Source organism: Scyliorhinus torazame, chromosome 9 (assembly GCF_047496885.1).
Source record: "Scyliorhinus torazame isolate Kashiwa2021f chromosome 9, sScyTor2.1, whole genome shotgun sequence".
NCBI classification, from domain to species: domain Eukaryota; kingdom Metazoa; phylum Chordata; class Chondrichthyes; order Carcharhiniformes; family Scyliorhinidae; genus Scyliorhinus; species Scyliorhinus torazame.
Window position 1 is genome coordinate 64,565,881 of NC_092715.1, and position 72,089 is coordinate 64,637,969.

A 72,089-nucleotide genomic window follows, 5' to 3' on the forward strand; every position below is an offset into this window, starting at 1 on the left:
AATCGAACAACAAGCTACTTCAACGTACGTTTATTCACGGCCATCAGAGTACATCAGAGGGTCTACAGATGCAAGTCGAAGTTAATACAGCAGACAATTACTTATATAATAAAATGACAATGTTTCCTTCCCAAGGACAGCCCCTTTAGAGGAGGCCTGAGAAATACAGCATTCTGTGGCTCTCAGCTAAAATATAGTTATCTGTAGAATTAGAAACGATTCCCAAGGCCGTGTTTTGTTACTGCAACTGTCTAGCGCACAAATATAAGAGATAACGAAGATGCCTTGAAATTCCATTAGACCAATAGTTCTCTTTGACATTTAATTTTCCCATCAAGCCATATTCTCAAGTGAAGACAGAGAAAGGAGTTTAAAATGTTGTCGAAACTGTTTCCAGATTCTAAGAGAGACCACCACTAGGTTTGAGGAAAATCTAGTGGGAGAAAATGGCAATGGGGCAGTAACTATGGCAAGGAGAGTGGATGTAATGGCAGAGTGAGCCTCCAGTAGGCCCCAAATTGAATCAGGATCACTGATCTACAGTAAGGTCTTTTGGAAATTAGCGGCCGAATTGTAAAGTGAAGCCCGACTGTGGGCCACCCTGACCCCAAGTAATAAAAACTTGTCCTAGAGAGGAGGAAGGGTAATGTACCTAAATGGGCTCGTCTTTCAGGGGGGTTGACCAGAAAACATTCTCTCTTATCGAGATTTAATTTGGAGCTAGAGAAGGAGCCAAAGGTATGCCATCGATGGAAGGAATTATGTCCGTAATATATAAAAGTAGGTCATCTGCATAAAGAGACACCTGGGGCGAAACTCTCCCCCAACGGCGCGATGTCCGCCGACTGGCGCCCAAAACGGCGCCAATCAGACGGGCATCGCACCGGCCCAAAGGTACGGAATGCTCCGCATCTTTGAAGTCCGAGCCCCAACATTGAGGGGCTAGGCAGACGCCGGAGGGATTTCCGCCCCGCCAGTTGGCGGAAATCGCGTTTGGTGCCCCGCCAGCTGGCATGGAAATGCGGTGCATGCGCGGGAGCGTCAGCGGCCGCCGACAGTTTCCCGCGCATGCGCAGTGGGGAGAGTCTCTTCCGCCTCCGCCACGGCCTCCACCATGGCGGAGGCGGAAGAGACTCTCCCCACTGCGCATGCGCGGGAAACTGTCGGCGGCCGCTGACGCTCCCGCGCATGCGCCGCATTTCCGCGCCAGCTGGCGGGACACCAAACGCCATTTCCGCCAGCTGGAGACCATGGCGAAGGCGGAAGGGAAAGAGTGCCCCCACGGCACAGGCCCGCCCGCGGATCGGTGGGCCCCGATCGCGGGCCAGGCCACCGTGGGGGCACCCCCCGGGGTCAGATCGCCCCGCGCCCCCTCCCAGGACCCCGGAGCCCGCCCACGCCGCCTGGTCCCGCCGGTAAATACCAGCTTTGATTTACTCCGGCGGGACAGGCAATTTCTGGGCGGGACTTCGGCCCATCCGGGCCGGAGAATTGAGCGGGGGGTCCCGCCAACTGGCGCAGCCTGATTCCCGCCCCCGCCCAATCTCCGGTACCGGAGACTTCGGCGGGGGCGGGGGCGGGATTCACGGCGGCCAACGGCCATTCTCCGACCCGGCGGGGGGGTCGGAGAATGACGCCCCTGATGTTCTCAAAAAAACAGTCCCATTCCATTGCCCACCCTTCATACTGTTTGGTTGAAAGAAAATCAAATTAACTTGCGGGATGATGGTTCTAAGGGATTTTAAAGAATTTGCAACTTTACATTCAACAATCACATCAAGCAAAGTATGGATTTAACGACCAGTAGCTTAATACATTGTAATCCATGTAACCCGTGTTAGATGCAGTGTTGGCACCTGCCCAACATCTATTTGCCTGTCCCTGCCCCCATCACAATTTTATCAGCAGCCAGGCATGGCGCTGGGCAGCCCACCCACCAGGGATTTGGTGGGTGCCCAATTAGATTTAACTGGTGGCAGAAGAGGCCTGCACCTGGGGACACTGGAGGACACCCCAAGGTACCCCTCATCCCATGACCTCTTAAATCCCAGAGTCCCCACCCCTCCTCACTGACTTCCCTCCACAACCTTGGATGATCAGACGGCCCGGTTTGCCAAGACAGTCCTGGTTTTTTACTAAACGCTTCGGTGTCTCAATAGCATTCTCCAAGTTTCCCAAATGTCCTGGTTTTGTGCTTCGCTGAGTCCCTCCCCTTCAACCCACCCCTCGAGTTCTATTTACTGCCAGCAAACCAAAAACAAACCCTCTTGTGCTGAACTGTGCTGCACCCTGGGTACTAGAATGCCACCCAGTTGCCAACCGTTAAATGGCTGTGCCGGGACACTCCCACAAAAAGCCATTCACTGCCATCTAGAGCTGGAATCAGTACTTAGGTGATGGCAGCAGATTTACAGCATTGTCTGCCAGCTGCATGCACCACTTGGTGAGGTAGTTGGATGGCATCCATCAGTAAACCGCCAATCAGTGCTGAAAAGGTGGCAGTCAAGTATGGTTGACTCATGGCACCATTAGCCAAGCATCTCATTGAAAGAATGCTTGCTTTCCTTCTTGTGGTACTGGGTGCAAACACAATCTTCATCACTTGAGGTATGTTCGGGAGTTTATATTCCAGTTTCTGCTGTAAACATCTATCTAGGAAACCCAGGGTGCAAATTCAAACAATCAGGGCTTATAAACGGAGATCGGTCTTACCTTTGTACACTGCACAGTAAAGTTGGAGTGAAACGGAGTGCAACTGAGCAAGCTGAGTGTTACGATCCCAGTTGGTGTATAACTGGATGCGAAGATCACAGAATGGAACCCTCGCTCAAAAGACCGTAAGTTATACCGCTTTTTTAATAAAACGTGGAAGGACAGAGTTACAGGACCTCTGATAAGTTTTAACAACAAGAAAAAATAATTTTGTTAAACACAAAAAGACAGATTATTATACAATACTCATTTCCTCCTCTCTTATTTTAACAAATACGTGTGTGGATTTTAAGATTAACACAGATTACAAAGTATATTTTAAACTACAATGGTCCCATTACCACACAAAGTCCCCTTTAAGCACACAAGATGACTGTGGTAAGACACACTCTGCTCTGAACCTAAGTGAATGTCTGTGGATTTCTCTTCAAAATCCCTCTAGATGATTCGTATATCATGAGTTACCTTGTCTCATTGAACCCTGGCTTCCACACGAGTGACTTCAAATTCCACTTTCAAAAGTCACACTTTCAAATCTTCATTTAAATCACACTTTCTCTCTGCTGCTTCCATCAATGTTTCGCTTCAGGTTTACTTTGTCTTAAAGGCTTTGCACAAACTTCAAGATCCAGCCACCGATTGTCCCAATTATTTCAAATATGTCTCCCGAACTGTAACAATTTCTCACAAACTATAGCACTACCGCAGATGAATTTCTGGCCTCTCATGATCCAATGCCTGTTCAACTCTCTGTGACTTTACTGAAATGTGATCTGTTCTGGTTCCCATTTTCCTCTGTTCCGCAAACTTCAGACTTCTTGGAAACCTCTCTTCATTTCTCCATTTTACCTAACTAGCTGGACTTTAGGGGCGTCATTCTCCGCCGGCGGGAGTCTCCGTTCTGCCGGCGCTCGTGGGTTTCCCGACGGCGTGGGGCTGCCCCACAATGGGAAACCCCATTGACCGGCCGGTGTTACGGAGACTCCCGCCGGCCGGTCGGCGCAGAAATGTGGCGGGGCGGGTAGGAGAATTTCGCCCCTGGTTTCTGGAATTTGTTTTCTTATCCATTACTCCATAATATGTTTTTTTCTTCTGCAAAGCTGAGAGAGATGTTCCCTCTTTAGCCTTCTAAAACCAACTGCTTCCAGCAGAGCCATGAGAGCTGCCTTGTCTCTCACTACCTATCCCCAAATGTAGTCAAATTAGCTAATCTAAAACTTACAAGCTTCTTCACCCTAAAAGTCCCCAGTTGCTAAGCATCCACTGCTGGTTTATTTACTCTTCACATCGTAGCCCTCTCTAAGCACAATGGAATCGCAATTTGAAATTGAAACCAACGCCCATACATACAAAGACTTTTGTCCAGCATTGATCCAACTATAGGATTTACTCTTCCATATACAGAAACACTGAAGTAAACACACTTAAAACTATGGGCGTCATTCTCCGCCGGAGGGAGTCTCCGTTTTGCCGGCGCCCGGGGGTTTCCCGACGGCATGGGGCTGCCCCACAATGGGAAACCCCATTGACCGGCCGGTGTAACGGAGCATCCTGCCGGCGGGTCGGGGCAGAAATGTGGCGGGGCGGGATGGAGAATTTCGCTCTATATCTTATTTCTAATGTTTATCAATACAAATATAAATCCCTTAAAACTGCTTTGTTTTCCTAACACTGAGTGCAGACTTGGAGTTCGGTGAGTGGAGGAGTTAAGTGAAGTGGGGGGAGGGGAAAGAAAGTGTTTGTTTCTGTTTCTATGTTTCTCACCTTGTTCTAATGATACTGCAGGAACAGGAGTCAGCTGTTTGGGTGAGTAGCTGGTAAGTTGGTAAATTCTATTCTATTTCTCAGGTTTAAAATACTGCACAAATTGGTGATGAATTTAATAAAATATATATATTTAAAACATGATGAATAGTAGAATAATATAATTAAGTAATTATTCAAAACAGGACCGGTGATGTGCCAAGACTGCAGCATATGGAAGTTCCTGGATAACTATAAGACCATGATACATAAGAGCAGAATTAGGCCATTCAGCCCATCGAGTCTGCTCTGTCATTCAATCATGGCTGATATGTTCCTCATCCCCATTCTCCTGCCTTCTCCGCATAACCCATCAACCCCTTATTCATCAAGAACCTATCTATCTCTGTCTTAAAGTAAATTAGTGACTTGGCCTCCACAGCTTTCTGTGGCAATGAATTCCACAGATTCACCACCCTCTGACTGAAGAAATTCCCCCTCATCTCTGTTTTTAAAAATCCTCCCTTCAGCCTGACGCTGTGTCCTCAGCTTCCAGTTTCTCCTTCAGGTGGAAACATCCTCTCCACATTCACTCTATCCAGGCCTCTCAGTGTTCTGTAAATTTCAATGAGATCCACCCTCATCCTTCTAAACTCTATCAGGCACAGACCCATAGTCCTCAACCACTCCTCATATGAAAAGGCCTTCATTCCGGGGATCATTCTTGTGAACCTCCTCTGGACCATCTACAAGGCCAACACATTCTTTCTTAGATACGGGGCCCAGAACTGCTCACAATATTCCAGAGGGGCTCTGACCAGAGCCTTATACAGCTTCAAAAGTACATCCTTACTCTTGTATTCTAATAATAATAATAATCTTTATTATTGTCACAAGAAGGCTTAAATTAACACTGCAATGAAGTTACAGTGAAAAGCCCCCAGTGGCCACATTCTGGCAGCCTGTTCGGGTACACAGGGAGAATTCAGAATGTCCAATTCACCTAACAAGCACGTCCTTCAGGACTTGTGGGAGGAAACCGAAGCACCCGGAGGAAATCCACGTGACACGGGGAGAACGTGCAGACTCAGCACAGACAGTGACCCAAGCGGGAATCGAACCTCAGATGCTGCCGCTGTGAAGCAACAGTGCTATCCACTGTGCTACCGTGACACAATTCTGGTCGCCGTACTACCAGAAGGATGTGGAAGCTTTGAAGAGGGTGCAGAGGAGGTTTTCCAGGATGTTGCCTCATCTGGAGGGTGTAAGCTATGTGCAGAGGCTGAATAGACTCCGACTGTTTTTATTAGAATGACGGAGGGTGAGGTCTACAAGATTATGAGAGGCATGGATAGAGTGGATGGGCAGGCACTCTTTCCCAGAGTGGAGGGGTCAGTCACTAGGGGACGTAGGTTTAAGGTCTGTGGGGCAAAGTGTAGAGGAGATGTGCGAGGCAGGTTTTTTACACAGAGGGTGGTGAGTGCCTGGAATTTGGTCAGGGGGAGGTTGTGGAAGCAGATACATTAACAGCGTTCAAAAGGCATCTAATTAACTTGCACTGTCACCTTCTCCTTTAACTTGGAATTTCTAATTCTCGATACTACTGAACTCTCCCCCCCACTATTTAGTTTAATTCCAGCCCTAGTTATGCGATTCGCCCGGACTCTGGTCCCAGCTTGATTCAGGTGAAGACCGACCCATTGTGATCCAAGACAAACATGTCTGCAGTAAGTTTTTGCGGATTGAGGAGATTCAGCTCAAAGTCATTGAGCTGGAGGCTGAGCTGCAGACACTGTGACATAGCAGGGAGGTGGAAAATTACCTGGGCACATTTACCAAGAGGCAGTCACACCTCTTAGGATAGATTCTTCTAATTTGGTCAGTGGACAGGGACAGGAGAGCATGACTGCAATCCAGGCTGGTAAGGGGACCCAGAGGGCAGAAATGCAGGAGTGTCAGCCATTGCAATATTCCAATAGGTTTGAGGTTGTCTCAATTTGTTTGGATGGGAGTAGGGGCTGTAGCAGAGGAGCAAACTGAGCATGGCACCCTGTTACAGGAAGTCATTCAAGTGAAGGGAGCAAAAAGGAATGTAGTAGTAGTAGGAGACAGTATAGGGAGGAAGATAGCCCTGTTTTGTGCACTGAGGAGCTCCGCTCGCCGGATCTCCTCAGTGTAGAGAGATGGCGTCCCGGTTTCTGGCGTTCCTGGGTGATCGGGCTCTGGGCACCCCTGATGCCACCTGGCAAAGCCAACCTGGCATCCTGACAGTATTATCTGAGCACCCTGGCAGTGCCACCTGGGTGCAACCCTGGCAGTGCCAGGCTGGCTGGGACACTGCCATGGTGCCAAAATGGCAGTGCCAAGGTTCCCAGGTAGCATCTTGCCAATGGTGAGGTGAGATACAGGGGGGCTCGTGACCCTGTAATTGGTGAGTTGGGGCATTGGGAGGGAACTGGAGGCTGCCCAGGGGGGTCTAGAGATCAGGGTGCCATTTTTAAATGGCGCCCCAATCTCTCCTTCACCAGCGAGCGGAGCTCGTAAGTGCAGGACATGAGACTAAGTGTGGCCTTGGTGGGGCTTTCCTTGCCGGGGCCCAGAAATGAAGCAGAGTCCTATTTAATAGCGAGGCCAGTCTCAGCGCTGCCAGCTCCCGGAAATACCAGTCTAAACGCACTCGACATGAGACTCTGTTTCATTTCCGTTAAATCACTCTTCTGTCTTTTTATTCTTCCTGCCAAAGTGAGCAACTTCACACTTTCCCATTGTACTCCATCTGCCAGACTTTTGCCCACTCACTCTTCTAGTTCACTCATGTCCTTTGAGAATGCAAATCGGACATTTTTCGACCTGGCCCATATATAACTCCAGACCCCTGCATTGTAGTTGTCTCTTAACTGCAGAAACACTGTGACCTCCTGAATATGGACTGCAATGGCTCACCACCACCGTCTCAAGGGCAAATAGAGACGATAAATAAATGCTGCTCTTGCCAATGACACCCAAAACCCATTAATGGGTAAAAAAAATGATTTATCATTTTGTGCTATTTAATATTGAGATGAATTTGAATATACTGTATTCTTGACCATGGAATGTGATAGCAATGTGTTGTCTTTAACTTTGTCCTTTACCGATGTTTCCTGTGGCTAGTCATAAAAATAATGAGTGAGGTGACTCACTCATAATAACACCCAAAGATGCTCTTGACACAATATGAATCAGCTACTTTATTTAAAAGGTGGTATTCTTTATTGTTGATCCAGTTGAATTGCAGGCATGCAGGTTTGTTCATTTGCTATTTTGCTTGTTGTGAATGACTCTTGGCATAGATTGCCCGAGAAATAGCCAAGCCTTATTAGTTATATCAGAGGCCGGTTGGAACCAATGCATGGAGATGAATGGAGTCCATTACACAAGTAGTGTACACTATATATCTATCATTTATCCAATCTGAAAATGCCTGATGGGTGCATTGGTGATTAAGCAAAGGTACAAAAATGAAATTTGTATGCACATTTATCATACTGCTGGGTAACCAACTTGAACCATCAAGTTAATAGGTTTGCATGAGACTTAATAAATGTCCCTTATATAGCCTTTATCAACTATATTTTCAGATAAATATAATTTTGTTTGTTTGGAGAGCACGATACTCCATTCTTCTTACTTAATTCCGGGCACAGACACGTGACTTTGAAACACCACTTAACTTATTTGTGATTGGATTGTAAAGTAAATTACAGTTTCTGCATTTAAATAAATGTTTGGCCATCTTAATAGATGCTGCTGTTACGGATAACGCGTTTGTCCCACCCTCACTGGTGTCATAAAGCTGCAGCATGAAACATGTCACAGTAGCGATAATAAGAATGGCCTCTTGCATAGCTCTTATTCAGCAAGCGGCTTAATTTCCCGTTTGTGTCCTGACATTTCCATCTTCTGTTTTGTGTAGAGTTAGGAATAAAACTATTGTCTGCCAGCTCCAGGAGGTTATTTGTGGCTGAGGTATGCCATTAATTTAAAACTTAATTTAGAAGTTTTATTTCGGGCTGGTGAGAAGCTTGAAAACCACTTAAAGTGTCAGCATTGCTCAGTTGCTATTACTCTCACCTCGAACTCAGTGGATTGTGAGTTCAAGCCCTACCCCAGGATGTTTGGCACATAATTGTGGCTGACATATTAGTGCAGTACTGCATGTGTACTGCATTGTTAGGGGTACTACTTGCTTTATAAAATACTAAATTGAGATTCTAACTTAAATAATCTCTTGCGCTAGTCAACAAAGATCTAAAAGTTCTCCTGCTGTTGTGGGTACTGTTCCATCGATCAGCACCAGGAAAAAACAAGTTAACTGGTCATTCATTATATTTGCTGTTTGCTGCTTGTCAATTGTTAGTGGTGCACATTTATCTTTTCAATACTTTGAATAATCCTGATTAACATTAAATTAAAAGGCAGCACGGTAGCACAGTGGTTAGCACTGTCACTTCATTGCACCAGGGTCCCAGGTTCGATTCACGACTTGGGTCACTGTCTGTGTGGAGTCTGCATGTTCTCCCCGTGTCAATGTGGGTTTCCTCCGGGTGCTCCGGTTTCCTCCCACAAGTCCCGAAAGACGTGCTGTTAGGTGATTTCTCCCTCTGTGTACCCGAACAGGCACCGGAAGGTGGGGACTAGTGCCTTTTCACAGTGACTTTATTGCAGTGGTAATGTAAGCCTGCTTGTGACAATAAAGATTATTATTGTTATTATGTGCAATTCAACCCGAATTTCAAACCAACTCATTCAAAGCTGAAGAACAGTAAATGCCTAATGTATCCCATGTGTGGGAGACATTATAATGGCTGAATTTACAAATTCAGATTACTGACTGGGAGAATTGTCTGATACAAGGTGCATATGTGAAGGAAGCAAAGCAGCATGCCATTGATTTCTTAATACACATATCCAGCTTGCAAGGCTCCCAAGTGGCAGCATACGCTCATTAATATTATATTAATATGTGTTTATGAGGTCATGACACAAAAATGGAATAAATGCAATACTTTGGTGTTCGTCTTAGTACATCATCGGCGTAAAAAATGAAAACCTATTCCTACTTCAATTTTTAATAACATTTTAATTGAAACAGACGCTGGGGCAGGAACTATAATAGATGGCGCTCTATTTCACACTGCCTTGATCATTCTTTATGACTGACTGAGATGGAAGCTATCCATTGCGCTCTGGATTTTGAGATTTAAAAAAATATATATAGGCTGGTGTAAAATAACTTTAAAAACAAGCATTTGTGCAACTTGTAGGCATTTTATTACCTTCAAAGTGAATCATACATTCTTACTTACAAAATACATAGACATAGAAGTTACAACAGTTCTACAAAGGAAAGGGAACAGGCGTGTATCATTTTTTAACATGTGTTCACAAAGACAGCTGTTTAAGATATTTTCAGTTCTATTAGGCTTTTCCTTTTTTTCTGAGTTGGTCTTCAAAGAAGTCATTGCAGGCAACAGTCAGAGCAGCAACCAAAATAACAAATTCATTGAAATCCACCTCATTGTCTTTATTGGAATCAAGATCTCTCATGATATTGTCCACTAGAGATGGATCCTTCTGAGCCTGGAGAAGGAATGAAAGATAATTAGACACATTTAACTTAATAAATAGTACAACTCATTGAAGACAATCAATGTTAACCATACAGCAATCATTTAGGTACCACTATCCCACACAGCACATTTTTGACCATTTTTAAAAAAGGAAAAAAAAATGAGTACAATAGCATGGAAAAAAATGAATATTTGGTCACAATATTTCTGTTGGAGTTGGGTAGGCTGTCCCACCCTTGTCCCAAAATACACCCAGGTAGGAAAATGCTTGATTAAATCTTTATCCAGCACTTATTACAGAATGGCAGATAAGACCTATATAAAAATTACAATAGGTGCCATATCATTATGGGTTAGCAAGTTCTGAATAAATACTTGTTTCGGTGTGAAGAACCTGCTGTTCACTGAAATATTTCATCAAGTATTTCCTAAAGGCTTTTAGGCATATTAGTTATATGCTTTTGCTGACAATCAGTATTTTCCTTTTGAAATCTGATTGTCTCTGCTTTCACCTTGCTGGTGGGCAGAGAACTCCAGCATTGTTGCTGAAATTGCCCAATTGGTAGAAACAAGCGGCAGGATTTTTACTTTAGGTTGGGACAGATGGGAATCACAACCCCACACTATGTTGTAAACAGTTAACCAGCAGGCATTTTGGGCCTCCTCTCTCCAATTTACATTTAAAAGTGTCTTCAGCAGATTGGTCACCATATTGGAGCCAGAGCCCCTCCACAGAACTGTCTGAGACTACAGCTGTGACCAGGCAGGTGAGGAAGGCCCCAAAGCCTGCCAAGAGCTGCTGGACTCTGCTCTACTAAATAGGAGGCTGCCACCACAAAGCTGGCCTGATCCCCACTGCTACTGGGGTCCCAAAGTTGACCTCTGGCAATAGACCTTAATTAGGCCTTTGAAGTGCCCTATTTGGTTATCTGTCACATGCAGATGGGCATCCCTAACATTTCCTCACCCCCAACTGTCTAGTAAAGTAGCCCGGGGTCAGGATAGTGTCAGCAAACCAACATACAAGCCAAGGAGTGAATTTTGATACTGCCTGCCTCCGCACTCTCCCCCCCCCCCCCCACACACACACACCCTGCCCCCCTGCCCCATCAGGGCCTTAATATCCTGCCAAATAAATTTAGAAGCAATATTGAGAATTAGGAGTAGAGAGCAGGATTTGAAAAATGTTAAATTTTACTTTGCTTAAACAACTGCCCTGAGATCGATAATATACAATTTTACTGTACTCTGAAATATAACTGAGATAGTTGGTCTGTTTTGGAGAAGATTCAATTGTCAACAAGATCTGGTAACTTTAAAAGCAGTTTTCAGTTTGCTCATCGAATCAAAGAACCATGGAATAGTTACAACACAGAAGGTCCATCATGTCCATGTTGATTCTCTGCAGAAGGAACTCAGCTAGCTTCATTCCTGTGTTGTTTCCCTGTAGCCCTGCAAATCTTTCTCTTCAGTTTCTTATTCATTTCTCTTTTGAGTGAATCTGTCTGCACCACACTCTCAGGCCATGAATATCACATTCTGCGTAGAAATGTTTTTCCTCATGTCACCTTTGCTGCTTTTGCCAATCACTTAAATTGGTTACCTCTGGTGCTTCCACCAATGGGAATAGATTGCCCCTATCTATTCTAGATCCTCAGAATTTTGAACATCTCTATCAAATCTCCTCTCAACCTTTTCTTCTCCAAGGAGAACAACCCCAGCTTCTCCAATCTATCCATGTCTCGGAAGTCCCTCATTCATTGAACCATTCCCATAAATCCTTTCCAAACTGTCACCAAAACCTTTAGATCCTTCCTGAAGTGTGGTGACAAAATACCTCAGGTGAGGCAAAATTGGTGTTTTGCAATAATTTATTATTCCTTGCTTTTGTATTCTGTGCCTGCATTTATAAAGCCAGGATCCTGTATGTTATTTTAACCACTTGCTGAATCTTCAGTGATTCATGCGCATAGATGCCGAGGTCATTATGTTCCTGCACCCCCTTTGGAATCACATCTTTCATTTTATGCTGCCTTTTCATATTCTTCCTGCCACACTTCTCTGCATTAAATTTAATCTGTCATATGCCCACTCACTCTTGAAGTTTATCACTATCTTCCTCACAGTTCGCAATAATTCCAGGTTTTGTGTCATTTGCAAATTTTGAAATTACAGCTTGCACATTAATATATGTATTAGGTCATTACATATATGAAGAAACGCTGCGGTCCTAGTTCCAACCACCCCCAGGGAATCTCACTATGCACCTTGCTCAATTCCAAAAAACAATCATTCACCACTGTGTTCTGCTTCTTGTCACTCGATCAACCAAATTTGCATCACTGCTGCCACTGTCCCTTTTATTCCACAGGTTTAGCTTTGTGGGCAAGCCTATCATGTGGCATATTATTAAATGGACTTCTAGAAGTCCATGTGCACCACATCAACCGAACCAACTTCACACTCATGGTGGATGCACCTTTACTATCATATGTTAACAGCAATAAAACCCACATAATTCATACCAGAGCAGACAACATTCACAGGAACATGTAAGGAGGGCTTATTGGCTCAATGAAAACGTCCCGTGGGGAAGGAAATAAAACTGCCCCTTCTTTGGCCTTTGCTCAGTTCTTGAGTTCCTCCAGTTGGGGTGGCATTGTGGTGGTGACCACAATGGTGCCTCTGTAAGAATAGATCACCCACCCCAAGTATTCAAATGATCCTGACCCCTTATTATTATCTAAAATGTAATGAACTCAGGGCACAATTTTAGCAGAATTTTTGCTCCCTCACCGATACTTAAAAAAGGGGAACAGGGACACCAGAAATGCATATTTGTGCACAATTGCACTTTTTAATGATTGCACAATGGAATAGGTTTGTATTTCCAATAGAAGAACTCTTCCTTAAAACATCAATAAAGCAGAAACCAGGCAACTCTTCAGAATAATAGCAGATGAATACATTTAAATAATTTTCTTCATCTACCATATTAATGGCAAACATTAAAGCCATTAGTTTGAGCAAATTAAATCACTCTGTTAGAATAACAGCGTGTTACCATTTGAGCATAGTAAGCCTCTATCTGCTCTTATCCGCGATGGCAATATGCAACTTCATTTGGTAGAAAATGCTAGAAATGCAAAGCACATTGATGAGCATCTATAAAAGATTAATGTTGATGTGTGACCCTTTATCAGAACTCAGTTCTACTTTCTCTTTTTCAATGATACTGATTCACTCTTATTCATCCAGCAACTCCTCAAAAACAGTGGGTGTTTATTTAAAATAATTACACCAGCACACTCTAAACATATGTAACCCCGAACCTGTCCCTAGACTGATAGTTGGATAGGGGCAGGGTTTAGATGTGTTACGAGGATGTGTTTTTGTTTAAAGAAAAGTAAACGATTTCTAATGCCTTTTTTCTGACTGGATTTTAATAAATTGTAATCCCATTAAGATAATGGGAAGACTGCCAGCCAGCTCAATATATACAATTTACGTACCACCAAAGTGGGAATGAAAAGGAAGAGACTCTCAAACCCTCTCACCTTCCAGGGAGCATGAAAGACTCCATTTCCTCTTGCTTTTTATACTATTGCTCTTCAAAAGTTTTTGAGATAAGGCATTAAATATGCAATTACTTGGTCCACAATGACTACAGCAGACACGATAATCAAATTCCACTGGAATATACAGCTAGTAAGGCTTTTTAAGAACTGTTTACCAAGTCAGAGTAGAGAAGAAGGATATACTGAAAGGCGGAAAAGAGGCATGTCTCTCTCTCTCTCCCTGAAGTATTTTTGCTCAGATATTGCAGAGCAAACTCCTGAGAAGAGAAATCTACCACAAATCAAGATCTTTTGGGAATAAAACCTAGGAATCCTCTCCGTGCAACTACACCCAGGAAGAATTAAACGGCCGCAGCATGGAATCGCTGCATTGCAAACAGCAAAAGGACAGCTTACCGTATATTTCTTTTATTTATTTTTTTCGCCATGATCTGTAAAAAATCTTTAAGTCTATCCTTGTATTCTACCAGCTGTACTCGTGTATGTGGGGCCCAAGTAATGTGTGTGACATATGAATGAGACTCACAATTTTCCTAGTTTTTTTTACATTTTGGAAGTAGGATCAACAAACTTCTCTCGTTCTTTGATTTAGAACATATAGAACTGTACAGCACAGTACAGGCCCTTCGGCCCACAATGTTGTGCCGAACTAGTCTGAAACTAAGATCAAATCAACCTACTCCCAATCATTCTAGTGCACTCCATATGCCTATCCAATAACTGCTTGAAAGTTCCTAAAGTGTCCGACTCCACTACCATAGCTGAAAGTGCGTTCCACGCCCCAACCACTCTCTGAGTAAAGAACCTACCTCTGACATCCCTCCTACATCTTCGACCATGAAATTTATAGTCATGCCCCCTTGTAACAGCTACATCCACCCGAGGAAAAAGTCGCTGAACGTCCACTCTATCTATCCCTCTCATCATCTTATACACCTCAATTAAGTCACCTCTCTTCCTCCTTCGCTCCAATGAGAAAAGCCCTAGCTCCCTCAATCTTTCCTCATAAGACTTACCCTCCAACCCACGCAGCATCATGGTAAATCTCCTTTGCACCCTTTCCAATGCTTCCACAACCTTCCTATAATGAGGTGACCAGAACTGCACACAATACTTCAAATGTAGTCTAACCAAGGTCTTGTACAGTTGCAGCATCACCTCACGGCTCTTAAACTCAATCCCCCTGTTAATAAATGTGAAGACAGGCTTTCTTCATGGCTCTATCCACTTGGGTGGCAACTTTCAGAGATCTATGGGCATGAACTCCGAGATCTCTCTGCTCCTCCACATTCTTCAGAACCCTGCTGTTAACCCTGTAATCCGCATTCAAATTTGTCCTATCAAAATGAGTCACCTCACACTTATCAGGGTTAAACTCCATCTGCCACTTTTCAGCCCAGCTCTGCGTCCTATCAATGTCTCTTTGCAGCCTATATTAGCCCTCCACATTATCCATTACTACACCAGTCTTGGTGTCATCAGCAAATTTACTAACCCTCTTCAACTCCATCATCCAAGTCATTGATAAAAATCACAAATAGCAGAGAACCCAGCACTGATCCCTGTGGTACACCGCTGGTGACTGGGCTCCAGGATGAAAATTTACCATCTACCACCACCCCTCTGTCTTCTATGTGATAGCCAGTTACTGATCCAATCGGCCAAATTTCCCTCTATGCCATGCCTCCTTACTTTCTGCATGAGCCGACCATGGGGCACCTTATCAAACGCCTCACTAAAATCCATGTATACGACATCAACTGCTCTACCTTCATCTATATACTTAGTTATCTCCTCAAAGAATGCAATCAAACTTGAGAGGCAAGACTTACTCCTCACAAATCCGTGCTGACTATCCTGGATTAAGCTGTATCTTTCCAAATGATCATAAATCCTATCCCTCAGGACCCGTTCCAATAATTTACCTATGACCGAAGTGAGACTAACCGGCCTATAATTCCCAGGGTTATACCTATTCCCGTTCTTAAACAAGGGGACAACATTCGCCTCTCCCCAGTCTTCTGGCACTATTCCTGTAGACAGTGAGGACATTAAAATCAAAGCCAAAGGCTCTGCAATCTCATCCCTCGCTTTCCAAAGAATCCTAGGATATATCCCCTCATGCCCAGGGGACTTACCTATCCTTAGGCGCATCCTCCTGCGCACACTGGATAGAAACAGCCCCATCCAAACTATTCGAATTATGGTGGTTCCAATCAATATTTGGAAAGTTAAAGTCACCCATGACAACTACCCTGTGACTACCGCATCTATCCAAAATCTGCATTGCAATCTTTTCCTCCACATCTCTGTTACTGTTTGGGGGCCTATAGAAACCAGACCCTGTTATACCCAGATCTGCAGTGATAAATTAGGTGCAGGGGTGGAGGGGGGGGGGGGGGGGGAGGCTAACTTTGATACCCATGGGTCAACTGCATGCAATCTTCATGCTTCCCTGCCAAAGGGCAAATGACATGCAAACAGAAGGTCATTTAAATATGAAGGCTGCTGTTCAGCTATACTGTTTGTAGGACCCAATTGCTATTTTAAGGAACAAATGGCCACACTCTGAACACTCTGCCCACTTGTATAGGGCGTTTAAAGGGAAGTCTGGTAGTTGCTCAAAAGAAAAATAGCACAGAAAATTTTAATTCCCTTTTTGTTCTGCTGCAGTTCACCACTTCCAATCTGTTTCTCACTAGCAAATGCATTACCTGAACACACTATGTACTTGCATGCGGAGGTAACCTCAGCTTCAGCACCAGCAGTGTGTTAGCTGACTAAAAATAAAATAATTTATTTTAATTACCCCGTAGGCGAGGGAATAACATTGGATTCTTAATTTAGTGGCCATGTAGTTTTATAGATGGCTTTTAAAACTGGTATGATTGCTGACCCTTTATGTCCCTGATTATCAGGAATGCTGATCGTGAAACTACCGAGCTGTTGTAAAAACCCATCTGGTTCTCTAATGTCCTTTAGGGAAGAAAATTTGTCGTCCTTATCAGGCCTGGCATTTTGTGAGTTTGACCCACATTAATATGGTCGATTCTGAACAGCCCTTTAAAATGGCCGAACAAGCCGCTCAGTTGTCCCAAGGGCAATTAGGGACGGGCAATAAATCAGACGTGCCCACTTCCTGTGAATCAATAAATAACTTTTTTAAAAATCTAATCTTACAGTCAGGGAGACTGTACTGACATGCTTTGCCAGAGCTGGATTCTTCAGTTTTTTGTTTGTAACAGAAAACCAAACAATTCTGTCCAGTGTTGACATAGCTATTTATCCCGTCTGTACACAAATGACTTTAACAGCCATTCTAAGCAGTTAACTTCTTAGTATCGATAGATATTTTAGCCCTACAGTATGCGGTACCTAAAGTTTAACTATTTGTTGTTCACTATATACCAGTAATTTGGCTTTTTGGATTTGTTTGTTGATCTCTGTCAATGATGTACTGTAACCAACAAAACAACAACTACTTGTATTCATAGAGCACCTTTAACGTGATACAATGTCTCCAGGTGCTTCACAGGAGCACTTTTGAACAAAATATGATGCCGCGCCATATCAGGGGAATCAGATGACCAGACGTTTAATCAAAGAGACACATTTTAAGGAGTGACTTAAAGGATAGAAGCGATGTAGAGGGACAGAGAGGTATTCAAAGGGAATTCCAGAGCTAAGAGTCTAGGCAACTAAAGGTATGAACCCCAATGATGGAGCAATTCAAATTGGGGATGCTGCACAGGTCAGGACTAGATGAGCGCAGATATCTCGGAAGGTTGTAGAGCTGGGGGAGATTACAGAGATAGAAAGGGGTGAGGCAATGGAGGGATTTAAAAACAAGACCCTTGCTTGACAGTCAGTATAGGGGTGTAAGGTGAAAGGGACTTGGTATAAGGTAAGTCATGGGCAGCAGTGCTTTGGATCCCTTCCAGTTTATGGAGGGTAGAGCATGGGAGGCCGGCCTGGAGTGCATTGGAACAATCATGTCTATAGGTAACAAAGAATTTTAGCAGTAGATGAGCTGAGACAGGGTGAAGTCAGGAAATATTACAGAGGTGGAAATGGATAATGTTATTGATGATGCAGATATGTGTTTGGAAGCTCACCTCAGAGTCAAATATGACACCAATGTATGGTTTAGTCTCAAACTGTTTCCATAGATAGAGTTGGTAGCGATGAACCAGAGCTTGGAAGGGGGAACCAAAGGTTTTCCCAATATTTAATGGAAGAATGTCTGATTAAGCAGTCTGATGATTTGACAGCAGTGGACGAGGCGAGACAGGTGTGAAGAGATATATCTGGGTGTCGTCAGTGTACGCATGAATTCCAACGTTGTGCCTTCGGATGATGTCGCTGACAGGCAAGTTGTAAATTCTTTTTATTCATTTATGAAACGTTGGCTTCACTGGCTAGGCCAACATTTATTGCTGATTCCTAATTATCCTCATTGTAGTGGTGAGCTGCCTTCTTGAACTGCTGTAGTCCATGTGGTGTAGGTCCACCCACAGTGCTGGTAAGAGGGAATTCCAGGGTTTTGACCACGCAATGGTGAAGGTACAGTGATATATTTCCAAGGCAGGATGATGAGTGGCTTGGGGGGGGAACTTCAAGGTGGTTGTATTCCCATGCATCTTCTGCCCTTGTCCTTGTGATAGTAGTAGTAGTGGGTTTGGAAGGTGTTGTCTGAGGAGCCTGGTGCATTCCTGCAGTGCATCTTGTACATGGTACACACTGCTGCTACTGTGCATTGGTGGTGGAAGGATTGAATGTTTGTGGAAGGGATGCCTTGTCCTGGATGGTGTTGAGTTTATTGAGTGTTGTTGGAGCTGCACTCACCCAGGCTTTTGGAGAGTATTCCATTACACTCCTGACTTGTGCCTTGTAGCTGGTGGACAGACTTTGGAGAGTCAGGAGGTGAGTTACTCACTATAGAATTCCTAGCCTCTTACCTGCTCTTCTAGCCACAGTATTTATATGGCTAGTCCAGTTCAGTTTCTGGTCAATGGTAACCCACACGATCGTGGGGGGTTCAGCGATGGTAATGACATTGAATGTCAAGGAGTGAAGTTTAGATTCTCTTTTGTTGGAGATGTTCATTATCTGGCACTTGTGTGGCATGAATTTTACTTGCCACTTATCAGCCCAAGCCAAGATATTGTCTAGGTCTTAATGCGGAGAGAGGATGGGGCCAAGGAGAGATTTTTGGTAGACACCAGAGGTATCGATGTGGGAGCAGGAAGAGAGAAAATACAACGATAGCCTGGATACAATTAGATACAGAAGAATGGAACCAGGTGAGAGCAATCCCACCCAGCTGGATGGCAGTGAAAATGTCATTTCAGTACTGTTGCAGGTACAGAAATTTGATTGGAGAGGTTCAAACAGTGAATTTCAGGAAAGATGTGCATGGATTTTGACATTACAACGTGTTCACGGACTTTGCAGAGGAAAGCGAGTTAGGTGATGGGGGTGGTAGTTTTCAACGATGATAAAGTCAAGGATTTTCTTTTCAGGAAAAGGATATTGATGGCAGAATTAGAGAGATGGACAACACCAGCTGAAGAGTGAGAACTATAAACAACATTGGCTAACGTGGTGACCAGGAGGGCAAGTGGGTGATCAACATATTAGTGGGAATAAGGTCATGGGAGTAAGAAGTCGGTATCATAGTCAAGATGAGTTCAGAGAAAACACAAAGAAAGATGCGCAAGAATCTATAGGAGAGGAAAGACAGAAAGATGCTAGTTCAAGTATAGGGCAGGGGAGACCATTAAAGAAAGTTCAATCCGGTAGACTAATGGAAGTAAGGGATGCAGCAGAGGAAGCTGATCAAATGGTTTTGATCTTAGAGACAAAGAAGTCTGTAAGCACCTTGTACTTATTCTTTGAGGCGAGGGTGGAGGAGACAGGGGAATGGAGTTTGAGAAGACAATTTACTGTAGAGAAAATAAACTGGGATCATCTATCTAGTTGTGCGAGGCTGCTTGGGGATGAATTACCATAATTTGATAGACTTCTTCATCAAGATATAGAGTGGCGTTGTTGATTCTGGGACTAGGGTCCTGAATCTAAATAAAATAAACTATGATGGTAGGAGCTGAAAGTTGGTTATGATGGATTGGGAACCATGACTTTGATGGATGACAGTGGATAGGTAATAGCAAACATTCAAAGAGCGCATAGGTGAACTGCAATAACTGTTCATTTCTGTTGGTGCAAAAATAAAATGGGAAAGCTGGCCAAACCATGGTGCACAAAGGAAATTAGATCCAAGGAAGAGCTATGCAAATTGGGCAGAAAAACCAGCAAGCCTGAGGGATTTGGAACAGTTTAGAATTCAGCAAAGGAGGACAAAAGGATTGGTTAAGAAGGGGAAAATAGGGTACAAGAATAAGCTTGCGAGGAACATAAAAACCGACTGTAAACGCTTCTAGGTATGTGAGCCGAAAATGATCAGTGAAGACAAATGTGGGTCCTACAGATTAGAGGGTAGCTAATATAACCCCAATATTTAAAAAGGGAGGTCGAGAGAAAACAGAGAATTATAGACCAGCCATCCTGACGTCAGTAGTGGGGAAAATTATAAAACATTCAATAGCAGAGCACTTGGAAAATAGTGGCAGAATCGAACAGTTGGCATGGATTTCCGAAAAAGTAATCATGCTTGACAAATCGACTGGAATTCTTCAAGGATGTAACTAGTAAAGTTGATGAGGTGGGGCCAGTGGATGTGGTTTATCTGGACTTTCAGTAGGCTTTTGATATCGATAAGGGCCCACATAAGGGAAGCGATCGAACGGCCACACTGCGCCCGGAAAGCAGCTCGCCACAGTGCAGCGTGGCCGATAGGAGACCCCGCTCCTGGGATCTATCTAGCTCGGAATGCCTCGCGAGATCTAACGCGATCTTGCGTGACGTTGTAAATCCTGTCCATTGTGGACTGGATCACCTTTTGGCAAATCTGCACATTAACATGAGTCTCACTTTAACATGCAGTTTCCCGAGGTACAGGAAGCATTGGGATCTATTTCCTTCGCCTCGAAGACCTTGGGCGAGTGCCATTCAATACTGATCTCCACAAGTGGAGACCTGACAGAACGGCACTCATGGGGATCTCCTAGGGGATCAGAGGTCCCCAGGTGCATGCACTATGAGAGGTCCCTGTGCTCCTACGCACACACCCCCAATACCTGCACAGGGCACCCCCAGGCAGGGTGGTACCCTGGCACTGCTGGTACCGCCTAAGCACCCTGGAACAGCCAGTCTGGCATTCTGGCAGTGCCACCTGGGTGCCAGTCTGGCACTGCCAAGGTGCCCAAATGGCACTGCTAGTGGGCCAGTGCACTGTCAGGGTGCCAGGCTGGCATTTCTTTGTGTGGTGGTGACCAGGCCGGGGGTTCCCTGTGCAGGTATTGGGGGGGTGTGGGTGGGAACACAACACGGGGATCCTCCCATCATGCATTGGAGCTTGGGGGAGGGTCGCAGGTCGCTTTGGGCGCTCCAGATATAAAATGGCATCCCGATCTCTCGCTACACTGAGGAGTTCTAGTGAGCAGAGCTCTTTGGTGCAGAAAACGGGGCTTTGTGTGGCATGGCCATGCGTTCCCCACGAAGGCCCTTATCGGACCCTAGTGCCATTTAATAGCGTTGTGTTTCTCGGCGCTGTGAGTGCCGGGAAGAACACGGCTAAACGTGCTCATTATGGGACTTTGTTCCCATTTAGTTAAATCGCGCCCAATAAATTAGCTTGCAAAATTAAAGCACATGGGATTGGGGGGTAGTGTTTTGAGATGGATAGAAAACAGGTTGACAGTCAGGAAACAAAGAGTAGGAATAAATGGATCTTTTTCCAAGTGGCGGGCAGTAATTAGTGGGGTAGTGCAGGGATCAGTGCTGGGACCCCAGATATTCACAATGCATATTAATGATTTAGATGGGAGAACAAAATGTAGTATCTCCAAATTTGCAGAATACACAAAGTTGGGGGGAGGGGGAGCTGTGAGGAGGATGCAGAGATCCTTCAGTTTTGAATAAGTTGAGTGAGTGGGCAAATGCATGGCGGATGCAGTATAATGTGGATAAATGTGAGGTTATTCACTTTGGGAGCAAAAACAGGGAGACAGATTATTATCTGAATTACTATAAATTGAGAGAGGGAAATGTACAATGAGACCTGGATGTCCTTGTACACCAGTTGTTAAAAGTAAGCATGCAGGTGCAGCAGGCATTCAAGAAGGCAAATGGTATGCTGACCTTCATAGTGAAAGGATTCAAATTCAGGGGTAGGGATGTCTTGCTGCAATTATACAGGACCTTGGTGAGACCACACCTGAAATATTATGTGCAGTTTTGAGGAAGGGTGTTCTTGCTTATGGAGGGAGTGCAGTGAAGATTTACCAGACTGATTCCTGGGATGGCAGGACTGACATATGAGTAAAGATTGAGTCGGTTCGGATTATATTCTCTGGAGTTTAAAAGAATGAGGGGGGATCACATAGAAACCCATAACGTTCTCACAGGATTAGACAGGGTAGATGCAGGCAGGATGTTCCCGATGGTGGGTGTGTCCAAAACCAGGGATCACAGTCTGAGGATACGGGGTAGACCATTTAGGACATGGATGAGGAGAAACTTCTTCACCCAGAAAGTGATCGGGCTGTGGAATTCGTTAGCACAGAACCACGGACCAGAACCATGGTCACAGTCTGAGGATAGGGGATCAACTAGGACTGAAATGCGGTGAGCTAGAATGAGTTAGATATAGCTCTTGGGGCAAAAGGGATCAAAGGGGGAAAGTGGAACAGGTAACAGAGTTGGGTGATCAGCCATGTTCATAATGAATGACGGAGCAGGCTGGAGTAGCCAAATGGCCTCCTATTTTCTATGTTTGCATTCCAGGACAATCTTGGAATAATGAGCAGGACCCAATAGTGTTTAATATGATCCAACCAGATGTGACGGTGGATGGTTAAATCAATTGTCTGCCATATTCTCTCATGTCATTGTCCCTTTAATCAAGGGAGTAGAGATGAGGATGGTACAAGGCTAAAACACTGTGAGATGGTTAAGAATGATGTTGGTTGATTTGACTTGCCCTTTGATTTCCATTCTTCTGCACAATCTGGAGAAACTCTTCACTTCATTCAGTCCTTCTCCTGACAATCTAATTCCGTTCAAGATTTCATTGTGTACAAATTGATGGGTGAAAATAGAGGTTAAACCACTTGACTAAACATTTGTAGACACAAGCAGACCAACCCATCTGTTATAAAAATAAAACACCATTGCCTAGAATTTCCATTGAAGATCTCCAGTGGGAGATTGGAAAGCCACTGGAGTTATGTCGTCAAAGGCTAAAAATGGTGATATCTTTGATTGTTCCATGGAGTCTATCACTATCCTCCCTAGTTAGGAATAGAGATCTGAAGAACACCACAGTTCAAGATTCACTTACTATATGCTCTTCTACTAATTCTTTTTTTTTGTAGTATTTTTATTCTCCTTTTTAACATTTTCTCCCAAATTTACATTGAACAATAAACAATAATCAGTAATGAATGTAACATCAATAACAACGATCCCATTCTTACACCAAACCCCAAACATTAGCCCGCATGTTAACATAAACAAATGACAAAAAGGAATCAGGAATCACCCATAGTCACCATTAACACATACAGTACCCCTCCCCCCAATCCTCCCAGCCCCCAACCCCCCTAATGTTCGATGTGATCCAATTCTCGAAAGTGCATAATGAATAACGTCCATGAATTGTAGAACCCCTCCATCCTTCCCCTCAGTCAAATTTGACCTTTTCTAGAGTCAAGAATTCCAGCAGGTCCCCCCGCCACGCCAGGACACAGGGTGGAGAGGTTGAGCTCCATCCTAACAGGATCCGCCTTCGGGCGATCTACGAGGCGATGGATACAACATCTGCCTCCACACCCATTTCCAACCCCCGCTGGTCTGACACCCCGAGTATGGCCTCCCAAAGACCCGGGTCCAGTTTCACGTGCACCACTTTAGAGATTACCCTAAAAACCTCCTTCCCGTAATCCTCCAGCTTTGGACAGGACCAAAATATATGAACGTGGTTTATGCCCCCCCCCAGCAATGTTCACACACATCTTCTACCCCTCAAAGAGCCGGCTCATCCTCGCCATTGTGAGGTGCGCTCTATACACCACCTCCAGCTGTATCAGCCCCAACCTCGCACACGAGGTGGAGGCATTCAGCCTCCGGAGCACCTCACCCCAGAATCCCTCCTCCATACCCTCTCCGAACTCTTCTTCCCACTTTGCCTTGATCCCTTCCCGCGGCGCCTTCTCCTCCTCCAAAATAGCCCCGTAAACTGCCGATACTTCCCCCTTCTCCAGTCCCCCTGTCGTCAGCACCTCCTCCAGCAATGTGGAAGCCGGCTCTACTGGGAAGCTCTGTGTCTCCTCTCTGGCAAAGTCTCGAACCTGCATGTATCTAAATATTTCCCCCTGCTCCAACCCATATTTCGCTCAGCTACTTCAATCCCGCAAACTGACCCCCAAGAAACAAATCTTTTAGTGTCCTAATTCCTTTCTCCTCCTATTTCTGGAAATCTCCATCCCACTTCATTGGCTCAAATCTATGGTTCCCCCGAATCGGCATTTCCCTTGACGCTACCCCTACCCGAAGTGCTGGCGTCTTCTACTCATTCTTAATTGGAAGTATCACCATGGCAAGGTTTTGTTGACTGAAATTAACTTTGGCTCAGTCATTAATACAAAATTAATCTTGGGCGGGATTCTCTGAGCACACGCCGGGTCGGAGATTCGGCAGGGTGGGTGGGGGGGGGGGGGGGGGGAGATCCCGCCGGGCCGCCGATCCTCCGGCGACTGGAGAATCGGCGCCAATCGCGCAGGCGCGGTTGTCGCGCCGCCGGTTGGGGGCCGTGGAAAGCGGCCCCCGTGGCGATTCTCCGTGCTTGAAGGGACGAGTGCCCGCCGAGTCCCGCCGGCGTCCTTCGCGTATGGTCCTACCCGGCGGGATGTCGCCGTTCTGGCTGCGGGCTGTCCTGGTGGGTGGGCGGGCGGCGCCGACTCTGGGGGTGGCCTCCACGGTGGCGAGGCCCGCGATCGGGGGCAACCGATCGGCGGGCACGCTCATTCCGGGAGGGGGCCTATGTTCCTCCGCGATGGGGCCCTGTAGGGCTCCGCCATGTTGCCCGGAGGGCCAGCGCGGAGACGGGCGTGGTGCGCATGCGCGGACCCGCGCCGGCCTTGTTGGACCGGCTTTCGGCGCCGGAGCAGCGCACAGTTGACGCCGGCGTCACTCGCGCCGGTTTTGACACCACCGTCAACACTTGGCCGGGTTTTCGGAGAATCCCGGCACTTATTTTTGTGTTACGCTTTTTCTCCTGATCGTATTGAGCTGATTCTTTCCATAATGTGTATCTGCAGAGTATCACGGTGAAGGATTAATACTTATATTTACTGATGGGTCTGATTTTGCCTCAACAAATTCATGAGCGTTTAGCAATGCATGGGTTAATCAGGCAGCCAATGCAGATTTGTTAAATTACATGTCGTGTTAGACAGTTTTAAAAGATATTTTTTTCAAGGTGACTGAGTGAATTAATAAAGGCAACACAGTCGGTTTTCAGAAGACCATCGATAAAACACTTCACAGAAGGTGTTTTTACAATAACTGGGCAGATAGAATGAGAAGAAAGGTGGCAACATGGATAGAAAGTTGGCTATGAACATAGGAAATAAGAGCAGTCGTAGGTCATTCAGCCACTCAAGCCTGCTCTGCCATTCAATAAGAACATGGCTGATTTCTTTGCGTTGAATTCTATATTCCCATTGACCCCAGAAAACCTTGGATTTCCTTGCCTAACAACAACCTATCTACCTCCGCCGTAAAAATATTCAATGACCCTGCCTCCAGCCCCTTCTCGCGTAGAGAATACTAAAGTTGTACAACTCTCAAAGAAAAATATTCTCCTCATCTCTGTCCTATAAGGGTGACCCCTAATTTTGAAACAGTACCCCCTTGTTCTGGACCCACCTACAAGAGAAAACGTCTGTTCCATGATCACCTAGTTGATTTATATGCTTTTATATGCTTCAATCAAGTCACCCCTCACTCTTCTAAACTCCAGTGTAACAAGCCCAATTTGTCCAAACTTTCCTCATGCGACAAAGCAGGGTATTTGAGATGCGTGAAGGGAAAGATAGATCACCAATCCACCAAACACCTGTCTCTGGAGTAATAAAACAAAATCACTGGCTAATACAATGTATTGCTGTGTGAAATTGAATGGAAGATTTGCATTTCAAAGGCTGTCAAGGGATTTGAAGCCCTTTGATGTATACTTGCCTTTTGAGGAAGCCCCTGACACTTGTAATAGCTGACGTTGAAGACACTTTTGTCGGAGGCAGCAGATGTAAGAGAAGGATCAGTAGAAATGCTGTGATTATTCACTTTACTGCCTGGATTGTTCTTAAACCTCAGGCAGGGGACTCTGATGAGGGAGGGGTCTGATGGGGGGTATCTGATGGGGGGGTCCAAAAGGGGTCTCTTATTAGAGGGTGGATTATTGGGGGGGTCTCTGATGGAGGGGATTAATGGGCAGTCTGATGGGGTGGCTCAGGACTGGGCCACCCTCATGCGTGCATGCTGTGGAGAGTGACCTGTTATTTCCATGGTGTGGGGTTGGGGGGAGTGATTCATGTAATAGGAGCTAGATCCTGCTGTATCTCGGAATTCTGCAGTTGTTCTCCATTTAAGTAAAACATTGCTTTTTATTCTTCCTGCCAAAGTGAACATTTTCACATCTTCCCACAATATACCCCATCTGCCAGATATTTGCCCACTCAACCTATCTATTTCCATCTGCAAACTCTTATGTCCTCTTCACAACATACTTTCCTACCTATCTTTGTGTCATCTGAAAATTTAATTACCATGGGCGGGATTCTCTGATCCCCCCCGCCGGGTCGGAGAATTCCTGGGGGGGCGGTGTGAATCCCGCCCCGCCGCTCCGACGCCGGCTGCTGTATTCTCCGGCGCCGGGTTTTAGGCGGGGGTGGGGATCACGCCACACCAGTTGGGGGCCGTTGGCAGCGGCCCCCCGGCAATTCCCCGGGCCCCGATGGGCCGAGCGGCCGTTGGTTTCTGGCCAGTCCCGCCGGCGTGGATTGGACATGGTCTCACACGGCGGGACCTGGTAGGTAAGTGGGCTGGTGCGGTCCTCGGGGTGTGCGGGGTGATCCGACCCCGGGGGGGGGGGGGGGAGGGGGGGGGTCTCCACGGTGGCCTGGCCCGCAATCAGGGCCCACCGATCTGCGTGCGGGCCTGTGCCGTGGGGGCACTTCTTCCTTCCGCGCAGGCCCCTGTCGGGCTCCGCCATGGCCGGCGCAGAGAAGACACCCCCCGCGCATGCGCCAGAATATGCCGGCAGGTCTTCACATGCGTTGAACCACGCCGGCAGTTCTGCGCATGCGCTAACTCCCGCAGTCCCTTCGGCGCCGGCTAGCATGGCGCCAACCCCTCTGGAGCCGGCCTAGACCCCGGAAGTGCGGAGGATTCCGCGACTCCCCAATCGGCCTGACGCCAGAGTGATTCACGCCATTTTTTACGCCGGCGTTGGGCCATCCCGCTGATCCAGGAGAAACCCGCCCCATGCCTTCACTCCCCTCATCTAAGTCATTGGTATAAATTGTGAAAATTATGAAAAGTTAATGCTCCAGCCAGACCCCTGCAGGACTTCACTTGTCACATCTTGCCAATCGGAAAAAGGCCCATTTAAGCATATTCATAATTTTCTGCCAGCCAGCCAATTTTCTATCCAAGCTAATACATTGTCCACTGCACAATGAGCTTTTATTATTCTCAATAATCTTTGATGCGGCACCTTATCAAATGTGTCCTACAGGCTTCCCTTTATCCTCAGCGTGATACCCCTTCAAAGAACTCCAATAAATTGGTTAAACATGATTTCCCTTTCATAATACAATGATGACTCTTCCCAATTACCTTGAGTTTATCTAATTGCCCAGCTATAATCTCCTCAATGATTGTTTCTAATCCCCTTCCTCATGACAGATGTCAAGCTAACTGGCCTTTAATTTGCTGTTTTCTGCCTACCTCCCTTCTTGTATTGAAGGGTTGTATTGTCATATGAGGAGGAACTAAATCGGTTAGGATTATATTCATTGGAGTTTAGAAGAGTGAGAGGGGATCTCATAGAAACTTAGGGGGAGGGGGAGGGAGGGTCAGTGTATTGAACTTGATGATCAGCCATGATCATAATGAATGGCGGAGCAGGCTCGAAGGGCCGAATGGCCTCCTCCTGCTTCTATTTTCAATGTTTCTAAGCTTATTTGTTACTTTCCAGTCTGATGAAACCGTTCCAGAATCTAGTGAATTTTGGAAAATTAACGCCAATGCATCTACCCTAGGATGAGGTCCATCAGGTACCGACTTGTCAGTCCACAGCTTCATCAGTATGCTCAGTACTGCTTCCCTAGTGATTGTAATTGCAGCAAGTTCCTTTCTCCCCTCAACCTCTTGACTTATAGTTATTACTGGAATGTTCTTTCTATCCTCTAAAGTAAAGACAAGAGCAAAATATTTTGTTCATTTCATCTGCCATTTCCTTGTTATCAACTATTAACTCCCCATTCTTACTCTCCAAAGCAGAATTCCCCAAACTTTTCCAGCCTGGCAATTTCTTTGGCCTCCCCAGAGTACTGAAGGAATCCCTGAGGAACATTATTATTCTGTTGAAAAGCCAAAGATTTTGTGCAATAGGCACAAACATAGAGGTAGCACAGTGGGAAGCACTGTTACTTCACAGCTCCAGGGTCCCAGGTTCGATTCCCATCTTGGGGTCACTGTCTGTGCAGAGTTTGCACGTTCTCCCCGTGTCTGAGTGGGTTTCCTCCGGGTGCCCCGATTTCCTCCCAAAAGTCCCGAAAGGCGTGCTGTTAGGTAATTTGGACATTCTGTATTCTCCCTCTGTGAACCCGAATTGGCGCCGGAATGTGGCGACTATGAGCTTTCACAGTAACTTCATTGCAGTGTTAATGTAAGCCTACTTGTGACAATTAAAATTATTATAACATACAAAAACTAATTTATGGAAATCTTTCCATTTCTTGTATGTGTCCATTCACCATTCACTATTAAAAAAACTCTCTTATTTGAAAATGTACTTGGGTCTTACCTTTTGTTATTTCTAAGAGGAAGAGTATTGCTGGGCCTTTTGTTGCATTTAATGCAAATAGAAGAGTGTTGCTGCAATGCTGGACTCTCATATTGGACATACCCATTCTCAGTCTTCACACATTCATCCTTTCTCACACACACACTCATCCCTCTGTCAGACAAACCCATCCTCACACACACGCACACACACTCATCCTCTCTCACTCGTACACACACTCATCCCTCTCACACAAATGTATCCCTCACACACACTCATCCCTCTCACACATGCACTCACTTCATTTCGCACACACACACTCATCCCTCACACGCCCAGTCATCCATCACACACACAGTCATCCCTCACACACACATACTCATTCCTCACACACACACATACACACTCATCGCTCACACACACTCATCCCTCTCACACACATGCTTCCTCTCTCACACACACTCATCCTCTCTGTCACACACTCATCCTCGCTCTCTATTACTTCCTCAGTACTCTGAATTCCCTGTCCTTGGGCCACCTATACTATTCACATGATACGCAATGCATTCTTACCTCTCTATTATGCAGCTGTCTGACCTTAAAGTTGATTTTGATCATTTTAGACCATATCCACAGCTCCTATTCTTATCTCTCGACTGCAAGTTCTGGTAAAGTAGGATCAGTGTGCCAGTACTCCATGAATGGAAGAGAGGGGAAAGCTGGAGTTTGGCATGAAGATCTCCATTAACACATCACCAGTGGGGTGATCTGTAACCCTGCTCCTGACCTTTCCACCTGTCTTTCTGATCACTAATGCCTGCTTTACTTTACAAGCTTTTCATGCTTCTCTTCTCCAACTAAATTAACTGAGTCTCTGGGATGAATATATGTCTTTACTTTCTCTAATTTCGCCCACCATTATGCCATTTTATGGGTGGCACGGTGTCACAGTCGGTTAGCACTGTTGCTTCACAACGGCAGGAACCCGGGTTCGATTCCCGGCTTGGGTCACTGCCTGTGCGGAGTCTGCACGTTCTCCCCGTGTCTGCGTGGGTTTCCTCCGGGTGCTCCGATTTACTCCAACAATTCCCGAAAGACGTGCTGTTAGGTAATTTGGACATTCGGAATTCTTCCTCAGCGTACTCGAACAGGTGTCGGAATGTGGCGACTAGGGGCTTTTCACAGTAACTTCATTGCAGTGTTCACGTAAGCTTACTTGTGACAATAATAAAGATTATTATTATTATTCTCGCTTCGGTCACCAAACTATTTTCTGTTTAGCATCTACTCACTTTGCAGCTTCATTTTGTCTTTATTTTAGTAATGAGTTTCCTTCCCCCCCACTCCACATTCTCTTGTCTTGCTTCATCTTTCGACTGTTCATCTTTAATATCTTCCGGATTCTGTTGAAGGCCAGCCTGAACCTTGTTAACACACGACTACTCCACAATTGTCGTTTCTGGCTTGCTGTTAGCAGTTTAGGTTTTTAGTGCCTGTAGCAGTTTTGTTTGTCTCCCGAAGTGTTCCGATATTCTTGTCAGTTCCCTCAATAGATCCGCAGTGCCATTGCCAAATGATCATTGACCAATCACGATCAAAATAAATGTCTGAAACATGCAACCTCTGTGGTAGTTTCTCACCCAGCCCACTTTAGATAGTAAAAATAAAACTTTGCACGTAAAATAAAAATCCAGAAATAACAAGTGCACCCATAAAATTTGTTCCTCCACATCCTTCAAGAAAGAACACAGTGCACCTCAAGGTACCTCTGAGTATTTGTAACCAAGATTACAATCCTAACCCTGGAGGCACAAGGTAACAGCTCAAAGCAATCAAACTAAATACACTGAAGCAAAAACAGATAATGCCAGAAATATTCAGTAGATCGGGCAGCATCTGTGGAGAGAGACTACAGAGTTCACATGTGTCAGGTCAATGATGTATCATCAGGATTGGAAAAGGTTAAAGATCAAAAGGACAAAGTAGAAGGCCTGTGATGGGTGGAAGACAGGAGAGATTAAAAAATAAAAGAGATCATCGTGCAAGGCAAAAGGGGAAACGTAAAGAAGCAAGAGATGGATCTTTAACCATGCTTTTCTCTTCGTAGGCACTGCCACACCGGGGGACTTCAAGCATTTCCTTTTTTCAGGGGAATGGTGCCCATAAATTGCTTCTTCAGAGACGGCACAGACATGATGGGCCGAGTAGACTCCTTCCGTGCTGCAACAATTCTCTGATTCTGTTTCGGATTTCCAGCATCTGCAGTATTTTGCTTTTGTAAATACATGTAAGCTGTGCTTCCCGAAAAGATCACAATTACCAGAAGCCTTTGCATGACAAGGGGTACAATGCACATGTGCCAGAATTCATCTCATGACCAATATCTGCCTCAATGCATGATACCATCTCTAATAAATTTCTGATTTTATTTATTTCAGCAATATTCCTGCTGCCTCCTGGTCTCATCCTTAACCTGCTGACTGTACTTCCAAACAACAGGTCAACTTAAAATTTAAAAACTGAGCTTTACTTTTTGGTAAGGGCATGAAAAGTGGGAAAAGGAAAGGTCCATCAGCCATCACCTAATTAAATGAATGGACAGGCTTCAGGGACTTACATCCCTAATCTCTATATCACATTATAAGTGCTTCCTAGTCACAGCTCTGACACTACTGCCAAATAGTCACAAGCATCCTTGGGCTCAGATTCACAAATTTGCAGCTTTGACGTCAACTTCATCCCTTGTGCCAGCTCTTGTTCCCCTTGGCCCAGCCAAACCTTTGCCAGGCCTCAGCTTCTCCTCCTTCGAAATATCATTAACAATCTTAATAACCGGGGCAATTTAATTAGGGCAATTATTATGCAGGCAATTCACAACAGCAATAAGTGTATGCTAACGGAAATAATATACAGCTAGCTGATTGCCTGTGCTGTTGCTTGCAAAGAGTTGGCAGACATATTTATTTCACATTCCAGATGCAGACACATGAAGGAAATAATATCCGGCCACTGGTTTACAGTGATTAAATAGTCAAATTCTATTTTTATTGCACAGCACAGGAGACAGGTCTGGACTCCAGTCGCCCTGGGGAAATTCCCTGGACTTTCTCGGGTAGGAATTCTGGATCGTGGCGGCACAGTGAGGTCGTTAAGCCAGATAGTGCTATGTAAAAGCAAACCTGAGAGGGTTGGGACAATTGACAGAAGGGACAGAATGTCAGTTTGACCCACTGACTGATTTCCTGGTATCCTGCATTATTTTATTGCAGCCCTCGAAACCTGTGTACATAACCCCTGCTCAAACTGCACGATCTCGCTACAATTTCTAAAACCATTCTCTGAGCAAAAATAGCAAGGCCAAATACTTGGCTTTTGGGAGAGGCCGAGGCCTTCAGATAAAGAATTAAGCTCTGTGACAATTCACTGACACATATAATCCTATTTTTGGGACATAAGGATGCTTTTGAATTTTATTTTAGGTGTGTCTATTTCATTTGTTAAGAAATAAAGTAAATGCATTTTGAATGATTTGATCATAGTTTATTGATGAACCAAATGTTTACATATCGTTATCTGGTTATAAAATACTGATAAATTTAGAAAGGGTTCCCTCACTATAAATATTTACACAAGAACCCAAGAATTAGGGGTTGACCGTATGGCCTGTCGAGCCTGCTTTGTTGTTCAGTACAATTATGGCTGACCTTGGACTTCGACTCCATTTTCCTGCCTGTTCGCTGTATCTTTCAATTCTCTGAGAGACCAAAAATCTGTGTCTCTCAGTCTTAAAGGTATTCAATCCACAACCTCTGGGATAGAGAACTTCAAAGATGCTCAATCCTTTGAGTGAAGCAATTCCTGCTCAACTCATTCCTAAATGATTGACCCTGGGGGTCGAGATTCTCCGACCCCCCGCCGGGTCGGAGAATCGCCGGGGGCTGGCGTGAATCCTGCCCCCGCCAGTTGCCGAATTCTCCAGCACCGGAGATTCGGCGGGAATCGCGCCGTGCGGGTTGGCGGGCCCCCCCCCCCCCCTGCGATTCTCCAGCCCGGATGGGCCGAACTCCCGCTGTTAGAATGCCTGTCCCGCCAGCATGAATTAAACTACTTCTCTTACCGGCGGGACAAGGCGGCGCGGGCGGGCTCCGGGGTCCTGGGGGGGGGGCGCGGGGCGATCTGGCCCCGGGGCGATCTGGCCCCGGGGCGATCTGGCCCCGGGGGGGTGCCCCCACGGTGGCCTGGCCCACGATCGGGGCCCACCGATCCGCGGGCGGGCCTGTGCCGTGGGGGCACTCTTTTCCTTCCGCCTTCGTCACGGTCTCCACCATGGCGGAGGCGGAAGAGACCCCCTCCACTGCGCAACCTCGGGGATGCCGTGAGTGGCCGCTGATGCTCCCGCGCATGCGCCGCCCGGCAATGTCATTTCCGCACCAGCTGGCGGGGCACCAAAGGCCTTTCCCGCCAGTTGGCGGGGCGGAAATCAGTCCGGCGCGGGCCTAGCCCCTCAAGGTGAGGGCTCAGCCGGTCAAGATGCGGAGAATTCCGCACCTTTGGGGCGGCGCGATGCCAGACTGATTTGCGCCGTTTTTGGCGACGGTCGGCGGACATCGCGCCGATATCGAAGAGGTTTGCCCCCTTTGTTCTGAGTCTCTGCCCATGTGTTTTAGATTCCCTCAAGCCCCTAACAAGAATCTTGCATGTTTCAATGAGATCGCCTCTCATTCTTCTAAACTCCAGAAAGTATTGGCCCAATTTATACAGCTGTTCATCATAGGGCAACACCTTCAGTCCAGCTAGACACCAAGGACGAGTTTCTCCGACCCCCCATCGGGTCGGAGATTTGCCGGGGGCTGCCGTAAATCCTGCCCCCGCCGTGTCCCGAATTCTCCGCCACCAGAGATTCGGCGGGGGCGGGAATCGTGCCGCGCCAGTCGGCGGGCCCACCCCCGGCGATTCTCCGGCCCACAATTGCCTGAAGTCCCGCCGCTGTCAACCCTCACCCGCCGGCGTGGATTAAACCTCCCTTTGAACGGCAGGACAAGGCGGCGCGGGGGGGCGGGGGGGGGGGGGCGCGGGGCGATCTGGCCCGGGGGTTGCCCCCACGGTGGCCTGGCCCGCGATCTGGGCCCACCGATCCGTGGGCACTCTTTTTCTTCCACCTTCGCCATGGTCTTCACTATGGCGGAGGCAGAAGAGACCCCTCCCCCCGCTGCACATGCGCGGGGATGCCGTGAGCGGCCGCTGACGCTCCCGCGCATGCGTTGCCCGGCGAAGACCTTCCGCTGCTGGCTGGCGTGGCGCCAAAGGCCTTTCCCGCCAGCCGGCGGAGCGGAAACCACTCTGGCGCAGGCCTAGCCCCTCAAGGTGAGGGCTTGGCCCCTAAAGGTCCGGAGAATTCCGCACCTTTGGGGCGGCCCGACGCCGGAGTGGTTCCCGCCACTCCATTATGCCAGAACCCCCCGCCCCGCCGGGTAGGGGAGAATCCCGCCCCAAGTTAGTGAACCTTCAATTTACTGCCTCAGGTGAAAGTGTATCCTTCCTTATACATGGCAATCCAAACTGCTCACAGTATTCCAGATGTGGCCTCACCAAATCTTTGAATAATTGTAGCAATACTGTTTCATTCTTGTACTCCAATCCACTTGCAATAAAGGCCAACATGCCATTTGCCTTCCTAATTGCTTGCTGCACCTGTATGCTAACTTTCGGTCTTCTTTGTATAGCACACACACGTTTGTTTGAATTTCAACAAGTTTCACACATTTAAAAAATAATCCTGCATTCTGTTCTGACAAACAAAAGTGAATAACTATGTTGGCAATTACATAGACACGCTCTATTGCAAACAAGATGCAAAAGATTTTTAATGACACATGAAGATTTTTAATGACACATGAACATAGATTATAAGCTAGAGGGGCAGAGTGAAAATAAAATTAGGGATTATGCGTTCCTGGTAGGTGATCCCATGAGCGGAAAATGAGAATAATTCTTAAAATGACTCCGATTTTGATTAAAATCTGCTATTGCAAATCAGAAATATGAGTTTGACCTTCTTAAGCTCGCTATCTCTTATCCATGTTAATTCTTCCTCCGTCTTATTGAATCCCAACGTTCTTCTCGTGTTCTGAGATGAAACAGGGAGCAACCAAAGGAGCAATATATTCTCTTCCCTTCAAAGCAATTTATTTTGATTTCAGCAAGAACAGAATGCTTAGAAGTGCAGCACACAGAGCAGCGGGTGTTTGAGAGGTGAGGAGACATCAGAGTGAGCTGCATGTCAGCACCACCGAGAGAGTGGTGATCATGTTTGCAGTGTTGACCAACAGCATTATGAAATGAGTTGTTCTGTGTTCAAGATTCAGCTAACAATGAGCAACCAGCAACGGTTAACACTAATTATCAATTTAATAAAACTGTAAAGACAGAAGCTGTCCAAGGTTAGTGCATTTCTACAACAGAGGCTCTCCTTGAGTCATGGACCCATGGTGATTGCAGATATTGCGGGTGCCTCACTTTATGCCATGCCAGGTTTCCGAAACTCCAAGCATCTACATACAGTGACACCGGCTGAGGTTTGCTTGTGGAGGAAATGGTGTCTGGGGACCAAGCGGAGCGATATTGGACTATATTGTTTTATTGTAATCACTTGGCAAAATGCCTGAACAAAGTAGCAAAATGTAATCCAAGAATATAATTATTGACTGGTATTTTAAGGTTACCATTTTGTGAAGATTTATCTGGAGCTACAGACCTGATTACAGGTGTCCAGTGATGATTTTAGAAGCTGACTTCAAGCACCATTCACGGCCCAATACAACTCTCACAGCAAACACCTACAAAATCAAATTGGTGGCCTGATAATGTTTCATCCCAAAGGTTACATTCCTTGGTGGGATTTTCTTTCTGCTGACTGCACTAGATAAAGCAAAGTGTCAGAAAACCAGCTGGTTGAAAACTTGTGCTTCCAGATTAGCCTCTAGCCAAGCTGTTCCAGTACAATTATAACACTTGCACCAGACCAACAAAGTGTAATATCATCCAGGTATATCCTGTCTACGAAAAAATCAGGATAAATCAAACCAGCCAATTATTGCCCCATCAGTCTAATCTCAATCATCAGCAAAGTATTGCAAGGTGTCACCAACATTGCAATCACACAGCACTTATTCACCCAATAACCTGTTCTCCGATGTTCAGTTTTGGTTCCATCAAGACCACCCGACTATCGTTACAAAATTAGCCTAAACATGGACAAGACAACTGAATTCCAAGCCGAACGAGATGAAGGCAGCATTTGACTAAGTGTGTTATCAAGAAGCCCTAATAAAATAAAATAAAATGGGAATCATGGGGAAAACTGTCCACTAGCTGGAGCCATATCTATTTCAAAGGAAGATGGTTGTAGTTGTTGGAGACCTATCATTGCAACTTCAGGGCATTGCCGGAGAGGTTCTTTGCGATGGTTTCCAGGATCAACCATCTTCAGCTATTACATCACCAGCAAATCCCCTACCACCAACATCAGAAACTTAAAGGCACCAACTGTATAAATACTATGGCTACATGGGCAGGTCAGAAGCTGGATATTCTGCGTGATTGACTCAACCCTTAATGTCCCAAATCCTGTCCACCACCTACAAGACACAAGTCAGGAATGTAATGGAATACTCTCCCCTTGCCTGGATGGGTGCAGTTCCAACAACACTCAAGAAACTCGACCCCTCCAGGGCAAATTCCCACTTGATTGGCACCTCATCAACAAACATTCACTTCTCCACCATCAGGTGCAACACGACTGCACCATCTACAAGATGCACTGCAGAAATTCACCAAGCCTCCTTTGACAGCACCTTCTAAACCTGTGACCTCTACGTCCTAGAAGGGAAGAACAGTAGATGTATTGGGACATAATAACCTGTAAGGTCCTGCAAGCTACATATCATCCTGACTTAGAACTATTTCGCCGCTCCTTCTCTGTCGCTGGGTCAAAATCCTGGAAGTCCCTTCCCAACAGCCACCATGCCAGGTTCACGATTGTTGAGAGCACACGGCCCATTGGGGGCACAGCATCTCGGGTGGGCCCGCTAATGAGATATGAATGCGGTTTCAACTATGCACGCCGTGCGTCGCAATGACGCCGTTTTTGAGCATCGGGAGCTACTCTCCGCCCGATTGCCCGTCCCGATTTTGGCATCAGCCAACAGAGAATCCTGCCCCATGTGCTCATTGAACACAATAACCATATTTTGTTAAGAGAACCAGAGGAAAGATGGGAATTTGTTTTTGCTTAGTGAGTTGTTATGATCTTAAGTAACACAAGGCTAAACGATGGTGAAGGCAGATTCAACGGCAACTTTCTAAAGGGAATTGGGTATATAATTGAAAAGGACCTATTTGCAGGGACAGGGCAGGGGAGCAGAGCAAATTGCATCAAAGAGGCAATACAGGCATGATGTGGTGAAGAGTATCCTTTCTGGATGATTGAATTATGGCTGTATTTTACCTCTGCCTGCTGGGGAGTAGAAGGTATGGGGATGGACTTCAGAGAGAAACCAGACATTGAATGGTCAGTCTGTAACTTGTTCTTGTGTTTTGCTTTCAGAGCACTGACCCTTGTTCTGCCATTGACACATTCTGCTATCTAACCTCTCTGCTACTATTAGTACTTTATTTAGTCTTTAACACTACCATAAACACTCTTCTTGTCTTGTGTCCATGGCATCTTTGTCAAATCTCTCCTGAGCTTTCACCTTTCTCCGCCCCATCTTCAGCAGTATAAAATTCATCATTTCTACCTCCCTTCAGCTCTGAACAAGAGCCAGATGGAAACAAAATGTCTGTTTTTCTCTCCTCAGTTGCTGCCAGACCTGCTGAGTTTTTCCAGCATTTTCTTTTTATAATTTCAATTCCCAGCATTCGCAGTATTTGGCTTTTATTGAATAGCTGCAATTTAATTCCCTTATAATTCCACCCCCAGTCTTTGGTATGTAATACTGGAAACTTCAGAATTCAAGCAATCTTCACGTTAGACTAACGGGGTAAAGGAGGAAGGCCACTGTGGAGAAATCGTGCACTGTTAACTGAGAAAGTAAGACAGAAAAAAAATAAAGAGAAAGGAGCCATTGTGTCAAAATCAATATGCCCTTTTCCCTTTCATGTTCTTACCGCCAGGAAATTACCCAGCTCACTTTGCAGAAGTTCCCTCAGTTCGCCCTTGTTGAGTTTGTACTTGTCCCCCTCTTTGCCGGAATAATTGTGGAAGATGTGGATCAGCGAATCCATGGCACCTTCCAGCTGGGATGGCATCTTGGCAAAGTTCTGAAAAGCAAGGCACAAGCAAATACCAGCACATTAGCACAGTGTAACTCTACCTGCCTCCTTCATCACAAGCAATAAAGTAGTAAATACAGACGATCCTTCTAAATAGGGGTGATGCATGCAATCTAATTACCAGAAAAATATAGCCAGGTAAAATATACCCCTGGTAATAATACAGTGATGCTGGTGTTAGTGTACCCACCACAGCTATGAATATTGGCAGTGATTACAAATCCAGCATTTTATAGAATATCTGGGAATAATGAATACACTGGCACTTAATAAATAATTTTGACTTGAAAATGATCACATAAAGATGCTCATGTAAACACATTAGCCAACTGGAAGATGAAAGAAGCTGAGTAAACGAGGAAGCAAAATAAGAGAGTGATTACCTGCTGTCGGAAAGGCAGTTAGAATCAATCACGATGATAGTGGACTGACTAGGGACAGCTCTCCTCCTGCACAATTTATAGCTGAAATATGATTTGAAACACACCTATTCGAGTGCATCAACCAATAATAATTACAAACCAGTTTGGTTGGTTAAATACAGAAACACAAACAACAGTCCTCCCAAGATACTGAACTAAATGCCCAGATTAGTGCTGGATCATCAGTTTGCTGGATTCAGGGATGTCACCCGTGAGGGTCACAAGCATTAATTTCCTGTCCCTGCACAGCCAATGTGTTCAGGTGAGTTACTCACCAACATGGTTCACCTGCATGTTGTAAGTTAGCATCACACAGGGACTCTTGTATAATTTCTGAAATCCTCCTCACCAACTTTTAACTCACGCTTTATACAGTCGCTGTAACCCAGTCTAAAACAATTCCTTCTCTCACTGGCCTTTAATTTACCAAACCTCCATTGACTGTATTAGATTCTCGGTGTTTGTTATTCTCCCTACTTTGTCTAGTGGCAGCTGTGTCAATCCCCTTGTTGGAAATACTTTTTCCTTCCTTTCTGTCTCTCTCTGGGAAATAGAAGCATTCAAAGATATCACCTAGATAAAACGGCGTTAATTAAATAATGTCCCCCATTTCCTCTCCCTGGCTCCCCTCATCTCTATGCTGCAATACAGCCCTTTAGGCATTGTCCTATTGGGGGTATATTATTAGCCCCGTAATCCAAAGACCTGGACTATATCCGGAGATATGAGTTCATATTCCGAGGACAGCAGCTGGGGAATTTAAGTACAGTTAATTAAACAAATATGGAAAAGCTAGTATCAAGGATGGTGACCATGAAGCTAAAATATCATTGGAAAAAACACATCTGGTTCACTTATGTCCTTTAGGGAAGGACATTTGTCATCCTTTCCCAGTGTAGGTCTATATTTGTTTCCAGACCCATGGCGATGTGGTTAACCCTTAACTGCTCTCTAAAATGGCAAACCACTTGGGTTTGTTCAAGAATGTGATTAAGGATGGGTAATAAATGCCAGCCTTGCCAGTGATGTTGCATATGAAGGAATATAGAAAAAATACAACATCAACTTATATAGTGCCTTTAAAGTAGCAACATGCTTCATGCTGCTGCAGAGGAGGGTTAGACAACAAAATCTAGCACACAGGTATATAAGGAGAATTATTATTTGTGATTCCAAAGTGAGCTCTCTGCCACACATCTGAACCATCATGAAGGCCGACTATTTCCATCTCTCTAAGGTCACTCAATCCTTCCCTGGCCTCAGGTTACATGTTGCTGAACCCCTCATTCAGATCTTTGTTACCTCTAGACTTGACAATTCCAATGCACTCGTGGGCAGTCTCTCATTGTCCCACCCTCCGGAAACGTGACGCCATTCTGCCCATGTGCTACAGAGGTATACGGCATTAGGAAGTGCTGAGAGTTTTGGCCAAGGGGCTGGTTTAGCACAGGGCTAAATAGCTGGCTTTTAAAGCAGAACAAGGCAGGCCAGCAGTTCAATTCCCGTACCAGCCTCCCCGAACAGGCGCCGGAATGTGGCGACTAGGGGCTTTTCACAGTAACTTCATTTGAAGCCTACTTGTGACAATAGCGATTTTCATTTCATTTTTCATTTCAAGGGTGGCATCATGACCGGTACAGGCTTGGAGGACCGAAGGGTCTGTTCCTGTGCTGTCTTGGTCTTTGTTCTTTGTTCTAATACCAGTATAAGGGTATTCTTGTGAGGTGTTCTGATGTATGCAAGTTGAAAAGCTTCAACATATCTGTTTTTATCAGCAATACTCAAGTTCTGAATTACCAAACAACTACTCTGCACTAAGGGCTAATGGACAATCAGTTGCCTACTAAAGCCAAAGTTCTGGATTTTCCGTTCTAAATCCCGCTTTTCTCCTTCAAAATCCCCTTTAAAATCTATTGCATTCACGGACCTTTTGGTCGTCTGGCCTAGAATCTCCTTATGTGGATCAGTATCGATTTTTTGTTCCTTAATGCTCCTGGAAAGTGATTTGGGATGCTTTATTATGTTAAAGACGCTACAAAATGCAAGTTGTTGTTGTTGAAGAATTGGGACAGATTTGATCAATAAGGTCAGATTTAAGCAGTATCCTAAAGGCCTGTTGGGGGGGGGGGGGGGGGGGGGGCGGGTGCATTGGTAAAGACGCAGACTGCTGATTGGTTTAGGGAGGGCAGAGCTTAAGGCCCATACAGCTAAAACCTGTATCAAAAATGAACTGATTAAAATCAAGGATGCACAGTTTTATAGCATTGCCAACTGTTTCTCCCAGGTCTGTTGTCTGCCTTCCGAAGAAGGCAACATCATCCTGCTTCTTAGGAAGTCAACATTGGCCCCAAATCCACCCCTGCTCTATCTCCAATTTATTTTTCTAAGCTTATGGAATGTGTTGTCTATATCAAACACTGTGTCCACCTGTCCTATCACTTTATTCAGATTTGAATACTTTTATTCTTATTTCTCTCCCACCCGGAGAACTGAGACAATCCTGGTTTCCAAGTTACCAATGGCATTTGTTGTTACTCCGGCTGTGGTCCTATTTGACCTTTCTGCAGCGTTTGATACCAAAAACAACCAACAACTGGCATTTATACAGTGCCTTTAACATTGTAAAATGTCCCAAGGAGTTTTACTGGTTGGTTTAGCACAGTTGGGCAAATTGCTGGCTTTTAAGGCAGGCCAGCAGAGCGGGTTCAATTCCCGTACCAGCCTCCCTGAACAGGTGCTGGAATGTGGTGACTAGGGGCTTTTCACAGGAACTTCATTTGAAGCCTACTTGTGACAATAAGCGAGGTTCATTTCATCTCAGGAGTGTTATAAATCAGAATTTGATCAGGAGATATCATAAGTTGAGTGAAAGAGGTAGGTTTTAAGCCGTGTCTCAAAGGAGAAAAGAGAGGGGGAGAGGTTTGGAGAAGGAATTTCAGTGCTTAGGACCAGAGCCACTGCAAAAGTATTATGCTATCCTTCAGTCTTGCATCTCCTGCCGCCTCCCCTACAATTAACTATCGATGGTGAATTCAGTAAAGTGGTGCTGACACTTGTTCCCAATCAGCAACCCCCTCACTCAACTGCTAAAAATGGTCAAACTCATGGGTTGTTGTAATAGGTGGCCTGCCCTCCCTCCAGTCTCAGCCTCCCATTGTTCTCCAGCACCATGCTACCTTGGTTCCACTCACTATATTTGTACGTTCCCATACCCCTCTGCAAGACCTCAACACTCAGGAGCTTTCTGATTTGATGGAATCATGGAATTTTAACCGGCATGAATGGTAGCAGAGAGCAGCAAAGGGGGGCAAACTGTGATTGGAGGGTTAGTGAGCTTGTGCGGGAGGGGGCAGGAATGGAAAAGCTAAAACAGAATGGCGAGCGAGCACATGGAGAGAAATGGGAGGCTGTGATTGGAGGATCAGAACACCTGGTTTGGGTGCCATTCTTGGATCAGTGAGCATTAACGGGAATTGATTGTTTTGATTGGTGGATTCGTGAGCATGGAAGTAAAGGGAAGGGGGGGGCTGTGATTGGTCGATCAGCGAGCAAGGGGGAAGGAGAGATTATGATTGGTAGATCAGCAAGCAGGGAGGGGATGGTATCATTGAAGGTTTAAGAGCATGCCAGGGGATGATGGGGCCAGGAAATAGCTGCTAAAGAAAATTCCAAAGTTTTGGATTGAACAAAGACCAAAGAACAAAGGAAAGAACAGCACAGGAACAGGCCCTTCGGCCCTCCAAGCCTGTGTCGACCATGCTGCCCGTCTAAACTAAAATCTTCTACACTTCCGGGGTCCGTATCCCTCTATTCCCATCCTATTCATGTATTTGTCAAGATGCCCCTTAAATGTCACTATCGCCCCATGCTTCCACCACCTCGTCCGGCAGCGAGTTCCAGGCACCCACTACCCTCTGTGTAAAAAACTTGCCTCGTACATCTCCTCTAAACCTTGCCCCTCGTACCTTAAACATATGCCCCCTAGTAATTGACCCCTCTACCCTGGAAAAAAGCCTTTGACTATGCACTCTGTCTATGCCCCTCATAATTTTGTAGATCTCTATCAAGTCGTCCCTCAGCCTCCGTCGTTCCAGTGAGAACAAACCGAGTTTATTCAACCTCTCCTCATAGCTAATGCCCTCCATACCAGACAACATTCTGGTGAATTTCTTCTGCACCCTCTCTAAAGCCTCCACATCCTTCTGGTAGTGTGGCGACCAGAATTGAACACTATACTCCAAGTGTAGCCTAACTAAGGTTCTATACAGCTGCAACATTACTTGCCAATTTTTATACTCAATGCCCCGGCCAATGAAGGCAAGCATGCCGTATGTCTTCTTGACTACCTTCTCCACCTGTGTTGCCCCTTTCAGTGACCTGTGGACCTGTACTCCTAGATCTCTTTGACTTTCAATACTCTTGAGGGTTCTACCATTCACTGTATATTCCCTACCTGCATGAGACCTTCCAAAATGCATTACCTCACATTTGTCCGGATTAAACTCCTTCTGCCATCTCTCCGCCCAAGTCTCCAATCCTGCTGTATCCTCTGACAGTCCTCATCGCTATCCGCAATTCCACCAACATTTGTGTCGTCTGCAAACTTACTAATCAGACCAATCATTTATATATACTACGAACAGCAAAGGTCCCAGCACTGATCCCTGCAGAACACCACTAGTCACAGGCCTCAAATCAGAAAAGCACCCTTCCATTGCTACTCTCTGCCTTCTATGACCTCAAATTCACAGTGAAGCCATATTCATGTGTTGGACCAGTGTGGGCTGTAGGCAGATGCGGGGGCAGATGTCTTAGCCTTCGCCTCGCTGATTGCTCGCAGGTGGGTCCTGTTGGGGTGGAGATCAGCTTCTCTGCCCTGTGCCTCGGCTTGGCGGGGGGACCTGCTGGAATTTTTGATTCGAGAAGGTGACGATTGAGTTGAGGGGAAGGATGGAAGTGTTCTACAATTCATGGGCATTGTATATCTTACACTTTGAAGAATTGGTTGTCATCGAACATTAGGTGGGTTGGAGCCCCCCCCGGTTGAATGTATTGTTTATTGTTTACCATGTGTGGGATGAGCGTGGATTCTCTTTTGGTCTTTCTTGTTTTGTATTTGGGATGTTGGGGTGATGTTTGGGTTTGTATGTTGAAGGTATTTGTTACTGTTTGTTATCTTTTGTTGGGTGTATATTTGATGAAAAAGTGGAAAATGAGGAGAATAAAAATATTTTAAAAGAAACTGTTCAGCTGGTCTGAAGAAGTCATATTAGACAAAAGTTAACTTTGCTTTTCTCTCCACACAGGCTGCCAGGCATACTGAGTTTTGCAAGCACTTTCTGTTTTTACCTGACGTGTACTGGAGTGTTGAATGGTGTTCCAGAAGGTGATTGCTCATATCCAGCTCCGACATGGCAGTTGTAGGGATTGAGAAAATATTACACAGCGATTTATGTAGCTTCAGAATATTTCCTGTGTAACCCCAGTAATCACTCAGTTCTCATTGTGACAATAAACATTTGCGACAGTTCAAACACCCATTGCCCCTAAAGTGAAGGAAAAACAAACAATTGTATTACCAATATGAAATGCTATGGATTCTGGAAATCTGAAATAAAAACAGAAAATGTTGGAAAACACTCAACAAGTCTGGCAGCATCTATGGAGAGACAAACAGAGTTAGCCGGTGCAATCTAGCGGCTTCATCGTGCCCGACCCAAGACCCACCGAGGCGGGTAAATCTCGTGAGCGCTCCTTAAACCTCACGAGATCTAACGAGATCTCGCAAGGCGTCGCAATGGGCAGGATCCAGATTTGCATATTTAAGCGTGCAGTTAAGCTCACTTAAATATATTAGTGCCAGAGTTACCCAAGCGTGGGACCTAACGACCTTGCCTCGGAGACCCCAAATGAGTGCCGTTTAGCACTGGTTTCCACAAATGTGGACCAGGTGTACTGGCACCTGGGGTGGGTTCACCCAGGTGATCGGGGGCCCCTGGGTGGTCGGGCTCTGGGCAGGGTGGTACCCTGGCACTCCCAATGTCACCCGAGCACCGTGGCACTGACGTCCTGGCAGTGCCACCTGGGCATCCTGATAGTGCCGCTCTGGCACTGCCAGGGTGCCCACATGGTTCTTCCAGGTTGACAGGGGCACTGCCACCAGGCTGGCAGCACCCAGATGGCATCTTGCCCATGCCAGGGATCCGGCCTGGAGGTACCCTGCTCTTATGAGGTGGGGTACAGTGGGGGGGGGGGGGGTCTTGAGGACCCCCCTTAATGGTAACCTGGGGCATTGGGGGGCTTGGGAGGCAATGGAGAGGGGGTTCCAAGAGATTGGGGTGCCATTTAAAAATGTTGCCCCGATATCTTTCTGCACTGGCAAGCTGAACTCATTCGTTCAGGAAATGAGCCTCAGCGTGGCTGTGGCAGGGCATTCCTCACTGAGGCCCAAAAATGAAGCCGAGTCCCATTTAATAGCGGGGTTGTTCTCGGCACTGGAGGCGCTGGGAAACACCCCTTTAAACGCGCCAGAAACTGCATTCTGGTTCGTTTCCATTAAATCATGTCCAATATCCCTGGTTGATGACATTTCATCAGAACTGGAAAATCTTTCCCATGGCCAGAATCTTATGTCCCCGCCTTCGGCATGTTTTAAGACGCAGGTGCTGCGTGAATTTACATGGACAGGATTCCCTCTGGGTTCCCACCAGCCTCAACCTGGTTTGTGATTGTTTTGCTGGGGAGGGCAGGACCTCCAACGGGAAGCTGGTCCTTGCCCCAACTACGACCCTTTAGTTGCCATCTACTGGCCGCTGTTTTTGAAATGCTGTTGAAGGAGCCTAGGTGAGTTGCTGCAGTGCATCTTGCGGATGGTACACACTGGTGCCACTGTGAGCTGGTGGCGGAGCGAGTGAATTCTTAAGGCAGAAGTTGGGTGTCAATTAAATAAGCTGGTCTGTCCTGGATGGTGTTGAGCTTCTTGTGTGTTGTTGAAGCTGCACTCACCCAGGCAAGTGGAGAGTATTCCAACACATCCTGACTTGCATGTTGTAGATGACCAGAAGCCTTTGGGAAATCAAGATGTGAGTTACTTGCCGTAGAATTCCTAGCCTTCGATATATCCTTATATCTGTAGTTTTTATCTGGCTGGTCCAGTTAAGTTTCTCATCAATGGCGACCCCCAGGACATTTATAGTGAAGGATTTGGAGATGTCAATGCATTGAACATCAAGGGGTGGTGGTTGAATTCTCTCTTATTGGGCATTGTCATTGTGAATGTTACTTGCCAGTTAACAGCCCAAGACTGAATGTTGTACAGGTTTTGCTACATGTGGGCATGGCTTGCTTGTTAAAGGAACTGAACAATCATCAGCACAAAAACACACTTCTGACTTTCTGATGCAGGGAAAGCCATCGATGGAAATGGCTGCACCTAAGCTGCTACCTGAAGAACCTATGCAGTGATGTCTTGGGGCTCAGATGACAGGCCACCAATAACCAGAGTTATCTTCCTTCTGGTGAAGAGCTTTCCTCCTGATTCCCATTGACTTCACTATTATTCGGGATCCTTTTTCAAAAGCTGCCTTGATGTCAATGGCAGTCACTGTCAGTTCCCCCCTGCTTCTTTTGTCCATGTTTGGGCCATGGCTGCAGTGTGAGGTGTGGCGATGAGTGGCCCTGGAAGAACCAAGCTGAGCATTGGTGAACAGTTTATTGCTGAGTAAGTGTCATTTGACAGTACTGTCAGCGAGCAAAACCTTCCACCATTTTGCTGCTGATTGAAAGTAGACTGATGAGGCAGTCATGATCTAATTTGGTTTTATTATGCCCTTTGTTGTAGCCACAAAGAGAAAAAAATCAGAGGGGGCGCACAACAAGTTTGCATAGCATAGTACAAGGGGTTTATTTGAGGGCTTTGTTTATATAACATAGTACAAGGGGTATAAGATGCTGCTCAAACAGAGTACAATGGTGAACTCCACAAAAACCTGCAAAGCGCTCCAGTGACATCATAATAATAATTTTGATTAGTGTCACAAGTCAGCTTACATTAACACTGCAATGAAGTTACTGTGAAAAGCCCCTAGCCGCCACATTCCGCGCCTGTTCGGGTACACGGAGGGAGAATTCAGAATGTCCAAACTTTCTAACATCCCGTCTTTTGGGACTTGTAGGAGGAAACCGGAGCACCTGGAGGAAACCTACACCGACACAGGGAGAACACGCAGATTCCGCACAGTCAGTGAACCAAGCAGGGAATCAAATCTGGGACCCTGGCATTGTGAAGCAACAGTGCTAACCACTGTGCTACCGTGCCGTTGCATAACATGTGACATTACACCAGCCAATGGTGTTACTCTGATCCATAACACCCCTCCCTCTTTACTCCTTTAGTATCCCCAGCCTTTTTTACTTAATCAAACACTTTTAAACAGATCAAACAAATTATACCATAACTGACATTGTTATGTTACAGATACATACGTGGATTAATGAGACAGTCTCTTGGGTGGACATCTGTCTCATTTTGGCAGAACACGATGTTCAGGAAATTGGCTCTTAGGGGTACTAGGCGTGTCTTTCTGCACTCTGGTCAGTGTTACATCTGACAAAACCATCTCAGGAACTGTCTCTGGTTGTGTGGATAACTTTGTCGTAACTAGTTCCATAATCTCAGAAGTTGTAGTCCTCAAGTCGGGTATGTCACTGTCTCACTCCCTGTGGTGTAAACATCTGGTACAGATTCTGCACTCTTACTGCGTGCAGACAATAATTGGTCAGCGTGCCGATGCCAAATCTGTTCATCGTCCAATCGTCCAGTATATGAAATCGGATCTGTTTTGGCTAGCACAATTGCTGGAGCTAATTTTTCGCCTGAGGTGTAATTTCGCATAAGATCACGATCCCCATGGTCAAAGACTTCTTGGAATGTTGTTCCACTCTTGCCACTAGCGTCTGATGTTGTTGTCTTCCTATTTCTGAAGTTGAAGGGGGAGTCAAAAGGTTGAACTGTGTGCGTAGTTTCCTTTTGAACATCAGTATAGCCGATGAACATTGTGTTGTGAAATGTGTTGTGTTTCTGGGGTCATTAGCGGTATTAGGGCTGGATTCTCCATCAGCGGGATCCTCCATTTCGCTGGCAGCGCACTCATGTCTGTGGATTTCCCTATGAGGTGGGGGTGCCCACAATGGGAAACCCCATTGGCCGGATGGCGTGACGAAGGATCCCGCTGACAGGGGGGGCACGCCGCACCAGAAAATGGGTGCAGCAGGACGGAGAATCCTGCCCACAATGTTTTGGCCTCAATTACCTCCTGTGGTAGCGGATTATATAGGCTGACCAATCTGTAAGTGAAGGAATTTATCCTCATCTCTGTCCTAAATGGTCTACCCTACATCCTCAGTCTGTGACCCCTGGTTCTGGACACACCCACCATTGGGAACTTCCTTCCTGCATCTTCCCTGTCTAGTCTTAGTAGAATTTTATAGGTTTCTATGATCCTTCCTCATTCTTCTGAACTCCAGCGAATATAATCCTAGCCGATTCACTCTCCTTATACTTCAGTCCCGCCATTCCTGGAATAAGTCTGGTAAACATTTGCTGCACTCCATCTAGAAGAACATCCTTCCTCAGATAAGGAGACAAAAACTGCACACAATATTCCAGGTGTGGCCTCACCAAGACATCCGTGCTCCTGTACTCGAATCCTTTTGCTATGAAGGCCAACATACCAATTGCCTTCATTACCGCCTGCTGTACTGCGTGCTTAACCTCAGTGACTGGTGTGCGAGGGCACCCAGGTCTCATTGCACATTCTCCTTTCCTGATTTATGGCCATTCAGATAATAGTCTGCCTTCTCATTTTTGGTACAAAAGTGAATAATCTCACATTTATCCACATTATCCCACCACTGCCACCATGTCAGCTGATTTGCATTTCAGTCTCTTGAGCCAATCCTTTTATGGGCGGCAGGGTAGCACAGTGGTTAGCACTGTTGCTTCACAGCGTCAGGGTCCCAGGTTTGATTCTGGCTTGGGTCGCGTCTGTGCGGAATCTGCATGTTCTGCCTGTGTCATGTGGGTTTCCTCCAGGTGCTCCGTATTCCTCCCGCAAGATCCGAAAGACGTGCTAGTTAGGTGAATTGGACATTCTGAATTCTCCCTCTGTATAACCGAACAGGCGCAGAATGTGGCAACTAGGGGCTTTTCACTTCATTGCAGTATTAATGTAAGCATACTTGTAACAAGAATAAAGATTATTATTATTGTTATAATCATTATTACTGCAACTGCCATTTATTTGCCCATTCACTCAACTTGTCCAAATCACAATGAAGGATCTCTGTATCCTCCTTATAGCTCATCCTCCCACCCAACTTGGTGTCATCTGCAAATTTAGAGATATTAGGGGCGCAATTTAACAAAAAGGGAATAAAGTCCCACAGGGAAAGCGTTTAGCCACGTGTTTCCTGGCGCTCGCAACGCCGAGAAATACATTGCTGTAAAATGCCTCAGCGGGGAAGACGTAGCCGTGCGGGCACATAGCCCAGTTTTGTGCATTGAGGAGCCCCGCTCGCCGGAATTCTTCAGTGTAGCGAGAGATCGGCCAACCATTTTTAAATGGCGTCCTGATCTCCGAGTCCCCCGACGTGACTCCCAAGCCCCAATTAATTAAGCGAGGCTCCCCAGCCCCCCCTAACACCTGCACAGGGCACCCCAGCCTGATCGCCATCACACTGAAAGTGCCAGCATGGCACATTGTCTTTGACACCCTGGCAGTGCCCCTGCCAGCTAGCAGTACCACCTGGGCATCTTGGCAGTGCCAGGGTGTCACCTGGCAGCCTCCTACCCCTGGGAGACCCCCAGGAGTGCCGTGCCATCTGGTCTCCATTTGTGGAGACCAGTGTTGAATGGCACTCACTCGAGGTCTCTGATGAAAAGGGGATAGATCCCATGCATCGGGTAACTAGAGAATCTCACATTAAAGTGAGACTGCCTGCCTCGCTTTATTATGCAGATTTGCTAAAAAGTGATCCATCCCACAATGGGCAGGGGTTACATCGCAACATCAGGAACGGGGTCGCCCGGCTTCTATCGGCCATGCTGTGCCGCGGCGAGCTGCTTTTCAGGTGCAGCATGGCCATTTGATCGTCTCCTACATTTTGTTCCCTCATCTAAATCATTAACACATATTGTGAATAGCTGGGGTCCAAGCACCGATCCCTGTGGTACGCCACTAGTCAATTCCTGCCATTTTGAAAAAGACCCTTTAATTCCTACTCTTTGTTTCCTGTATGCCAACCAGTTTTCTATCCATCTCAATACACTATCCCTAATCCCATGCGCTTTAATTTTATACACTAATCTCTTATGCAGGACATTGTCAAAAGCCTTCTAAAAGTCCAAATATACCCATTCACTGGCTCCCCCTCATCAACTCTGCTAGTTACATCCTCGAAGAATTCCAGTAGATTTGTCAAGCATGATTTCCCCTTCATAAATCCATGCTGACTCTGTCCGATCCTGCCACTGTTTTCTAAATGCTCTGCTATAAAACTTTGATAATGGATTCTAGAATTTTCCCCACTACTGACTGTCATATTACTCTTTCGTAATATATCGTTACTCTTTGCTTCGTAATCCAGAATGATCTGATGGTGTGATTCTGAAGAAACCACCAATCTTTAACTTAAAGCAAAACTGGTTTATTAAATAACGATTGATTAATATTGAGTTTGCACACTCCACAGAACTATAACTAGTAATCATGTAATCTGTATTAAAGTAATAACTAATTTAAACTATGCGTGCTAAACTATGCTGTGATCTATCTCTCTTACACTCTACTGTCTAGTCACTCCAGGTTGGAAGAGATCCAAGATCCTTTGAGTTCTCATATATATAGTGGGATCCAGTGTTGCCCTCTAGTGGTTGTGTTACACTGAGATGCAATCATTAACCCTTTACTTGTCTATATATTTATACAAATCATTACACTGACATCAGGCTTACCGGTCTATACTTCCCTGTTTTCTCTCTACCTCCCTTTTTAAATAGTTGAGTTACATTAGCTACTCTCTAATCTGCAGGAACTGTTCCTGAGTCTATAGAATCCTGGAAGATGACCATCAATGCATCCACTATTTCTCCGGCCACTTCCTTAAGTACTCTGGGATGTAAATGATCAGATCCTGGGGATTTATCAGCCTTCAATCCCATCAATTTCTCCAACACCATTTCTCTACTAATATTGATCACCTTCAGTTCCTCCCTCTCACTAAACCCTGCATTTCCCAGCATTTCTGGTATCTGATTTGTGTCCTCATTTGTGAAGACAGAACCAAAGTATGTGTTTAGCGCTCATTAAATTCCACAGTCACCCTGTTGAAGCGCTTCAGCGGCACAGTCTCCTCGGTATATGTCCTCAAGACCACGTCAATAGTTGTAATGGCAGATACTTGAATTTCTGATTGTTTATTGATTCAGGTACAAGTAATACTGCAGCACCTGTATCCACCTCCATCTTAATAGTGTTCCCATTCAATTTTGGATAGACCCAAAATCGTTGCTGGTCTCCATGTACTGCAGGAACCCCTTCCTTAAGCTGACTTGACAAATTGGTACTCGATTAGTCTTCAGTTGGGTCACCTAACTGTTAAACTTGTCCTGTAGAGTTTGCAGTATTTTTATTGGTAAACATATTTTGTGCTGATGAAGGTTGGCGTGACCAACATGCCTTGGTTGTTGATGATCACAGAAAAGGTCAGGCATTGGGATGGGGGATGGGAGTTGGGGGCCTGGGTCAGGAATGAGGAGTGCGCTGTGGCTCAGGTATTGCAGGGTTGGTGCTGGCAGCCGAGGGGAAATCAGGGCTGGGGTATCAGGGTTGGTGCTGGAATTAGCAATGATGGCGGATGTCGAAATTAGTGGTGATGGGGAGGGGGTGGGTCCTTTGCAGAATGTTTCTAAAATATGTATCAATTTCTGATTTTTAAAAAACTATTCTAGTCATATTCATCAAACTTCATCTCAATGATTTTTTCAAAACATCAATATTTTATGACAGAATCTGTGGGTATGGATTTTATTAACATGATCACACGATCTGTCCTTTTCACCCATGTTAGAGAGAACTGCAGGGCCATGCTGAAACACAGCCGTGAGTTACCCTGGATCTCTGTTGAGTTGGACCATTCCTGTGTCTTTATCGGGTCAAACTGACACCTGGATTGGCTTCCATCACCTGCTCCAACCAAAATTGGGACAGATGGGAAAGTGGAGTTCAGGCCACGTCAGATCAGCCATGAACATATTGACTGGTGGAGCAGGCTTGAGGGGCCGAATCACCTACTCCTGCTCTTATTTCTTGTGTTCTGAAGATGAACGCCCCCCCGCCCCCGCTTTAAGAGGGACAAGCTGGCTTTCAGTAGCGTGGGCTAGTTTCAACTCACGCTTGCCTCTCACAATTTTGCGGCACCTGCTTAAGTGAAGTTGCTGTGTTGCCTACACTGGAAGTAATGGGCGCTGTCACAATATACACCAGTATATCATGGTGCAGATACACACACACTGATGGAAACACAGCAAGAATAATCAACACACAACACCGCAGCCAATCACCAATTAAAGCACACTCGCTATAAAGACAGGGGGCATCAGAGTTCCCGCTCATTCGGGATGCAGCCTCCTACAAGGACAGAGCTTACAGCTTACAACACAGATCCTCAGCATGTGCTGAGTGCATAGACTGGTTCGGACAGGCATAGGTCTTTAGTTTAATCTAACATCGTGTTAACCCACAGTGAAAGTATGTTCAACAGTTTCTAACTTAATAAAATAGTGTTGCACTATTTTAAGTGTTGGTGGCCTGTATGTGTTCCACGGATCCAGAGCACCCAACACATCATGATACCAGGAGTTGAGGGATATTAGAACTTCTTAGACCTACCTGCAAGTGATCTGCCTTCCACCAGCATACAGTCATCCTGCAAAATGGACAGCATCCGCCCGCCGCCGCCACTCCGCATCACCGGTAACCTAGGGGCCAACTGGAAGATATTCAAACAATGCTTCCAGCTCTACCTTGAAGCCACAGACCGGGAAGATGCCTCGGACACCAGGAAGATGGCTCTCTTCCTATCCACGGCCGGGGAACGTGCCATCCACATTTTCAATTCTCTAACCTTTGCTGATGATGAAGATAAATCAAAATTCAAGACGGGTCCTCCTCAAGTTTGACAGTCACTGCGACATCGAGGCGAATGAAAGTTTCGAGCGCTATGTATTCCAACAACGTTTGCAGGGTAAGGATGAACTTTTCCAGTCCTTTCTCGCCCACCTCCGCATCCTTGCGCAGTCCTGTAATTACGGGCCCACCTCCGACTCCATGATACGCGACCAGATCGTTTTCGGTGTTCAGTCAGACCCCCTATGCCAGCAGCTCCTCAAGGTAAAGCAGCTCACCCTAGCGACCGAAAATCGAGACCTGCGTGCTACACGAACACGCCACTAGTCGGTATTCCCACATCCAAGCGGCTGAAACGGCGCAGCAAGGTCCCCACGAGGCAGAACGGATCCAAGCAATCGAGCAACTCCAGGGCCTCACCCTGGATGAGGGCGGCCATTTTGCGTGCTTTTCACGGAGTCCACGCTTGTGCGCAGCGAACGAGGGGACGGCGATGTCGACGAACGTACTACGCAGGCGCGCATCACGTACGGCCGCACCATGCATGCGTGGTGGCGCAGCGAACGTACTGACACTGCAACGTGCAGAACTGTGGCTCCGCCCACTTAAAGCGGCGATGCCCTGCCAAATCACGACAATGCCTGAGATGTGGCAAACTTGGACACTATGCTGCTTTATGCAGATCAGCTCAGCCTGCCAATTCGTATTGCTCCAGCCAGCCTCGCAGGAATGTCCGGGCCATTCAACCCAAGGTCACCGAGTCCGATGCGGACCTACTACCCGATATTGACACCGAGGACCCGAAGGCACCTTTTCGAGTTGGTATCGTTACAAAAAACAGGGTGTCCCCGAAGCAAAGAATCCAGCCTCTATTGGTATACAGCATCGATCCGGACGATGAGTGGTGTGCCTGACGGTCAACCGGTCCCAAATACGATTCCGCCTGGACACTGGTGCCTCCGCCAATCTCGTTGCGCGGTCTGACCTCCAAAGCCTTTGTGTCAAAACCAGCCATCCTCCTATCAGCCTGCCAGCTATTAGATTATAATGGCAATGCCATGGCTGCCAGCGGCTCGTGCCAATTTTAAGTGACGCACAGATCACACAAAGCCATCCTTCCCTTTGAAATTGTGGGCTCCTCGAAAGCCTCCCTGCTTGGCACGCAGGCATGCAAGCTGTTGAACCTAGTTCAGAGAGTTCACTCTCTCTCTCCTGCTGACGCGTCTGCCTCTCAGAACACCGACTTCAGGGCGCAGCTCGACGCCATTATCAACCAGTACCACGACGTCTTCGAGGGCATGGGCACGCTCCCGTACACCTACAATATTTGATTAAAACCGAATGCCACGCCTGTGGTGCACGCATCTTGCAGGGTCCCAGCACTCCTGAAGGACCGCCTCAAGCAGCAGCTGCAGGACCTCCAGAACCAAGGAGTGATTTCCAAAGTCACGGAACCGACCGACTGGGTCAGTTCCATGGTATGTGTAAAAAAGCCTTCCGGCGAATTGAGAATTTGCATTGATCCCAAGGATCTAAATCGCAATATCATGAGGGAGCATTTTCCAATTCCCAAGCGCGAAGAGCTCACATGTGAGATGGCTCGCGCCAAGCTCTTCACCAAACTCGACGCCTCAAAAGGATTCTGGCAAATCCAGCTTGATAAATCCAGCAGGAAACTGTGCACATTTAATACCCCCTTTGGAACATATTGTTACAACAGGATGCCGCTCGGGATCATATCTGCATCAGAAGTGTTGCATAGGATTATGGAACAAATGATGGAAGTCATTGAAGGTGTTCGTGTCTATGTCGATGACATAATCATTTGGTCCACCACCTGCAGGAGCATGTTAGTCGCCTCCAGCGTGTATTCAGACATATACATGAGCATGGCCTCCGCCTCAAGAGGGCTAAATGCTCTTTTGGTCAGACGGAACTCAAGTTCCTCGGGGACCACATCTCCCAATTAGGTGTGCAGCTGGATGCGGACAAGGTAGCTGCTATCACTGCTATGAAAACACCAGAGGACAAGAAGGCGGTCCTCTGATTTCTGGACATGGTCAATTCCTCATCATGGGCCCCCGTTGCATATGCGTCACGTGCGATGACCCCCATGGAGCAGCACTATGCGCAGATAGAAAAGGAGTGCCTGGGCCTTCTGACCGGTGTGGTTACGTTTCACGATTATGTCTACGGACTTCTTCAATTCACCGTCGAGACCGACCATCGCCCGCTGGTCAATATAATACAGAAAGACTTGAACGATATGACGCCTCGCCTCCAGCGTATTCTTCTCAAGCTCTGGCGATATGAATTCCAGCTGGTATACACCCCAGGCAAAGACCTCATCATTGCGGACGCTCTCTCCTGGGCAGTCAACACTCCATGTGACCCAGCAGGATTTGTCTGCCAGGTTGACACCCATGTGGCATTCGCGGCCTCCAATCTACCTGCCACGGATGAACGCCTCGTCGAAATTCACCGCGAGACGGCGACTGATCCCTTACTACAGCGTGTCATGCGCCACCTAACCGACAGGTGGCTCAAGGGCCAATGCCCTCAGTTCTATAATGTCAGAGATGATCAGGCGGTAGTAGACGGGGTTCTTCTAAAACTGGACTGCATTGTCATCCCGCATAGCATGCGCCAACTTGTCCTGGAACAACCACACGAGGGCCACCTTGGCGTGGAAAAGTGCCGCCAACGGGCCCGAGAGGCAGTGTACTAGCCCAGCATTAATGAGGACATAGCCAACACAGTGCTCAACTGGCCCACTTGTCAGAGCTTCCAGCCGGCCCAACCATGTGAGACCCTGCAGCCTCATGAGTTGGTCACGTCACCATGGACCAAGGTGGGCATTGACCTGTTCCACGCGCTGGGTAGAGACTATGTCCTGATCGTGGACTGCTTTTCGAATTACCCGGAGGTGATACAGTTGCACAACATCACCTCGTCTGCAGTCATTCGTGCATGTAAAGAAACCTTTGCTCGACACGGCATCCCGCTCACGGTTATGTCGGACAATGGCCCCTGCTTCGCCAGCCAGGAATTGTCCAATTTTGCCAGGCGGTACAATTTTGCTCATGTGACATCCAGTGCCCTGTACCCCCAATCCAACGGCAAAGCGGAGAAGGGAGTGCATATAGTCAAACGGCTCCTATGCAAGGCTGCCGATGCTGGGTCCGATTTCTACCTTGCCTTGCTGGCCTCTCGCTCCGCCCCGCTGTCCACTGGCCTGTTGCCAGCCCAGTTACTCATGGGTCATACCCTGAGGACGATGGTGCCGTCCATCCATGTCCCAGACCTCGACCACGTTCCAGTCCTTCGCCGGATGCAGATGTCTCGTGCACAGCACAAGGCGGCTCATGACTCCCGTGCAGCTGATCTCCCTGCTCTGGCTCCAGATGACAACGTTCGCGTCTATCTGGGCTAGTTTAGCACAGGGCTAAATAGCTGGCTTTAAAAGCAGACCAAGGCAGGCCAGCAGCGCGGTTCAATTCCCGTACCAGCCTCCCCGAACAGGCGCCAGAATGTGGCGACTAGGGGCTTTTCACAGTAACTTCATTTGAAGCCGACTTGTGACAATAAGCGATTTTCATTTTTTAATTTCATCTTCCGGATGGGGGCTGGTCTGCAACCGCTGTTTTCCTTCGGCAGGTGGCCCCCCCGCTCATTCCTGGTTCGTCTACCGGATGGCTCTATTCTGCGCCGCAATCGACGCACCCTTCGTCTCATTCCACGCTCGCCACGTGATCCTCCGCTGTCGCCTCGCCCTCCTGCTGACCCTGCCACGGACTGTGCAGAGCTCCCTGTCACTCTGCCTCCCCCTGACTCTGACGCAGTCCAGCCCGCTCCTGAACTGGTGGCTCTCGACCCACCCTTGAGGCGGTCAACCAGAATTCGTCGCCCACCTCAGAGTCTTGATTTATGAACTTTGTGGACTTAGAGACTCTCTGAATTGTTTCGTTGCTTTGTTTGATCGTTTCCCTGGTTTGTATATAGTGTTCATCTCGTTACTCTTGTTGCATACTGCTTCTCTGCACCAGGCACCTTCCCATGTAAATAGCTTAGTTCTCATGCACATAGTCCTGTAAATATGTCTTCGCACCCCACACGTAGTTAGGAACATTCTCACCATACATTATTTATTGCCACACACATACCTTCTTTTATAAAAGGGGGGGATGTCATCATATACACCAGTATATCATGGTGCAGATACACACACACTGATGGACACACAGCGGGACCAATCAACACACACACCGCAGCCAATCACCAGTTAGAGCACACTCACTATAATGACAGGGAGCATCAGAGTTCCCGCTCATTCAGGACAGAGCTTACAGCTTACAGCACAGATCCTCACCATGTGCTGAGTGCATAGACTGGTTCGGACAGGCATAGGTCTTTAGTTTAATCTAACATCGTGTTAACCCACAGTGAAAGTATGTTCAACAATTTCTAACTTAATAAAATAGTGTTGTACTATTTTAAGTGTTGTTGGGCTGTATGTGTTCCACGGATCCAGAGCACCCAACACATCAGGTGCTGGTTAATCATGCATTGTGATCTCTGCCAATTTGATGGTGGCATCAAATCCTGCCTTCCCCCATCTGCAAAGAATGTTGCTGCAGCTCCAAATGGGCTGGTCTCGGCTTCTCTTGCACAGCTGGTGCAATTTCCTCAACCCTGCACATAAGATATCTAGGAATTACAGGAATCTGCAAAGATCAAACTAATCAGTTAGATCTTTGAAAATATGTACAAAATGTATTTAGTTTTGCTTGGATTACACCCAAACCAAATTATTTCTACAATGCTACTGTTAATTTCTCTGATTTGATTTGTTAGAAGGTGCAGGTTTTCCCTCGACTCATCTACGCCTGACTCAGTTGTGTTACTCACTTCATAGGCAATTTAAAATTCATACCCGTTAAGACAGCTCGAAGCAGACCTGGGTTTCCTGGACCTGCTGCCTCTTTTCCTTTCGACAAATGGTCTCCACTCTCCTGCCACCCCTAAACTCCTCCTTGCCTGCCTATCACAATGTGGACTGACCAACCTCTGGTATAACTGTTCAAGAAATACCCCTCCCTCTTCTATGGAAAGAATCCAAGATGGCGCCGGAGCGAGGTGACTTCTTGCAAGCTGTGTGCAGTATACACTCTAATTCTAACTTTTACTCTAGTTCTATGTTTCTAAAACTTCATTCTAACTCTTTTAAACTCTCTAACAATGTTCTAATTCAATTACTTTAAGTTGATCTTTTCTCTACACGTTGCTATGACTGTAACATTATATTCTCCAGTCTCTCCTTCTTTCCCTATGTACGGTATGCATTGTTTGTATAGCATGCAAGAAACAATACTTTTCACTGCATATTAATACATAGGACAATAATAAATCAAATCAAAAAAATGGGGCCCAGTAAAGAGAGTCACTAATTCAAATTAGCCACATGTTGTTCAAGGACTGCTATCCTCTGACACTTCTTGTAGATATGACTGTCCTGGATGCCTTGTACATCAAAATCCTCCCACATCTTGCATGGCACACACATCACATTATTTGAAACTGGATTCTCTGCAATCCCCTTCTCAGTTGTGGTGAGCAAGCTGACTTCTCCCAGAATCCTCCTCAGTCACTTCCCACTACCGCCCTCTTTTGGATGCCCTTTCTTCCTCTTGTTGAGCACCGGATCCTCCTCCACGATCCCGTTCTCAGTTGTGGTGAGTGAGCTGACTTCTCCCAGAATCCTCCTCAGTCACGTCTCACTACCGCCCTCTGTTGGATGTATTAATTCATTTAAAATGGTGAATAGAGGAATTTAATACAAGTGTCCCTGCAATGGTCGACACAGACAGTGTGGATGGAAGGGCCTGGTTCTGTGCCGTAAGACTCTATGAATCTATAACATTACACAGTATAATTTTCAATCTAAGAAATGTTTGAATCGTGCATAGGTGAAGATATGGTGTGCATTTGTTATTACAAGCCAAATCCTCAAAGGGTTTCTGTTTTGGAACAAAATACTCGGAAGATGTTTCCATAAATTTAGACACACTTATGCTGCCACAGCTCCCTCTGGTGCCAAGCCGAAGTATGGCATTTGAAGCTGGATGAAACAAACAAATGTTTACAATTAGAAAAAGTTATCAGTGGAAGAATTGCCTCTTGGATCTCTTGGAATGGACAAATCTGTTTCAGTTGATTATCTACCGGAATCAAAAGTCTACAAAGGCTTGAAGTACCCAGCTCAGTTAAGTCTGCTTACTTGCCAAAGTTCCCACTAGTGGGAACTTTCACTAAAATTTAATCTGAGGGTTTTAGATTTTACTGCTGATCAGGGATCAAAATGATTTTTTATTTTCAAGGGCGTTTCTCGAGATTTTCTTCGGGCTGCATTTAATTTTGATTTTGTTTTTCAAGGGCTCCTTTTTCACTCTCATTAACCCCTTTATAAGATGACGCAGTCACATACTCACTTTACTGTAGTATTTTTGGTGACATATGAGGTATTTGGGCCCACACAGATACACAGATGTATTGGCAATGTATTTCACCTGCAACCTGAGAGGTTGGGGGAGGGGGTGCCGGGGAGAGGGCGTAGGCCCGAGCAGTAGATTTTAGTTTAACTTGGCCGTTTTTAGCATGTTTTCACATTATATTCACTGTAGTAAGCTAAGAAGATCGGGCAGTTATTTTGTACTATCACTTGGTCAAAGAAGCCATTTTGTAATTTATATAACCATACAAACTACAAAAGCCACACATGTGTATTGAACAAGACTTACTGTATAATTGGTAACCAGCCAGAAACAGATGATTAAAAAAGTAGAGAGTGTGGTGATATGCCTGCAGGCAATATCATGGGTGGATGCTGTGTAACCTTCAACCAGCAGATGGCGATGCAGACATACCATGTGATCTCAAGACCATGGTCATGTGACCAGGGACTCTCATATAAGTGGAGACACATCCGGCCATCAGCAGATGGTTGTAGGAGATGGAAGTAAGACATGCAGGTGAACAGTCGTGCTGCGTGTAGTTCCAGAGGAGTTCAAACAAACTCTATGATATCTTACTCTGAAACACATCGCTATCTTACCATGTGCGATTCAATAAAGATCCTGGTTTGGACAAATCAAGGTGTTTGGTGGATTCCTTTGCAAGGTATCGAAGACCAAACACAACATGGTACCACGAGTGCTGAAGATTTAAAGATAACGACTGTGACAGTACACAAATGTGCAGCATGTAAAGAGTTAGTGGCCTAGCCACTAGAGGGAGCTAAGGAACAGTGCTATATATTGCACAGGTTCTTGGACTTCTGTGTGAGATTAGGTTGGAGCTCGAGGAGATTAGATTCATAGAGTATTGCAGAGTTTGTTAAAATATAATTGCTAGAGTTAATAGATATAGATAGTGTTAGTGAGTGTAGTTTAATTCTTATATGTATGTTTGCTATTTGGAATAAGTGTTGAACTCACATTTAGTAGTGTTAAAATAAAGTTTATTTTTAAATTTAGAGTACCCAATTTATTTTTTCCAATTAAGGGGCAATTTAGCTTGCCAATTCACCTACCCATTACATCTTTGGGTTGTGGGGGCGAAACCCATGTAAACACAGGGAGAATGTGCAAACGTGTTAAAATAAAGTTAGTTTAGTTCTTTAAAAAGAAATTTGTGTATCTTTGTGATCACTATGTCTACCATCCTGGAAACCCCTCACAAAGATCGCCACAACCACGGCAGTGACAATTGTTATGGGCGAGGCATTTTCAGAACCCCAAAATGTATCATGGAGTTCAACCAAACTCACCCTTTAATGTATTTGTTGCTTTTCCGAGCATTCGGCTTTTTCCCTAGGCGTGGTATTACAATTATGGACACGTGGGTTTTTAAACACAAAACACTGTTTATTCCATGAACTCAACTTAACATCTTAAATAAACATTGGATCTCTTAACACCCCTTACTTCAAAGATAATTCAGAAAATATAGCAACAGTAAATAATTCCTTAAAATGTTCCTTCAAACTTCCAAGAGACTTAACATCTTTAAACAAAATCACATCAGGTTAAAGGCTTCACTATTATAAGTTTAAATCACCCAAATGATCCAGAGATAGTCTTTCATGGGAGAGATCCAGCTCACTGCAGAACACTGACACACACACAAGCTGATTTTTAAACTGAAACTAAAAACCTGCAAAATTAAACTGCAAAATGGCTGACCTGAGCTGAGCTCCACCCACTCTATGACATCACTGTTTTCTTCAAGGTACATTGCTTAAACATCCAGTTCTTAAAAGTACTCTCACATGACACAACTTTAGGCATTCGGTTGACAGACCAATCTGGTGAACTGCAGCCTTTGGCAACTCGGCGAAATAGAAGAATGGAGCCACAGATTGACGAGGTCAGGAGACCCTGCCAGCTCCAGTTCATGGGTAACATAGAATACAATTGCCGTTTTTTAAGCAGCAGTTCCGATTCTACCTTGATGCCCTAGGCCTGCAGGCTCAGCCTGACGATAGGCTTCCTGCGCTGCTGTTAGCAGCAGCAGGCCCTCGAGCAGCAGAATTATATGATACCTTTGCCTGTGGCAGCGAAGAGCAGAACAAAAGCTATGATGAAGCATTAAAATAGTTTGACCGGTATTGTTCTATGAAAAATGACAAAGCCTGTGAACGTAACATAACATACGCGTACCCAGAAAGGACGTCAATCAGAAAGCCACGTTAAAATGTGTCTTGCGAACGAGGTGCCTGCACAACAAAACAGCACACTGAGCTCACAGACATTTGCCGCCAAACCAGAGGAAGACGCCAGCGCCTTCAATGCTGTGACGAACGTCATGAAGAAACGTGGTCTTGATGCAGGCAGCCATTTTGGGCAACAAGCCCCATCCGCCACCTTGTGTCAAAAGTGTGGCCCTCGGCATGGCCCATGGCAATGTCTGACCTTTGGAAAAGTTTGTTCCAGGAGTGACCGTATGGAGCACTTTGCAAATCAATGATTTGCGCGTCCTACAATGGACCGTATACGACAAGTAAATGTAGTTGATGAGATAAATACTGAAGAACAGTGTTTCATCGACCTTGTCATGACCGGAGACCAGAAGAGTCCGAATGAAAATGATGAAAGCAAAACTGTCCGGAAATCATTAAAACTAGATGGAAATCGATGGTGTTCCTGAATAACACATTATTACGATGTGACTTTGACATGGAAACGCGAGCCAACCTCCTCAGCCAGTCTGCTTTGCACAAGCTAAACGTGCAGTTGATGGTCGCCGATCGGCCGGGGTTGCTTGTATACTACGGTACAGAAAAGATGGAAACTTTCGGTGAATGTGAACTTGAGCTCTCCGTGAATGACATGACGGACATGTTACTGTTTTATATTGTGGACATGAAAATTGAGTCCATCATAGGAGCAGATGCATGTGAATCCCTGAACTTACTTGAGCGCCTGCATGTCCCAGAATTAGAAGATATTTGGGTGTGCACATTTGATGAGGATTCAGAAGAAATCCAGGTGGAGAACAACAAATCAGCCAAAGAGACGAACAGCTAGCGAGCATTCGGCAATTCTGATTAACAGTCTTCAAGAACATGCATGTGCTCAGTGGCATGATATAGGATCATGACGAGCACGTATTAAAGCACGTATTAAAGCATCTACAAGATGTGACTGTTAAATGGACAGAGCATGAGAATCCATGAAGCTTCACTCTAGAGTTTAAGTTCGAAACCAATGAGTACTTCACAAATGAGACCGCTTAAATCATTCTTTGATGAACCAGAAATCACGGGGTGCACAGGCTGTAAGATCGACTGGAAAGAGGGCGAAAATGACATGTTGAAAACAATTAAAACCAAACTGATGCACAAAGGTCAAAGCGCTCGCAGAACAGTTCCGAAAACTCGACCAAATGAATCGTTCTTTAATTTCTTCAGTCCTCCTGAAGTTCCACAGTGAGGAATGTTAAGCCAAAGTTCAGCAGCCAAACTCAAGGCTGATTTTGAACTTGGCAGCATCCTGTGTGAAGACGTAATTGTGTGTGCAATGTTGTATTTTACAGGAGAAATCATTGCAGACGATGCTGAATCCGATGATGACTACTACGAATATGTGTTTGAAGATTTTGAAGTTGATGCAGAAAGCAATGGTGTGGAAGGTGAAGCAAATAAGACCAGTATGAACTATTTGTAGATCCTTTTCCCAGCAGCACAGACGGGATCAATGAAAAGGCTCAAGAAGTGCTACTCTGGTGCTCTGGATGGAATCACGAAGTAGTCACAGGGGATACCCTTACTGCGCTGGACACTGAGAAGAGCGGGACCTCGGAGATGGCGCACTCAAAAATAGAAGCTGCTGATACCAAGGATCAGCCATTGACCGAGCCAGAAACGGAAGAAATAATCCCATTATTGGAGAAACTGGCCTCAGAGGTACCTGGTGACTCGTTCCACGTCTTCGAAATGATTCCTGTAATTCATTCCCAAATCATCGACAACACTGACGATGAATGGGAAGGCATTGGTGATGAAAACAATGACAGCAACTCGGATGTTGAAGTGATTGGAACTCTGAGACTGACCCAGAGGAAGAGCTGATGACAATCTTGATATGCAGCTCAACAGATCACTCATATATTCTTGAAGTTGACCAAGATGGCCCAGCACCTGGATCATCATGATCAGAGAGCATAGGAATCTCAAATGACAAAGAGCGAGCGAGTGATGCTCCAGTGAGCCAAGAAAAGGCCACTGTTGCCACAGTTCCAACATCCACCAGAAACCGAGGCGGTCCAACATTTTGGTGAGGCCGCAGAAGTGGGTGTGGTCACAGAACCCAGTGATGATGAGTCGGCCCCTCAGGGTCCACCTGAAACTCCGCATGTAGTGATCTGCATATCTGTGTATATACACAAGGGGTCAATGTAAATGCAATACAACTAAGCAATCACTAGAGGGAGCATGGGAGATGTATAAATACAGACAGACAGGAAGTCAGAGACTCTTCACAGGAAAAGCAGCTGGTGAGCAGGACACAGACAGGCAGCTCAGATGTAATATAGTATAAGTGCTGGAAAGAGAACAAACTCATACAAATAAAGCATCTACTTCAACTGCAAGATTACGAGCTTTATTCAGACACGAGGAATAACACATGGTACCAGGAGACTTCAGAACGCTTACTATAAGATTACACAAGATGCAGATACAGAAAGATTGAAATGACAAGAAATCTCGTACCGGACATTCGACGTGGGGGGACTCCGCTGATTCAATGAAACTCGTTGGAACTCCACCGCAATTGAAAACAACCGGTAATTTAAGTCAAAGATGGGATTAACTTTAAACAAATGTTCGAAATATATATCATAGCTAATGATTTGAGAACAGCCTCAGAAGAAATGAAAATAGCACTGCTCCTAGCAGGACATGATGCTAGAGAAATCTATAACGGCTTTAAGTACTTGAAAGGTGAAGACAAATTAGAAGTAATACTCAAAAAATTTGAAGATCACTGTAACACCAGTAACAATGCTGCTTTAAGACATTCAATGCTTGGAGACCAAATTGCACAGGGAATGAGTGATGCGAAACTCAAACAATTATTACCAGAACAGAAAGGTTTAACGCTGGAAATCGTGATTGACAGGAGCAGATCGCAAGAAAAAAATAACTTTAAGTTCTTGACAAGAAGAAATGCCATAAAAGTTCTTTTCCACGGGTCTGAAGAAGTTAAAATGGGGTCTGAGCACATTTTAAACTGCCCGGGGATCAAAAGACGCAAATCTGGGTCTGCGCATGCGCAGGAAACCGCAGCCACCCATGCGCAGTTGTAAATAGCCGTTTTGGACTCAGATTGTTCTGCGCATGCGCAAGCCACACACGCGCAGTCAGCAGAAGATCGAGCACCGTTCGCTGATGGATCTGCGCATGCCCAGGTCGCGCATGCACAGTTAAATGAAAAGACCGCACAGTTCAATGATGGAACTGCGCATGTGCAAAGCGCACATGCGCAGTTGGACAAAAAGAGCGCACAGTTCAATAGCCACCGCTATTTGTCAACCTTACACGCTCTCCCAATGCCTTACAGATATTGAGACGGAGCCTCCAGCTGCACACGCTGTCCGTCATTTGTTCGAATGACCAAATGGCGCCTGCACACCCTGGGGCGTGTGCAGCTGGTGGCTCTGTCTCAACAAGGCGACATCTGTGCCATATCCTCGCGGACTTGGCACCACATGGAGGAGGAGGACACCCGCCATCGCCGGGATGCCCCAGGTCCAGGCAGTCATAGATGCCATGCATGTTGCCCTGCACTCACCGGGCCATCTGCGGATGCCCTATGTTAACCGAAAGGGGTTCCACTCCCTCAACATACAGCTCGTATGCAACCATCCGATGAGGATAATATACGTGTGTGCCCGCTTCCCGGGGTGTGTGCAGGACAACTACATCCTGGAGCAGTCGGTCATCCCCGGCCTCTTTGAGGATGACCCCACGAAGGCCGATTAACTCTTGGGGCTAAGGGATATCCGCTGAGGACCTAGCTAATGATGCCAGTATGGAAGCCGGAGAGCAAAGTGGGGACCTGGTACAATGAGGCCCATGCAGCCACCCGGGCTGTCATTGAGCGGTGCATCAGACAAGATGAGGTTCCGATGCCTCGACCATTCCGGACGTGCACTCCAGTATACCGCCCGGAGGGTCGCCCGCTTTGTAGTGGTCTGCCGTGTCCTCGCACAGCAGCAGGGCTACGAGGTTGGTGACGAAGAACATGTGGCCACTTCAGAGGAGGAGGAGGAGGGGAATGGGGTTGAAGATGATGATGAGGTGCCGGACCAGAAGGGGCTGGAGGATGAGGCTGGGGTTGAACCAGAGGCCCAGCCAGAGGCTGCAAGACAGGCAGCAGCAAGCCGGGAGGGCCAGGGAGGCCCTCATACTCGCCCTATTCACTTAGCACGTGGTCTGGTCCATCGTATCATCCAGTGCCCGTAGCCTCTGAGACTCCTCCAATCGGCTATGGATCTGCTGGAGTGATGCTGACATCTCCCTCAGAAAGTCCCGGCTGCTCCCTATCGTCTCCATCAGCTCCAGGTATATCTCTGTGACACAGATTCAGCATCAGGCTGTGACCCAGCTGGGTCCAGGTATCCAACAGACCTCCGACTGCTGTCTTGCCTGGGGATTCCTGCCTCCACCTGATGTGCATTAGCAGTGGTGTGGTGCTCTCCAGATTGTGCCCAAAAGCTTGTGGTCAGTGGGAGGGACGGGCCTGTTAGTAAGGCAATAATAACTCACATTTGGCAGGTCCCCTGGGTGGAGCCCGGTGGTTCCTCACCTCTGCGTGGGTGATCGCTATTTCCTCGGTCACCCCTGTCACCTCCACGCCATGCTCCTCGAAGGAGGTGAGGATTCTTAAATCCAGCACCCCTCCGCCAGTCTGGTCCTTCTCCAAATGATTATGAGGAGTCACAGAGGCGGCATCATTAGCCACATGCGCGGTTCACACTGGTCGGAAGGGGGGGGGTCTGGAGGGAGGGTGTGGTGGAGTTGAAGGGGAGGGGCTGGAGGGAGGATCGAGGGTCGCATGGGGTGTTGGGGGGGTGGATGCTCCCTTGGGGGTGGGGCGGCGTTGGTGTTTACTCACTCGTGCTGCCCGGTGTAGGTCACTGATCTTTTTCGAGACTGGAGGCCAGTCATCCTGGTCACACTCCCCGAGCTCACAGCTGCTACCACCTCCCAGGGGAACAAGACATCCCTCCTGGCCTCCACTGCATCCAGCAGCCTCCCCAGGTCAGTGTCCCCGAATCTTGGGGCTGGTCTCGTGGCTGTTGTTATTGCGACCTGATTGGGGTTGGCTGAGCAAGTGCAGCTTAAGTGCTGCTTGGCCTTGTTAGTGGGGAGGCTGGCAAGCACGGTCCCAGCACATCAGCTGGTCAAACTTCATTTGCAGCGAGAAGCCAATGAGGCCTCATTAAGTGGAACAATTTGTAATGATATGTAGACATGTAACCAATGGGTAATCAGAACGAGACATGTAACCAATGGGTAATCAGAACACCCAGCTGTGGCCTTACCACTAGAGGGCATCACACGATCACTATAAAAACACAACGCACACAGGCTTCGGTCTTACTCACCCAGCAGAGACTGGAGGAACAACAGGGGTGGAGCATAGATCTCAATCACACCACCACATGTGGTTTAGATACAGTTCATATAGCTAGTCAAGTTTACTGTGTTACTAGAGTTAGATCAGCAGAGTATCAAACTCATTTAGGAGCTTTGTTAATTGCTCAATAAATACTTTCAACATACCTCGAAGTCTGGAGTATTCTTCAACATTGTCTACAGCAAGTAGCGACTTATGTTACTCAAATAACATAATACACAATTAACGTTGAATTACATTGCCGGCCTCGCTGGCCGAGCGCCGGGAACCCGCGGCAGTCTCTTCGAAGACTGGTTTACATGCTGGCCTCTTGTTTCTTTTCCTCTTTGCTCTGTGCCTTTGGAATGCCTGTGTCCATGACTGCCACACTTGTGTCACCAACCTCTTTCTTTTTCGTTTCAAGGCATGACTCTGTTTGCTGCTTCTTGTTGTTTAGGCTGCTGTTTGTTCGTGGGATGAGCTAGCTCTCCCAGTCTTCTCCTCTTCTCTTCAGTTTGAGAATGTTGTGGCGCTGTTTCTTGTGTTTCTTGTTTTTGTGTTTGGGCTTGGCAGCCTCTGGCTCGGTGCTGGACTTCACCCTGTGCTCAGAGGTCTGTGGTGTGTTATTCCTTGTGTCTTACGGTTGATGGTTTATTTGTACGAGTTTGTTCTCCAGCGCTTATACTATGTTACATCTGAGCTGCCTGTCTGTGTCCTGCTCACCAGCTGCTGTTCCAGTGAAGAGTCTCTGACTTCCTGTCTGTCTGTATTTTTACATCTCCCATGCTCCCTATAGTGATTGCTTAATTGTATTGCATTTACATTGACCTCTTATGTATATACACAGATATGCAGATCACTACATCCCCCCTTTTTTCTTTTACATATTTTCTGTGCAATGTTAAAGAAAATTGTACAAAACAGTTAGATTAGTTATGATATGTATATCTGTACAAGTGGTGATTATACTGGTTATTATACAAAGCCAATTAATATTTATGAGTCCAATCTTAATAAAAACATTTATGAGTCCAAACTTTATGAATTTGTTCGGTTGAGGTTTTTTTCTGTTGTTGATGTGGTGATATTGATATTGTAATTTCTTTGTGAATGTCGTCAGTGTTCTTGTGTTTTAAGTAACCAACAGGTCATCACGAGGTGTTCGAATGGTCGAACCACTGATGTTGACTGATGTGGACTTTTTTCTGTGCTTGTGGTATCGATTTAGTGTGTCATCTGCCTTGAAAGCTGGTGTGCTTGTTTGTTCTGGAGGAAATGTGAATTTGTGAGATTTGTTTTCATGCCATAGTACGTTTGTATTCTTATCATTGTTTTGGAGTGTGCTGTTGCATTGTCCTTCATGTGCAGAGTTGTGCCATGTTGTACAGGTCGTTGTTTCATTATTGTTGTTTCTGTCATTTCTGTCTTTGTTGTTTTCATTGTACTTGTTGTTTTTCTTGTGCTTGTTGTTTCTGTTTTTTGTTGTTGTTCTTGTTTTCATTGTGCTTGTTGTTGCTGTTGTTGTCTTTGTTATGCTTCTTGTTGTTGTTTTTATTGTTGTTCTTGTAGTTTTTGTAGTTGTGCTTGTAGTTTTTGTTGTTGTTCTTGTTGTGCTTCTCGTTGTTTTTGTTGTTGCTGTTGTTGTTCTTGTTTCTGCTTGGCTTCTTGTGGTTTTTGTTATTCTTGTTGTGCTCAATGACTGTTCCGTGTGGATAATTTGAGTCACTCTCCAAGTTATTAGTGTCAGTGTCCTTTGTGGTATCTGCTGCTTCAGTGAGTGTTTCTTCTTGAGGATTGTGAGAATGATCTGATGTTGCATTGATCATGGTGACATCAGTCTTTTGTGGTGGATTTGATTCCTCTTCTTTGCTTCCTTGGTGCTCCTCTTCTGGAGTCAAAATCTTCAAGATTTCATTTTCTTGTGGGTAGTTCAGAGTGGATGAGGTTTCAATTGATGTGGTCTCACTGGACTCATGAGTAGCTCTACTCTGATTGTTGAGTGCTTCTGTACAGATGAGCTGAGATCTGTCAGTCTCGCTGTGATCCTGCACATCCTGTATGTCGATTGTGATCACATTGTTACTGTTTTCACATACAGTGGGTGGACTTACATTGTCTTCTTGTTGATTTTGTGAGCTGGGTAGACATTCATAGTCTGCTTCTGGTTGCTCAGATACAGTGGGTAGACCTTCAAGGTCTTGTTCATGCATGGCGTTTGCTATGAAGTCATTAATCTCAAACATTTTGGAGTCTGTCAAAGAGCTCTTTGTGGAGGCTTGCGTCGCTCTCTCTGTGGAGTCTTTCATTGCTCTATGTGTGGAGTCATGCAGTGTTCTCTCTGTGGAGTCGATCTGTGCTCTCTCAACGGAGTCGGTTAGTATTCACTGTGTGGCGTCTTGTTCTTCTTGGGTATTTGATAGGTTGCTGTCATCCAATGTATCGATGATCTGCCATTGCAACGAGGTATTGGATTCATCTACCATGAGTAGAGTCGTGTTGAGCTTTGCAACCGTGTTGCTGATGCTATGATGAGCATATCCGAATAACTCAGCCATGTATGAGTAGTATTTTTTGATAAACAAATCATCTTTTTTTGTTTCGGATTTGTTATTGTTCTCTTCATGTTCAATGAACAAATCATCTTCTTTGGTTTCAGATTTGTCATTGTGCTCTTCACTTTGGGTGGTGCAAACTGCTTGTTCCAGGGTGCTGCGAAAGTTATTTTCAACTGCTGGTAGAAGTTCAGGCAATGTTGTGCCTTTTGAGGTTGAATTTTTGTTTTGTGCCTTTAAGAGTCTTGTTTGTGATTTTCAGGCATTTCCCCTTTAAGTGGGCGTGGTCTGAGTCTTCTGACATCATGACGCTCATGACGAAAAGCGTAGGAACCGTTTGCGCATGCACTAATCAAGTTTGCTTTACTGTGCGCTTCCCACCTCCCTGTCCATCTCCGGAGGGGTGGTAAAATCCAGCCTTATGGCACTGATACAGCAGAGAAAAGGTGTGTCCGTCAACTCTTGTTATATGATAGCTGAAAATAAAACATGGGGAAATCTTTAGGTTTCCAGGCCAGGATCCTCAGTTGATCTCTACTGCTGCCAAAGAGCAGGTTGGCATGCCTCTCTTTACCTGGTGTACTCACTGTCTGGGCATGAAGCCACTTCGATCCGGAGTTTCTCTCCACTAGTCAGAAACTGTCTGAAACATGTGGGAAACATGGCCTGAAGTCTCCTAAGGAATGGGTGGCACAGTGTCACAGTGGTTAGCACTGCGACCTCACAGCACCAGAGAACCGGGTTCAATTTTGGCCTCAGGTGACTGTGTGGAGTTTAGCCCCGTGTCTGTGTGGATTTCCTGCGGGTGCTTTGCTTTCCTCCAAAATTTCAAAGATGTGCAGGCTAGGTGGATTGGCCATGTTAAATTGCCCCAAAGAGTCCAGAGATTAGGTGGGGTTACGGGTTCGCGGGGGCGTCGGCCTGGATTGGGTGCTCTTTCAGAGGGTAGGTGCATGGCCTCCTTCTGCACTTTTGGGATTTTAATAGGAAGCAAAGAGTGACGGTCAATGGAGTTTTTCGGGCTGGAAGAAGGATTTATAATGAATGCAGGATTTTAGATGTATTGGATTGTAAACATTTGGCAATTTAAGGGTTAACTGCCTGGGTTAGAGTGTGTTTGACTCAGTAGTCATGTTTTTAAAAGAATCTTTGCCGCTGACGCTGGAATTGGGTAGAATGATTGGGAGGAGAAAAGGTTTTCATGCCGAAATTATTGAATCTCAAACATTTTGGCGCGAAGATATGAGAGGCAGCCGATGCCATTAATGTGGTGACGCACTCGAGTAAAAAACGTGTCCCAGCGCCGGTGGCCATTTTAAGCTACCGACCGAAACCTTCATTTCATGCAACCAATGCAGCAATAGATATTTGCCACGGCAATGTCCAGCGTTTGGAAAGATATGCTCCAAATGTAAAGGCAAAAATTATTTTGCTAAACAATGCTTTACCAGTAAAAATACAGAACAAACAAAATCAATCAACATGGTTGATGAAGTATGTCTCGGAGCCACGGTCTTCTTCGACATGATTTTTAGTGATGACAAGGATAGTCAAGGCATGCAAAATGGCAACGTTTTAATGATGATTTGCAGCAACAGTGAATTAAATGCAAACACACCAAAAGACAAATGGACAGTTCCATTAATGATTAATCAACATTAATTAACTTCAAACTCAACACAAAAGCGAGGGCTAATCTTATCAGTTTGTCAGATTTAAAAGAGCTGAGAATTAAACCGCAAGTGTTAAATAAAGCAGTACTAGTTCATACAGTAACATCTTCCATTGTAGAGGCGGAACGTGAATCTCTACTGGGAGTAGAAGCATGTGAGCTAGTTAAGCGAGTTTGCAGTGCAGAATGTGCTGTAATCAGACAAAATGCATCAGTAGATTTCACACTGAAGGAATTTACTGGGATATTTCAAGGCTTTGGCACTTTACCTTTCACGTATTGAATCCAGTTAAAAGAGAGTGCGTGACTAGTAATACACATTGCCATGGCAAATATCTATTGCTGCATTGGTTGCATGAAATGAAGGTTTCGGTCGGTAGCTTAAAATGGCCGCCGGCGCTGGGACACGTTTTTTACTCGAGTGCGTCACCACATTAATGGCATCGGCTGCCTCTCATATCTTCGCGCCAAAATGTTTGAGATTCAATAATTTCTAAGAATCTGTATGCCCAAAAATCTGAATCTCAACATTAAAAGACAACATTATCCGATTTTGAAGAGGGAAGAAATCACATGTGAGATGTCAGGAGCAACCTCTTTTAGACATTTCACAAGGTTTTTGGCAGCTCAGGTTGGATAAGGAGAGCTCAAAGCTATTTTCTTTCAACACTCCATTCGGGGGATATTGTTTCTTAAGGATGCCATTTGCACTAATTTCTGCATCAGAGATTTTCCACTGGGCAATGAAACACATCGTAGAAGGAATTCCGAGAGTCAGAGTGTATGTTGATGACATAATCGTCTGGGGATCAACACGAGACGAGCACGACAAAAGGCTTCTCAAAGTGCAGAAAAGCATTGAAAAGAATGGCTTAAAGTTGAATAAAGCCAAATGCCAATTTGTGT

At 45.9% G+C, this 72,089-nt stretch overlaps 1 protein-coding gene across 1 annotated transcript; it reads right to left on the reverse strand.

Annotated features, from left to right (window-relative positions):
• Nucleotides 1–9,745: 9,745 nt before the first annotated feature.
• s100z (S100 calcium binding protein Z) lies at nucleotides 9,746–38,707 on the reverse strand. The gene is made up of 3 exons (XM_072517567.1): nucleotides 38,555–38,707; nucleotides 38,007–38,159; nucleotides 9,746–10,077 (listed from the first exon to the last, which is right to left on the reverse strand). The coding sequence occupies exons 2-3, from the start codon at nucleotides 38,145–38,147 to the stop codon at nucleotides 9,916–9,918; spliced, it is 303 nt and encodes a 100-aa protein (XP_072373668.1). The 5' UTR covers nucleotides 38,148–38,159; nucleotides 38,555–38,707; the 3' UTR covers nucleotides 9,746–9,915.
• Between the last annotated feature and the right edge of the window lie 33,382 nt (nucleotides 38,708–72,089).

Bases quoted from the DNA above. Each gene is read 5' to 3' on its own strand.
- s100z (XM_072517567.1), bottom strand. From the start codon at position 38,147: ATGCCATCCCAGCTGGAAGGTGCCATGGATTCGCTGATCCACATCTTC. The intron at 10,078-38,006 runs GTAAGAACATGA...TTCCTTCTCCAG, and splicing joins AGCTGGGTAATTTCCTGGCG to GCTCAGAAGGATCCATCTCT.